The 72,089-nt window shown below is 34.6% G+C and overlaps 3 protein-coding genes across 8 annotated transcripts in view; 1 reads left to right on the plus strand and 2 right to left on the minus strand.

The window, feature by feature from the left end:
• Positions 1–13,585: 13,585 nt before the first annotated feature.
• LOC110810787 (transcription factor TGA1-like) lies at positions 13,586–23,113 on the plus strand. Of its 3 annotated transcripts, XR_015821825.1 has the most exons (10): positions 13,586–13,861; positions 16,513–16,681; positions 16,776–16,850; positions 17,871–17,930; positions 18,011–18,088; positions 18,232–18,295; positions 20,130–20,401; positions 21,396–21,623; positions 22,192–22,283; positions 22,680–22,918. XR_015821825.1 is itself a non-coding variant. In XM_022037078.2 (9 exons), the coding sequence occupies exons 2-9, from the start codon at positions 16,523–16,525 to the stop codon at positions 22,830–22,832; spliced, it is 1,089 nt and encodes a 362-aa protein (XP_021892770.1). In that variant the 5' UTR covers positions 13,588–13,861; positions 16,513–16,522; the 3' UTR covers positions 22,833–23,113. The 3 variants fall into 3 exon arrangements, 2 of the variants coding, with proteins under 2 accessions (XP_021892770.1, XP_021892771.1); XM_022037078.2 differs by lacking the exon at positions 22,192–22,283 and having other exon boundaries at positions 13,588–13,861; positions 22,680–23,113; XM_022037079.2 differs by lacking the exons at positions 13,586–13,861; positions 22,192–22,283 and adding an exon at positions 15,060–16,419 and having other exon boundaries at positions 22,680–23,113.
• Positions 14,488–32,410, minus strand: AGT2 (alanine:glyoxylate aminotransferase 2). 4 transcript variants are annotated; one of them, XM_088223469.1, is made up of 10 exons: positions 32,057–32,410; positions 30,738–30,968; positions 30,401–30,571; positions 27,874–28,017; positions 27,616–27,795; positions 27,225–27,450; positions 26,640–26,753; positions 26,470–26,556; positions 26,317–26,381; positions 14,488–15,061 (listed from the first exon to the last, which is right to left on the minus strand). In XM_088223469.1, exons 1-9 carry the CDS (start codon positions 32,312–32,314, stop codon positions 26,338–26,340), a joined length of 1,455 nt encoding a protein of 484 aa, XP_088079595.1. In that variant the 5' UTR covers positions 32,315–32,410; the 3' UTR covers positions 14,488–15,061; positions 26,317–26,337. The 4 variants fall into 4 exon arrangements, with proteins under 4 accessions (XP_088079595.1, XP_088079593.1, XP_088079594.1 ...); XM_088223467.1 differs by lacking the exon at positions 14,488–15,061 and adding an exon at positions 22,511–22,824; XM_088223468.1 differs by lacking the exon at positions 14,488–15,061 and adding an exon at positions 22,511–23,301.
• Positions 32,411–71,634: 39,224 nt separating this feature from the next.
• The window catches only part of LOC110825660 (pentatricopeptide (PPR) repeat-containing protein), a 2,852-nt gene continuing 2,397 nt past the window's right edge, over positions 71,635–72,089 (minus strand). Inside the window, exon 1 of the mRNA XM_022056134.2 lies at positions 71,635–72,089. This exon is cut by the window's right edge and continues 2,397 nt beyond it. Within this exon, the coding sequence (XP_021911826.2) occupies positions 71,941–72,089 (149 nt within the window). The 3' untranslated portion in view covers positions 71,635–71,940.

The raw sequence follows: 72,089 nt of genomic DNA on the forward strand, positions 1-72,089 counted from the left end.
CTCTTTGTAAGGGAACCCAAACCCTAGCCACTAGTCCCCCACCTGAGAAGAACCAGACATCGGAGAAGTAGACTAGCCCCCGGTCGCCGCCGCATCAAAGCCATTACCGACTACCAAAAAGGTAAAATTTTCTCCTTCTCACTCAGAACTCAATTTCGAGTCTCTCTGTGGCCATATCGGAGCAAAAGGGACAGTAAGTGAGTCGAAAACTGCGGACAAAATCCGGTAGAGCCACCGCGGCCAAAACCCTAAAACCCCTCCGATAAGACCCTTCCCGTTTTTTTTTCGCACGATTCTTTGACCATTGTATTCACTCCCTTTCTATGCAAGTTAATCGAAGGAGAAACCCCAGTTGTGGAGGAGAACCAACGGAGTCGCCGCACTTGGAGACCCCTCCCCCTCGCTAATAGGTTCGATTTTTTTATTTTTCTGGCCCACTGAGGCTTCGTAATGTGTTTCTTCACAGCAATACATGTAAAACCGACCAAAACCGACCAGGTCAAGGTGCCGCCGTCGTGGGCGGCCAAGCCAACATTGAAGCACATCACTGCCACCATGTTGGAACTCTAAAATTGGCCGAAAAGAGTTTTTGACACCGATTTTGCGTTTTGGGTGTATTTTTGGGTACGTGGCGAGTATTTTGATTTTTGCAAGAAAAATTCAAGAAATCTGGGCCCTGTTAGGAGGCATAGTGAGTAGTACAACGTTTCGAAACATCGTTCCAGATAAGGATCTCTCACCCTATTCTCTGTTACGGTAAATTGAAGATTAGTAATCGATAATTTTGTGTTTTGTAAAAATTAAAAAAAAAACCCTAAAAATAATTATATTTCACTAATGGAGCCGGAACCGGTTAGTTTATATTTATCCAGATTCCCTGTTTATTTTCCTGTATTGCTTAAATTTTTTACTATTATATTGTGCATATTAAATTGATATTTTTGATGATCTTTTTGATTATTTGGTTTATTGTTCCTCCTGCAATATTTATTTAGTTATTTAGTTATTTGGTTATTCGATTATGTTTAAACTATATCACTCGCTTAAATATTATTTAAATTAATCTGTGAATATGTGATAAGATGTTGGTATGTGTTTGATGGTTATTTGGGCGATGAGAATCTATATAAATAATAGCTTACTCTGTACCCTAGGAAATGGTGGACAGACCCGGTATATAGGGAACCCTACCGTAGACATTACCTCAATCAGATAGGACTGAGAAGTCTTATACTAAAAAGGTTTTGGGAGATATGATTCACCCTCATTACCAGACGATAGTATTTTTTATGCCCATTACTGGACCGGGTATGAGGACGACTGGGTTAATTGTCAAATCTAGATATTGGGTTCACGAGTAAAGTGATATTCCTATGGACCCCAAAAGGTTAAAAGGAAGAATTAATGATCTTATGCACAAAATTAAAATGTCACTTGTTTATTTATCTTCATAGGTTATTTTTAGGAAAATCTGTAACGGTAAATATAGAATAAAACGCTTTAGAGTTAAATGTATTTACTTAAATCGAGAGTTTTATTAGCTGTTTTGTGATTTTTACCAACATTCGATTTTCCATATCAGTTATTAGTGTGATATTCTTATTATGCTAGTGTAGCTCACTATTTTATTAATAATTTTATATCAAGAAGACTAAGATTCAGATCCCGATCAGGTAGAGGGTTGTGAGTAGTTCACTTCCCAGGCTCCCTTCCCCCTAAGATATCTATTTATTTACTTAAATCGAGAGTTTTATTAGCTGTTTTGTGATTTTTACCAACATTCGATTTTCCGTATCAGTTATTAGTGTGATATTCTTATTAGGTTAGTGTAGCTCACTATTTTATTAATAATTTTATATCAAGAAGACTAAGATTCAGATCCTGATCAGGTAGAGGGTTGTGAGTAGTTCACTTCCCAGACTCCCTTCAAGTGCTAGTGGAGGTTAACCCCCTAAGATATCTATTTATTTTTTTAATTATCGTTTTTCTTTCTTTATGAACCAATGTAAAAGGAACATTATAATTTTCTAAAAAACATCAATAAAAATACTATATATTTTTTATAATCTCATTATCATTTTTACAACTATCTTAAATTGTTAGTTAATTTGTAAAGGTCCGGAACTTAAAGGAAAATAAATTCATAAATTAAATGCGGAAGTAATTAATAGAGTTAGGGTTTATATTCCTTACACAATAATTTTGAATGCCCAATAGGGCTACAGGAATGTCCCTTCTAAAAGACAAATAAAAAAGAAATAAAACGAATAATTAAGCATCCTATGACAACTTTTACTAGTACTTGAAGGGAGTCTGGATAATGAACTACTCACAACCCTCTTATTGATCGGGATCTGAATCTTAGTCCTCTTGATATAAAATAATTAATGAAATGGTGAGTTACACTAACTTAGTAAGAATATCACACTCATCACATATATGAAAAACTAAAGATTGGTAAAAATTAGAAAAACTACTAATGGAGCCCTTGTTTTATTTAAATATATTTAAACTTGAAAAAATTTATTTAATACTTACCATAACGAGTTTTCCAAAGGCAACTTATGAAAACCCATATCCATATCACTTTTCACTTTCACGCATAAGAGAATAAGAAAATAATAGCTTTCTTTTTTTACCTGCTTACTGATACCTCTAGAGGTCCATAGGAGTGTCCCCCTACTCGTGAACCCAATATCCAATTTTACAATTGACAGTCGTCCCCATACTCCGTCTAGTAATGGGTACTAAACCTTTCATCGCCTCGATACCTTGTCTGGTATGAGGGTGAACCATATCTCCTAAACATTTCTGGTAAGGGATTTTCCAACCCTGTTCGACTGAGGTAACGTTCACGTTAGGGTTTCCTATGTACCAGACTCGTCTGCTCTTTCCCTAAGAAACCAGCAAGTATTTCACATACAGATTTTTATCAATAAACAACCAATAAACTCATACCAATATCTCATATCACATTCATAAATTAATTAAACTACATTCATGCTGACGGTATATAACCAAAATAACCATATAAGTTGATAAAACTGTTGAATTATAAATTAAGAACATGTACTATATGAAAATCAAGCAAGTAAGACAGTACAGGAAAATAAACAGGAAATTAAAAAAATTTTGAATTAACCGGTTCTAACTTCACTAGTAACTTGTAATTATTTTTAAAGTTATTTAATTTTTCACAAAAATATAAAATTATACTTCGTTAAGCCTCAATTTATCGTAACGGAGAATAGGGTGAGAGATCCTTATCCGAATTGATATTTCGAGACATCGAGTAATCTATTATACCTCTTAACGAGTACCGAGTTCCTTGAATTTTTTACGCAAAATTAAAACACTTATCACATACCTAAAAATACCCTAAAAAATCTAAAATCGGTGTCCAAAACTCATAATGGCCAATTTTGGAGTTCCAGCACAGTGCTGCCGCCGTGCTCCGGCACCCATGGTGGCAGTTCGCCTCGGTTTGGCCGGTTTTGGTCGTATCCCTGTAGAAAAATACGTTAGGGGCTTCACTTAGCCAGGAAATCACAAAAAAATCAAACCTATCGATGGGGGACCTCCGGGCGCAGTGACTCTGTCGGTCCTCTTTCGCGGTTGAAGTTCTTTCTTTGCCTAACCTGCACAGAAAAGGACGATAAACACAATGATCAAAAAATCACATGAAACGAAAATTGGGAAGGGGCTCATCAGAGAGATTTTGGGATTTTAGTCGCAGTGGCTCTGTCTGCGGTTTCGGGCTCACCCGTCGTCCCTCTTTCTTCAATTTGGCCACAGGGATACTCAGAATCGAATTTCGAGCGGGTAGGGGAAAGTTCTACCTTTTTTTACGGTTAACGGTGGCTCTGATGCGATGGTGGTTGACAGTTGGCCTCCTTCTCCGACATCTGGTTCTTTTTCTCCAATGGGGGCTGGTGGCTAAGGTTTAGGTTTTCGTGTGATGTGACGTATTTATAACCATCCTGTATTGATCTAGATCGTCTATCGTGATCGACCTCGTTCGTCCGATCATCCTTAAGGAAAAAATAAATCTAAACCATTCATCGCGATTGATCTCGACCGTCCGATCGTGCCTAAGGGAGAAACGGATTTGGGCTGTCCACGCGCGTAGGACTGATCCTGAGTCGTCCGATCCCGAGGCATGCAAATCACCAGCGTGGCTTCCCGCATGCCACCGATGTCAGCACACCTTGCCATGCAGCGCATTCCTATTCATCGAGACTGCTGACTGGGCAGTCCTACATGACCGAACTTTTTTTATTTTTACTTTGACCTCCCGTTTCTAATTTTTCTTTCAAAAACACCCCCATAATAAATTTTTTTTCCTTTTTTTCCAAAATTATTTATAATCTTGTCCTTAATTTATTTTTTCTCAAAATTTTACTTAAATAAAAATAAAATAAATTAATCAATTATTTTAAATTAATAATTAAAGAATAAAAAATTTATCTCGGGACATTTATTGAGTCCAGGTAATATAACTCTCCCCCTTAAGAAAATTTGGTCCCTCAAATTGGTCACTCTCTCACTCAGTTGAACAGCTGGGGGTACTGGGCCCTGAAGCTTGATTACAGTTCCCAAGTGGCCTCTTCATGCATATGGTTCTACCATAGGACCTTGATGAATGAAATTTCTCGGTTGTGGAGTATTCTACTCTTCCGGTCTACAATGCTTACTGGTACCTCCTCATAGGATAGATCCTCATGGAGTAATAAGGGCCCGTAGGATAGGATGTGTGATGGATCTGGGTTGTACTTGTGTAGTATAGATACGTGAAATATATTATGAACCCTAAATAGCTCTGAAGGTAGTGTCAGTCTATAGGCAGTCATACTAATCTAGTCTAAGATGTCAAATGGTATGATGAATCAGAGATTTAATTTTCTCCTCTTGTCAAACCTATTGATCCCTTTGAAATGAGTGACCTTAAGAAACACTCGGTCTCCTTTCTCAAATTCCAAATCCCTCTTCTGGGAATCCGCATAACTTTTTTGTCTGCTCTAAGCTGTCTAGATGATCTTCCTAATCTTAATTATCTTAGCTATAGTTTCCTCCGCAAGATCTGTACCGAATAATTTTGTATCATCCACCTCTTCCCAACAGATTGTTAATCTACATAGGCAACCATACAATGTCTCGTACAGAGCCATACCGATACTTACCTGATAGTTGTTATTGTAGACGAACTCTATCAGAGGTATGTGATCATCTCAATGGCCCCTAAAGTTTAGAACACAAGTTCGGAGCATATCCTCTAGTGTCGAATCGTCTTCTCTGATTGTCAATCAGTTTGAGGGTAGAATGCAGTGCTAAGGGACAGTTTTCTTCTCATGGTTCCTGAAAATTAAACCAAAATCGATAAGTGAACCTAGAGCCTCTATCGAATACTACTGACACTGAAACTCTATGTAACCTAACTATCTCTCGGATATACATTCTTGCTAACTTATCTAAGGGGTTGGCTATCTTGATAGCCAAGAAGTGAGAAGACTTGGTGAGCCGATTGACAATTATCCAAATGGTATCATATCCTAAGCGTGTCTTAGGCAACCCTATTATAAAATCCATTGTGATATGTTCCCACTTCTATTCCGAAATCGGTAATAGCTGAAGTAACCCGTTTGGGTATTGATGCTCTGTCTTAACTTGTGGGTATGCTAGACACTTAGAAATAAAGTCGGCTACCTCTCTTTTTATCACGCTCCACCAAAACTGGGGTTGTATACTTTGATACATTTTAGTACTTCCAGAATGTATGGTGAACTTAGAGTTGTGAGCCTCTATCATGATGTTCCTTTTTAGTTTACTGTCATCTGAAACACACATCCTGTCCTGAAACCTGAGCAATCCATCGGCAGAGACTCGAAATTCTCGATGTACTCCTTGGTTTACATCTTTCTTAAGGGCGGTTATGGTGGAATCGATTAATTGAGATTTTTTTATTCTCTGTATCAATTAGGTTGGACAGTCAGGTGGGCTAAACATGTAACTCTCTTTAAGTCCTGAAGTCATATCTGTTGTGCGACTCCTATTACCTTGCATTTAGAAACCATTATATGAGGTAACATACCTGCATTTTTTCTACTAAGCGCGTCAACTACTACATTGCCCTTACCCGGGTGATACAAGAGATTATAATCATAATTCTTGAGGAGCTCTATCTAATGCCTCTAATGCATGTTCAGATCTTTTTTAGTAAATATGTGCTTCAAACTCTTACGGTCAATAAAAATTTTAAAAGTCTCCCCATATAGGTATCACCGCTAGGTCTTCAAGACGTGGATAATAGCAGTAAGTTTCAAGTCGTGGGTGGAGTAATTTTTCTCATGACTCTTTAACTGTCTGGACCCATAGGCTATAACCTTGTCATACTGTATTAGAATACAACCTAACCCCAGGTAGGAGGCATCACTGTACATTATATCTCTACATGTCCCACTCGATAAAGCCAACATGGGTGCAGTAGTCAACCACTTCTTGAGTTCTGTAAAACTCTTTTCGCAGTCCACGTTCTATTCAAATTTAATGTTCTTCTTTGTGAGGTAGGTCAAATGAGTGGTTAGGATAGAAAATCATTCTATAAACCTGAGGTAATAACCAGTCATTTCCATAAAGTTACGAATCTTCTTAAACGAGGTCAATTTTTTCCATCCAAACACTGCTTCAACTTTTTTGGGGTATACTGATACTTCATCCCTTGATATGATGTGTCTTAGAAAGGTAGTATGCTCGAGACAGAACCCACACTTACTCAATTTTACATATAGTTTTTTCTTCCTGAGAACCGTCAAAATCTGAGTCAGATGGTGAGCATGTTCCTCTTTGCTCTTTAAATTGATCAAGATATCATCGATAAACACAATGACAAACTGATTTAGGAATTATTTGAAAACCTCGTTCATCAAGTCCATAAAAATGTTTAGAGTATTGGTTAGTCCAAATGGCATGAACAGGAAGTCATAATGTTCGTACCTGGTTCTAAAGGTTGCCTTGGGAATGTACTCTGTCCTGATCTTTACCTAGTGGTAACTCGAATGCAAATTTATTTTGGAGAAGACCTGGACATCCTACAACTAGTTAAAAAGGTCATTAATTTTGGGGAGGGGGTATTTGTTCTTGATCGTGAATTTGTTTAATCCCCTGTAGTCACTACACAATCATAACATCCCATCTTTTTTCCTTACAAATGTGACTTCGGCACTTCTCTTTCCTTACAAATGTGACTCCAACGCTCCAAGAAGATATACTATATCGGATGAACTCACTGTCCGATAATTAATTGATTTGTTTCCTCAGTTCTTCCATCTCGATGCGGCTCATGCGGTAAGAGACCACCGAGATAGGCTAGGTGTTAGGCTAAAGATCTATGATGAACTCAACTTCCCTGTCCACCAGCAATTCCAGTAGTTTATCATAAAATACACATGAGAAGTCTCAGACTAACGAGATCTCTTGAATGTAAACTTCTTTATTATGTTTGCCTGTATCACGTCCAGGTTGGCTTCAGCATCCTACTGAGTTGGTTGTAAGCTCTACCCTGAATAGGAGATAGATTCCGCAAACACTTTCTCGCATAGTGTTGGGTACTCCCACATATATGACAAGTATTATTGAAATGATAGCAAATTCAATCCCCATAATCCTTACCATAATACTAGCAAGTTCTACCACATCTTGTTACTGGAGCCTGAGTCATTGACCTAAGTCTCTTGTTCTGTTGAGCTTGAGGAGGAGTCTGCGGTGTGAAATTGGGGGTCTGGGTTTCCCCACTACTAGAGAAAAAATACGAAGATTCCTCTCCACTAGTTGTGTCTTGACTAGAATGGTTGAGTGGGTACTAAGCTCAAATACGTACAGCTACTGTCTGATCTCAAGGCGAAGACCCCACTCGAACTTTTTTATCTTTCTACCCTCATTCATTATGCTCTTAGGGGAATATCGGTCCAACTTTAGGAACCTTCGAGCATACTCTGACATAGTCATCTCACCTTGGACTAGGCCTGCTTGAGCTACCACCAACAGCCCGCCTCTCCCATAAGCATGTAGGTGACAAGTATAACCTTCTGTTTGGAAACCACCTCAAGAGTCGCGAATGCCTTCTTTGTCCCAGTGAACCAATACTCGGCCTCTTCAAAAGAGAATGCACATGTAAAGGTAGATGGGTTTAGTCTTTTGTACCTTTCAATGTAGTCTGGGTCCATCATGGGTAGAACTGGGTCCCGTGAAAGAGGAATTGGATTGTGCTAGGGAGGGACCGAGTGGCTATGTGGTGGTGCTGGATGATACGGTGGAGGCAACGAGATGTACTGTAGTGGTACCAGATGATGTGGTGGAGGCACCGGATTGTACTGTAGTGGTGCCAGATAGTACGGTGGAGGAGTAAGGTTGTACTGAGGTGGCTTCGGATCTTCCCACTACAAAGGTAGCTCAAATTGTGGCAGTATGAGAGGGTCAGACAGCTCCCTCCTTTCCTCCCGGACCTACTGGGCAGAGATGAGTCTCTCCAGCATCTCAAAGAGTCGGTCAACATCCTCTCGAATTGAGGCATCCTGGGTTGTTTAATTTAGTGGGGGTCTTCTGCTCCTCATTTTCTTGTACCTATATTTCACAAGAAAAAGTTGAGTAATAGTTTGTATTTGGTGTTTGTAAGTCTTTATGCAATGAATGGTTCCAAGGAAGGCGGCTCTGATACCAACTGTAAAGGCCCGGAACTTAAAAGAAAACAAATTCATAAATTAAATGCATAAGTGATTAATAGAGTTAGGATTTACATTTCTTACACAATAATTTTGAATGCTTAATAGGGCTACGGGAATGTCTTTTCTAAAAGACAAACATAAATTAAAGAAATAAAATGAAAAACGAATAACTAAGTATCTTAGGACAACCTTCACTAGCACTTGAAGGGAATCCGGATAGTAAACTACTCACAATCCTCTTGTTGATCGGAATCTGGATCTTGGTCCTCTTGATCTGAAATAGTTAATGAAAGGGTGAGTTACACTAACTCAATAAAAATATCACACCAATCACATATACAGAAAACTGAAGATTGGTTAAAAATTAGAAAAACTATTAATGAAGCCCTTGCTTTATTTAAATACATTTAAACTTGAAGATGTTTGTTTAATACTTACCATAGCGAGTTTTTTAAAGACAACCTATGAAGATTCATATCCATATCACTTTTCACTTTCACGGATGAGAGAATGAGAAAACAATAGCTTTTCTTTCTTACCTACTTACTAGTATCCCTAGGCATCCGTATGAGTGTTTTTCCTACTCGTGAACCCAATATTCAATTTTACAATTGATTGGTCATCCCTATACCCCGTCTGTTAATGTGCGCCAAACATTCCATCGTCTCGATACCTCGTCTACTATAAGGGTGAATCATATCTCCCAAACCTTTTCAGTAAAAGACTTCATAGCCCCATCCAACTGAGGCAATGTTCACGGTAGGGTTCTCTATGTACCGGGTCTGTTCGCCCTTTTCCTAAGTAACCAGCAAGTCTTTTACATACAGATTTTTATCAACAAACTCATACCAATATCTCATATCACATTCACAAATCAATTAAACTACATTCATGTTGACGGTATATAACCAAAATAACTAGATAAGTTGATAAGACTATTGAACTATAAATTAAGAACATGTACTATACAAAAATCAAACAAGTAGGACAGTACAGAAAAATAAATAGAAATTAAGTCAACTGTGAACTAACCGATTCTGGCTCCACTGGTAACCTGTGATTATTTTTAGAGTTTTTTAATTTTTCATAAAAATACAAAATTATACATCGTTAAGCCTTAATTTATTATAACGGAGAATAGGTTGAGGGATTCTTACTTTGATTGGTGTTTCGAGACGTCGAGCTGTCTACTACGCCTCTTAACGGGTATTGGGTTTCTTGAATTTTTTTTATGAAATTCAAAACACTCATCATATACCTAAAAATACCTCAAAAAATCTAAAATCAGTGTCCAAAACTCATTCTTACTAATTTTGGAATTCTGCCGCCGTGCTCCAGCACCAACTCTGTCTCTCACGGCGGCTATTCACCTCGACTTGGTCAGTTTTGGTCAAGTTTGGCTTGTTTTGGCTAGTTTTGGCTAGTTCCCTGCAGAAAAACACGTTAGGGGCCCTAGTTGGCCAAGAAATCACAAAAAAATTAAACTTACCGGTGGATGGGACCTCCGGGTGCGACAGCTCTGCCTGTCCTCCTTCGAGACTGAGATTCTTTCTTCGGCTACCTTGTACAGAAGAGGACGGTGAACACAATGATAAAAAAATCACGGTGCTATCATACCGAAACCCTAAAAATTGGACGGAATGAGTTTTTGACACTTATTTTGGATTTTAGGGGGTATTTTTAAGCATGTGACGAGTGTTTTAAATTCTACATGAAAAATTTAAGGAACCCAGTACTTGTTAGGAGGTGTAGTATATAACTCGACGTCTCGAAACACCGATCCGGGTAAGAATCCCTCGCCCCTATTCTCCATTACGGTAAATTGAGATTTAACGATGTATAATTTTGTGTTTTTGTGAAAAATTAGAAAATCTTAAAATTAATTACAGGTTACTAGTGGAGGCAGAACCGATTAGTTCATATTTATCTTGATTTTCTGTTTATTTTCTTGTACTGTCAAACTTGCTTGATTTTAGTATAGTATATGTTCTTAATTTATAGTTCAATAATCTTATTAACTAATCTGGTTATTTTAATTATATACCATCAGTATAAATATAGTTTAATTGATCTGTGTATATGATATAAAATATTGGTATGCGTTTGTTGGTTGTTTGTTGATGACTGTATGTAAAAGACTTGCTGGTTATCCAATGAAAGGGCGAACGAGTCCGGTACATAAGGAACTCTACCATGAACATTGCCTCAATCAGAAGGGACTGAGAAGTCCCTTACCGGAAAAGTTTGTGAGATATGATTCACCATCATATCGGACAAGATATTGAGGTGATAGAATATTTGACGCTCATTACTGAATGGGTATGGGGACGGTTGGTCAATTGAAAAATTGGATATTGGGTTCATGAGTAGGGGGGACACCCCTATAGACCCCCAGGAGTACCAGTAAGTAGGTAAGAAATGAAAGTTATTGTTTTCCGTTCTCTTATGCGTGAAAGTGAAAAGTGATATGGATGTAAGTTTTCATAGGTTGTCTTTGGAAAACTCGCTATGGTAAGTATTAAATAAATATCTTCAAGTTTAAATGTATTTAAATAAAGTAAGGGCTCCATTAGTTATTTTTTTGATTTTTTTTTTTACCAATATTCATTTTTTTGTATATGTGATTAGTGTGATATTTTTACTAGAATAATGTAGGTTATGAGTAGTTCACTATTCAGACTCCCTTCAAGTGCTAGTGAAGGTTGTCATAGGATGCTTAGTTATTCGTTTTTCATTTTATTTCTTTAATTTTAGTTTATTTTTTAGAAAGAACATTCATGTAACACTATTAGACATTCAAAATTATTGTGTAAAAAATGTAAACTTTAACTCTATTAATCACTTTTATATTTAATTTATAAATTTATTTTTTTTTAAATTCTGAGCCTCAACATAATTTGTACAAATTTGTAAATGAAATAAATATTTTAAAATAAAAAATAAATAAACAAAACCCAAAAGTAAAAAATGTTTTTCATCTATCAAAGAAGACCTTATAATTATAGAAAAAGATAAAGATATTCACCATTCCTCCTTTTTCTTTACTAATAATAATTATTTTTTCAAACAAATAAAACAAGAATTAGCATCTTATTATTTGTAATTATTTCCATCCACTTTCTCCAATACAAACATATTAATGTACTAACTTAAAAAGGAAGAGGGGGAGGAGGAAGTACAAATAACTACGTTCCTTAAATTATCTTTTTGATATTTTTTAGAGCATCATGAATTCATTTTTTTTTTTTTTTTTTTTGTTTTCGTTTCCAAAAGAATCATGTAATTTACTTTTTGACTTCCAAAATTTATTTCATTCCAATAATTGATCCCAACAAGAGAATAATTTTTTTTTAAAAAAAGAAATATTTGATAATTAAGATTCTATTTTCTGTACTTATTTAATTTTATTAATTAATCATTGTTTTAAGAGGCTAATCTTGTATGTGTCTGTATAAAAAGACACTTATTCTTGCCTCCTGTAGGACATGAAGAGGCAATTAAAGGATATGGTTGGTTAGGTATGATCACCTAATCACTATTAAATAATTAATTATTCTTCCCTCCAGATTTCTTACTTTAAATTTGGATTTAAATCTCCTTCAAAAGCCATTTTCTTTTTCTTTTTTAGTAATTTATGTCTCCTCCTTATTTGTTTTTTAAAAAGAACCTTAACATTGCCTAATCTGGCCTAATTTATATACTACCCATATATATATATATATACATACATGCTGCTTCATCTTTAATTGGGTTCAGGGAAAAATAAATATATATTGATTAGACATAATTTTCTTACAAGTTTATTTTTTCCTTAATTTTAAGAATAATTTGATCTTTTCATTATTTTATATCACAATTTTTTAGAAGTAATATATTCTCATATGTACTCTATTTCTTTTTGAATTATTGTTACCTCTATTTTTTCTTTAGAATATTAATTAAAATTCTGACTCTAATTTTATTTTAGCAAAAATAAATCACTAAGTTGGAGAAAGAAACTTATTAAAATGGAAAAGAAAATTGTTTGAATGTCAAAAGTTATATGATTATAAGAACCTACACTGACTTTTGTTGAAGTGATTTAATTTCTTAACATATATTATGCAATATTTATAAGAATAATAATACAAATATTCTCTTGGTTAGTACATAATTAATTTTTTTAATTTTGGTCCAACAATATTTATATTTACATTTTATTTATTTTATATCATAAAATTTTGCTATAATAATTATCCAATGATTATCTGAAATTATTAAACTTTTTAAAAGTGAGTTAATAAATTAATTGTTTTTTAATAATAAAATGAAGTACATTTTAAGTTAAAAAAATATTTTTATAAATTACCAATTTTTATTTTGCAATAAAATAAAATAAAAATGTATTATTATTTTGGGGGGGGGGGTGGCTGTTCAAATTGCCGTTACTACGTCATTAAATCCCACAAGCTTCCTAACCGTCACATCTTCCCGCCAGCCTACAAGACCACGCTCTTGAACCGCGACTGACTACACGCTCCACGTAAGCTCCGAAATATCCGGATGAAGAAAAAGATGAGGTCAGCACAGCACGAGGGCGTTGGGTGCGTAGGTTAGAGTGAAGGATAAGAGAGGTTAGTATAGTATCTATCTGGTGCGCATATTAGCGCAGTAGTGGAAGGGTGACGGGGTTAAACAACCAGAAAAATAAAATAAACCAAATGTTTGACTCACTGTAGCGCACGATAAGCTTGCAGACAAAAATTACTCCTCCAAAAAAATATGTATATAAATAGTATTACGCACAAATAACAAAGTATATACTCCTAATTAATAATTATTATAATTAAATAGCAGAATATAATTTTTTTAAATTTATAAAAAAAAGAGAGAGAACAGCTTCCAGGTCTCTTTTAAGCTGTCGTCTTCTCATTTGATTCTTCTGGGAGATGATGGGACTTAGGGTTTTCGTAGGGAAGGAAGAAGAAGAAGAGGAGGAGCTGTTACTCGTAGCTCTACAATTACAACAACTGTCTGGTCTTTCATACGAGTTCCTTTGCTGTATTTTGTATCTGCTTCCTGTGCTGCTGACTTTTAGCGGGAAACTTCCTGTCATGCCCCTTTGAAAAGCAGCTCAGACGAAAAAGGAAAGTCTTTTAAAAAAGGTTAGCTTCTCTATTTTTGCCATTTTTCTTTTGGTTTTTACCCGCTATTTTTCTTCTCCTTGCTGGTTTTTTTTTTTTTTTTTTTTTTTTTGGTTTCCGCCAAAGTAGAAATGAAATTACAAGTTTGTGCAGATTTCTGTTTGGATTTGTTAAAACTGTATCATGTAAACATAATATCTCTTTTTAAATATCAAAGAGATTTTAGCTTTGACTTTTGTTTCGTTCCTCTCGCGGTTTGCTTGATTCCATTTTAACAGTGAATGTGTTGAAGGTAGTAAAAACATGGACACTAAATTGAAGCTTAATTTTGGGTGCTATTTTGTTCCTAATTTTGTAATTTCATGTTTTTTAACTTCTAGTTTGACAGTTTTCTGGCTTTACAGCGTTCTTTGTTTGTCGGAATTACCTGTTTGAAATATGGAATCGTGGTTTAGAAGCAGACTAGAGTTTGTTGTGTGGGTGCAGTGAAAGGAAATTAAATTGTTTTTGGAAGTAAATACTTTCTGCATATGTTCTTGAGGAATGGAACTGGACTTTTTTATGGGTTTCTCCTTCCTTGCCATTCGTTTTGAGCAGCAAAACGGCAATTGTTTGACTTTTGCTTCTGCTTGCCTTTTGATCTCTTCCCTTCCAGAATCTGTGTCATCCGACTATAATTATCATCGATACTGTTATGGGGCACCATAACTGGTCATAAGGATGCTATATTTGGAGGATAGGCTTTGATTCTTTGTTCTACTTTCTTTAGGAGCTATAACAACTTTTATGTGCTGAAATCTTCTCACAAGAGTTTTTTAACGTTCTGATGGCAATGAGGAATTTTGAGCAATGCCTAGGTCCACCATTAGGCCATAAAGGGAGAAAAGTAAACAGTGTGCCCCAATAACAGAATGACTTGGCAGATTGTGCGTGAGTTGGATGCAAGAGAATGATACAGAAAAAAGATAGAATGATTACAGTTTTTTTTTTTTTTTTCCGTGCACTTGGCTGCAAATTTTGTTTTTGGAAGCACTAAATATTCAAGTCAATATCTGTCTTGTTCAGTGCCCGTTGGTGGATGTGTCAGCAACTGGGGCAGTGAAGTTGCAAAAGTCACAATTCATTCTTTATTACCATAGAATCTGCATTGATGCTGTCATCCAGAGTTTTAGGAAGGCCTTATGCCTATGCCACCTCCGACTCTTACCCCTGTGGAAAAAACTGTACAGGAAAGTACAGTTAAGTTCGATAAGTTAGTTTTTCATTTATTTAATTATTGCTACACAGGTAGCTTTTGTGCTTTTGTAAGATCCTTTCATCAAAAAAATGACTAGCTAGACCAGAGAGGAAAACGAATGGGGGCCTTAAGATTACCGAAAAAAGCTTGAGTATCTTGAAGGGAGCAGCAGGATATATGCAGAATGTATGGAAGACTGGTTGGAGAAATATTCATAGCCTGCTTTTTATTTTTTTAAAGCCTGTTTGATAGTTTGTTTGAGAATGATGATAGCACAATTCACAGTTTATTCTGTCTTAATGAAAATTTTCTTTGTTTGATTCAATCGAAATATAAACTTTTTTCTAATCCTTGTAAGATATTTGTTTGATTCAAATATGTTTTATTTCTTCCCTTTCATATGAACTAATTCTCTCACCTCAATTTGTTACTTTTAGATTTGCTACTTTAGTTGTATAGAAGTTATGACTAGCAATTTACATCTTTTCCAGCATCTTGTATACTTATTTGTGGCATTTGATTCTCTACGGATGACTGTTTTTGGCCTTCCAAATTGATGGTTATAGCAGAGCTATTATCTTTTCATATTTTCTTCCAGTTTCTTTCACACTGGTGTATTCCTGATCTACTGGGCTGTCCTTTTCTGCTACAGATATGTTATATTTTATTGATACCTAAGGCAGTTCTCTTTCTCTATCACGGCTGCATCTGTCTGTCTCTCTCATGCCTTTTCTATTGTGAAAATTATATCATCTCTTTTAGTTGATTAAGTTCTGTTGATATAAAATGTTGAAGTTTGGATTGTTTATTATTTCTGAGGTTTATTGATGCATAAACAGTCAACTACTTGCAGTTCCAAAGAAAACATGTTAGCAAATGGTGGGCTGTTTTGTGGTCCAACAAAACTCAGATTTAAAAAATCATCTATATTTTTATTTGGTCAGTATATAACTGAATGTATGAAATTCTATACTGAAAGAAGTGTTATTGTCGTGGTTAGAGTTCCTAGCTGACACTTTTTTATGCTAGTAATTGAGAAGTGCTAGTTATTAACACAGAGGTCAAGGAGCCATAATCATAGTTGAATCAGCATTTTTATGAAATGAGCTTTACTTTGTTGTCTTGCATGTAGTCTCTTTTGTGGTGTTTTATTGGTGAGCTGGGATGTGCAACCTCTGCCTTGTATGCTGTCCTGTTACTCTCTTAGTGCATTCTTGGACATTGTTTCATCTCCGATAAAAAGTATTGTGATTTCATTTTGTTGGCATATCTTTGAACTATGATGAAAGCAGAGTAATCCGCAGCTCCTCCAAAAATTACATTATTTCATCTCATTGATTTGGTAATTTACTTAATGTCTTTTCTACTCCTTCCTGCATCTTTTGGTCATATTTTTATGCTTGAATTTTTTCTTCTTTTTTTTTCTCCCTATCAGTTTGAAGAGAATGAACTCTCCATCCACCCAGTTTGTACCCTCAAGACGGATAAGCATGTATGAGTCTGTCCACCAGATTGGCATGTGGGGAGAAAATTTTAAAGGTCATGGCGATCAAAACACAGCTGCATCTATGATTGTGGAAGCAAATTCAAAACTTGATAACCAGGTGCAATATTTCCTACATTATTTTTAGTTCTGATCGGTTGTGTTACATTCTTTTAGCTTCTAAATCTGGGTCATCTCTTCACCCAATTCTCTAGTCAGAAGATACTTCACATGGTGTGATGGGAACTTCTAGCAAGTATGATCAAGAAGCAACTAAACCTGTTGATAAGGTATATGTCCTTGTACAAATTTAGTTTCTTTTCTAGTTAACATGAACAGTTCTGGTTCTGTTTTATGTATTTCGGATGGTCGGTGCCTGCCCATTGCTCAATTTAGCCCCTCGGGGTTAGGATCCATTGCTTTCTCTTCGGTTCTCCTTCCCTAGTATTTTCCTGCTTTGTTCTATTCTCTAGATCTAGTACATTTTATTTCTGTTATTTGCATGTTCTCTATTTGCATGCTTATTGACACATTCTGTTTTTCTGGTTTTATTTATCAGTTTCCTGGAATCAATCTTTGTATCTCATGTCACCTTTGCTTGGTGGTTGCTTGTAGTTTTTGTGCAATATTACTCGGTCTTGCTTTGATATTTCTGCTTAATTCATAGATTGAAATTGTTTGTTTCTATTAATTGAGACTTTATAAATAAGAAGATAACAATGGAGCCGTGTTAGATGAAAAACAGTTGATTCTATTAGGCCAAGCTTCTCTGGTTATATTGTCATGGGTTGGAATTATCAATATGTGAAGCCATTTATTTTAGCAATATATTATATACATTCATAGGCATTCATGGGAGACACATATGTGATGAAGACTCTCAGGAAAAACGAACAAATTGCATCATTTCTCTCTCAGCTCAAACATTTGGTTGAGTGGTTGCTCCAAAAAATACTGAAAAAATCTACTAAATTTTGTCCTTCGTGGTGTTGTTAAAATGTACATCTAGCTTTTCCTTATATTTTATTTCTAAACTAATTCTAGCATAATGAGTGCCATATTTACAGACTTATACATGTATCTATATATATAAGCAGTTCCATAAAATTTATACTAGATCAACATTTTAAAATTCTCATCATGTTTTGGAAAATTAAGCAGGTATGAATATTTATAATCTGCAATTTTGATTGTTGATCAAATCCAGAAATATATGCTTATGATTGAGTGAAATTGACCTCACTCTATCTCATATATATATAACCATTAGTATGTGAAAAGGTCTTTATGAGACACAATTTGGTTTGCAGGTGCAGAGACGGCTTGCACAAAATCGTGAGGCTGCTCGCAAAAGCCGATTGCGGAAGAAGGTAGGAATTAACCTGTTCTCTGCATCTAAACAGAGTTACTACTTGTAACAAGTGGTTTTATTTAGTATTTTGTTTTATAGGCATATGTTCAGCAGTTAGAAACAAGTCGGCTAAAGTTAATTCAGTTAGAGCAAGAGGTTGAGCGAGCTAGACAACAGGTGGGTAAAACTTCAGCCTTTTTTTTCTGTTTAGCACATAATGTTACTACATCTTTTAGAAACTATTTTATTGTGCCTCATTTTTAGCATCTATTCTTTTGGGTTTCTAGAATTCATTCAAACATGTGCATTTCACTCTACAGGGTCTGTACATTGGTGGTGGTGTAGAAACTGGCCATTTAGGGTTCTCTGGAGCTGTAAACTCAGGTTTGTTTTCCGAAATAATAGAAGCATTCATTTTTTATTCTCGTATCACCTCAGATAATTCTATAACATGGAATTAAGTCTTTTGTTTTTTGTTTGTTTTTTCTTTTTGGTTTTCTACTTGACGTGTAGGAGTGCATATTCTTATTTTACTAGAAAGGTACAAGGTAGAGAATAAGATATCTTCTTCAACCAGAAAAAGGAAGAGAAAAGGAAAAAACCACATAAAAATCAAGAAAAGACAATACCTTATCATAGTGTCTCTGCAAAATAGCCAAAGAGATGGCCCTAAAGAATTTGTGATCCATTGCCCTTTACAATTGGGAATGCATATTGCTAAGATACAATCTAAATAATAACTTTGCGTTTTACTAGCTTAAGTTTTTGAATAATTTAATCAGAATCAGTTATTTCAAATAGAACCTGAGCCAGGTTCTTAGTCCTGCCCTTGGGAATTTCATCTCTCTTCTATTATTTATTCACACATTTCTTTATTCACTATTCCTTGTGATTAATTTAATTTTAGAGGTCTAGTATTGGAAATCAAACTATTCTATTTTGTTAATCACAAGTTAGGGTAAGTTTGATGCCTGATCCACTTCCAGCCTAATTATTTCGCGTGTAAGATGTATTAGTATATAACTAATATGTTGAGTCATTTGCTATGAGCTTAAGCTTTGCAAAAAATTTACTAGAATCAATTATTTCACATGTATCACAAAGAAGGAAAGTGTGGCATTCTCAATTGAAATTTTTAACATGTTCCTTAAAAGGCTAGATAAAAGCTGCAGTCAGATTGTAAAATTAAACATTTCAAAAAGGAATCATCACAAATAACAAGAATTATTTTATCAATCATTTTGAGCAGTCATATCGTGATCCCCATAGTATGATGGGAAAATTCATCCTTCGGGGAATAAGATTAGACTCTTGATGATTTTGGTTGGGAGGACAAAACTAGTTACTGCTCTGCATTTCCTTGAATGATGTTAACATATCTTTTCCCCTTTTCATTAGATATCTCTCGGTTCATATTTTGGAAAATTAATGAATTGTTCTTGTTGATTGCTCAAAAACGTAAAACACGCAGTTATGACCATCTAGATTTATATGCTTGTCTAAAAAAAGAATTACTCTACTCTTATGCAGAAATTGGGAAATAAAAAATTTATCTTCATAATATGAAGCAAAAATTAGATCTACATGGTGAAATGAATAGTTTATATCTATGTAGTAGTTAATTTGAGTGATTAACTATTACAAAAATTTAAGTTGATAGCAAATTTTTCTATTTTATTATTTATGTTCTATCATATGCCCTTTTACATGCAAACGGAATGCCAAGCTTAGTTTTGGTCACAGCCAAATGGGTGAAAGCCCTTTGGCCTAACTGTGGGCAACAAGTGGATGATTACTGCCTACCAGAGAAGTAAGAGGAGGAGGAGGAGGAGGAGGGGGGTTGGTTGGGGGAGAACTACTTACCCTTAAGTAGTTAAGTTGGACTACTACTTATCCTTAAAGCTTAAGCTGTAAAACTAACATAACAACTTTAATTATATTATTCACTGAGCTCCTTCTGGAACTGTCTGTTTAACATGATAATTATGCATATCTCTATTTTTTCTCATAATATTTCTCATGCACTTGAAAATTTCATTTTAGTATTTATTGTATGACACATACTTCATTTTCAGTATTTATTATATAACACAGGCAATTCTCTAATTCATGTTCACTGTGATCTGTATTCTTTGACATGCTGACCCTGCAGTTAACATTGAAGCAACCTGCATCCTTGTTTTGTCTGAAAAACTAATCCATGCCAAAAATTTTGCAGGAATTGCTGCATTTGAGATGGAATATGGACATTGGGTGGAGGAGCAAAACAGGCAGATTTGTGAATTGAGGACTGCATTGCATGCCCATATAAGTGATATAGAGCTCCGCATACTAGTCGAAAGTGGCATAAGCCACTATTTTGGACTTTTCCGTTTGAAGTCAACTGCCGCAAAAGCTGATGTGTTCTATTTAATGTTTGGCATGTGGAGAACTTCGGCCGAACGCTTTTTTCTGTGGATAGGAGGATTTCGCCCTTCTGAGCTCCTTAAGGTGATCTTTAATATAACTGTTTTCAGGAGAATATCATTTCTTTTGTGTTTAGGTATTGGGTTGAACTAGGCGCGTTCAGAATTGAATACATCATCGTCAAGCCACAAAATCTAGATTTGACTTGATTTTAATTTAAGATCCCAATATTTTACTGGATCGCATAAACCAGACATGATTGAGAAAGCACGACCATATTTGACTTATTTTTCTTCTTTTTCTGTTTCTTTTTTTGGTGGGGAGGGGGTTGAAGGGGGGTGGTTGTTTAAATTTTCAAATTTTATTTAAATCAGTAGCATTTAACAGTGCTTGCTAATTATGCAGGTTTTAAATTAATGATGCAGATGGCCTCTCTGTTCTAACTTGTTTTGCATTTAAAAGTTTTAATTTGCGTGTTCCCTCAAACTTTCAACTCATTGATCAGCATAATTCTATTATTTGAGGTACCTTTTTAGTTTGGTTGGACCATTAGAATAATTTTTGAGACTAGCATCATCCTGGGTCTTGTTTCAATATAGAAAACTAGGGATCACCAGGAGCATCATAGCTTTTGAGAACCTCTTTTTGTAGCTGCATGATTAATATATATAGCAGAATAGGACCCCGTTCATAAAACTGAATTTTATGACTTGGGAATTTTCTGATAAGACCTAGATGCTAGAAACAATATTATACATAAACAGCAATTTAAACATTCACATGCATGTCACACTAATGCTGTCTACAGATACACTTGACATATGATATAAAATTAATGTTCTTTGGAGGAATGTAAATTGTGTTGACCCAGCTCAAGGATTGATTTACTGGTTGATGACTTGTTCTGTTGTTTCTTCTTGTTGTGAGAACCTTGTTCTCAACCATTCCTTTTTTAAAAAACAGCCACACTTTCTGAAATACAATATATTATGCTTATTGCATATTTCTTAATGGAATTCTGGTCCAATTTCTAAAAATGCAGAACAATTATTGTCCCTAAACTTTATGTTGATTACAGGTCCTTATTCCACACTTTGACCCCCTGACAGATCAACAACTTCTGGATGTTTGTAATCTCAAACAATCATGTCAGCAAGCAGAAGATGCTCTTTCTCAAGGTATGGATAAACTCCAGCAAACTCTTGCTGAGACTGTAGCAGCTGGTCAACTGGGGGAAGGAAATTATGTACCACAGATAGCTAATGCAATGGAGAAGTTAGAAGCTTTAGTCTGCTTTATGAATCAGGTATTATGTGTTTCCCTTGCCTCATCAAATGATTTATACTAATTTCTCAACATCATCGTACTTGAGGTTTTTGTCAGTCTTTCTATTCTTTTTTCTTTTTGTTATCCATATTCATGTTGATCAGTTGGTACTTTGTAGATTTTGATTATAGGATGCTTTCTAGGAAATCATACATTTTTCAACATGTTGAAGCAGTTGAGCTGTTACCTATAACTGATATTTTACTCACAACTCTTCATTTTTACCCTGGGGGTATTACTATTACATGTGTTTTCAGTTATTCTCTAGTTTTGTAGTTGGAAAGAAAACACACTCCAAATTTGCTAGTTGTGTTCTTATTTAGGATTTTCAAGGGTTCTTAATAGAGCTCTAATTGGATCTAAGCCCATGTCTCTCCATTGAAACAAGTGGTACAAGATGCTATAGTTAAAATTCTTTTTCTCAAGTCTTGTCTTTGTTTCTTTGGATGGGACATTTGAATTTGAAGTTACCTTCATGTCTTTTTCCAAAGGGGGTCATTGCTTGTATTTCCATATTAGTTATTGAGTTTGAACTTGCAAACTTGCAGCCTAGCTGAAAATAGCTCAGCTGAAGTTTCTGAAAACCAAGGGGTTTAAGACAGTGAATGCGGCAGCAAATACCCAGTTTAAGCTAACTAGGGTAAACAGTCTACTTTTGTGTATCCATCATTATTTAGTCATTCTGCTTTTTAGAACAGTTGCATAAATTATCTTTGTTATATCATTCTTTTTTCAAATCTGAAAGTCTGCTAGTTATGTTGTCCCATTGCAAGATGTAATCATCTGTTCTAGTCAGCTGGACAGCTGACCATATTGCACCCTGAAAGAACATTAATCATTAACTGGTTAGTTAAAAGAGATTGGATCTTCAAAAAGTCATACTAGAGCACCTGACTGGGATAATTATTAAATTTGGGTAGAACCTGAATAGCATTTGTGTTTTATTTGGGTTGTACTTTTAAATATAGTCTGAGTCAGCTTTATGAACATATCTAATTTGCATGTTCACCAACCATGAACTTTCTCATCTGAGCAGGCTGACCATCTTCGCCAGGAAACTCTGCAGCAGATGTATCGCATCCTAACAACCCGCCAAGCAGCTCGAGGCTTGCTTGCCTTGGGGGAGTATTTCCAACGACTACGTGCTTTGAGTTCGCTTTGGGCCACTCGTCCTCGTGAGCCTGCATAATAGTTGGAAAACTTACATGAACACAAACCTCTGGAAGATAATCACCTACTGGAGCTGGGGTTCTCCAGCCAAACTTGTCATTTTAGTTATGATGTTAGAGACATGGTCTAAGCTGCCAAAACTTTTCAAGCTGCCTCCAAACCAAAAGTTGTATATAGGAAAAGCCATTGTATTGACAAGAAAGATTATAATTAGGTGAAATCTTCAATGCTTGTTGTAAAATACATTTGTCTTTCTTAAAGACATTATTTATTAGATAAATATACATAGGTTTCACATCATAGGTTTGAATTGACTTTGTAAAATTTTGAATGGCGGTGGTTATGAAGGTTGACCAGATACTTGATACGGTCATGTATTCTGTAAAGCTGTTTGTTTGTGCATCAGAAATAAATGGACGCCTTAGTGCTGTTGCATTTGGCAGTTGTAAGAAACGATAGGTCTGATTATGGGATGGTCTTCTTTAAACCTGTAAAGGAAACTTTACCTTGATGTTAATAAGAAAGAAGTCAATATTTTGACTGAACGCTTCATTTTTATCACTTGATTCTTATCACGATGTCATGTATTTTCAAAGTTATTTTTCTAGTTGTTTTTGAGAGTTGCATAGCATTTATCTGTATTTGCTGGAACATGATCAGCGCAGCCCATTTCTGGAGATGCTCATGCGGTTGGAGACTGCCATTCTAGGACTCTTGGGTGGGATGACTTAAGCTTTTAACACTCAGGTTACATTTAATTCAGATCTATTCTTCTTTTATTCTATTGCTTATTTAATAGAAATTAATCATAATTTACAATATTGATGCATATGTAAATTAACTTTGCTATATATTTAGTTATGCCAATAACGAATTTTGTATTCTCTAAAATGGAAAAAAAAGGGAGATGATTGCATTAAAATGGAAACCAAAAACCTTTACTACAACTAAAAAAAAAAAAAAACAGATTTCTATATATTGTATCCAATTGAACCACTTAAATATCATAATTTTCATCATGAATGATTAGAAACCAATCTTCTGGATTCATATCTTATCTAATGTTTAGCTTCTAATCCAAAATCAATAGTGCAAGAACTTCTATCTGCAGGATTTGAAGAATTTTCTATTGAATTAGATAATGATTAAAAGTCAGACAAAAAAAAAAGAAAGAAGAAAGAAGAAAGAAGAAATTAGCTAATACTTTATTTCGGTACAAACTGAGCTGCATTGCTGTATTAGAAAAAATGATAGGTATACAGGAAATAATAATAAAAATCTAAATCAAACTGAAGGTGGAATTAACTCAGAATTACACTATTATTTCCATGCAGATTTTCATTAAATTTGTATTTTGTTCTTAGTTTAATACTTTCAATTTTATGTCACATTTTTGGGAAGCAATTATCACAAACATATATATAAACGCCTGAAAAATATTTTTAAATGGTCCGAAGGATAGATGTATAATTGCCTCCTGTTAACTTATCATTAGGCGTGCTATATGATGGTACAATGGAATGGAAAATCAAATATGTATTTTCCTAGCTTTGAGGAATTCAATCTTATTCTTTGAGGATAACCCAATAACCTTTTAGCTTTAGTCGGGAACACAGAAATATTTGCTTTAGTAATGTTTTTGCACATCTCGGCAGCCAGTTTCTTTCTTCTAACACTCGTTAAACCAAGTAATACAAAGAACCAAAATCATTCAATAATTCCCAATCAATTACTTTTACTATCAGAATAACTCCGATCCCCTCTTCTGTCATAATGGACCATTCACCACAGAATTAGAACCCTTCAAAAATAAAGTTGGCATCTTTCTTCATTTTCTATGTGGGAATTCTCTTATAAATTGGTGCTTATTTCCCAAAACCGTTTCTCTTTTTTACGAAGTTGTTCATAGGGACAACCAAAACTTAATGGAACATATTCATTGGAATCCCACAACTTTCCAATTATAAGCAAACCTTCACCCCCTGGAATTTGGATGGCTGCCAACTGCTAGTAGGGATGGCAAACCATCCACCTATGATGGGCTTGTTATTTTTACCTGCCTACTACACTAGGAAAGAGTTACAAATACAGGTGGTGGGATGAAAGTTTTTAGAATTTCTACAATACGATTTAGTGGTAGAACATCAGATAGAGAAAATACTCCACCCATTTTACGTCCGCTATTTTTGCTTCACTATTTTTTTTTCTCAAGAAAAAGAACTTTGTGTAATCATCATAAACTTTTCCTACATAAAACTAATTATATCAAATTATTCCATTTTTTGAATTGAAATAATTAATCTCCTCTAGCTTTATATTATATTAAATCAATACACTAAACGTTTTTATTTTGTTGAAGTAAATTGGTCCTGATTGTTTTCTTCTTCTCAATCCTTCTTTAACAACAATAAAAACACTAATATACTCTCCCATAAAATTAAAATACCTGTTAAAATGTAGAAATAATATGTAATAATTACCCCAACTTTTTTTTTTATTTTTAATATAAATATTGTATTTTAGTTTATATTTAATTTTTTATATTTTTTTATTAAGTTCAAATTATTATATTTAATTTTTAAATTATTTTTCAGCAATCTATATATATATATATATATATATATATATATAAGGAATACCAAAATTTACCAGTGAATTTCTTCATTTTTTCAAATAGTTTTAATTTTTAAATATAATAATGAAATGAAAATAATAATATATATTTTAAAATATAATTTTATTTTTAGTTCACTACAAGGAATCTTAACTGGTTATATAACTTAATAAGAAAATTTTATCCTACTTTAGTTAACCAATTTTAATCGGTTACTGCCATTAATATATATTTTTTCAAACATTTTTTATATTTTAAATTATATAATTTAATTGTAATTTAATAAAAAAAAATTTATCCTATTTTAATTAAAATAATAATATTTATAATAGTGATCTATTCAAATTTTTTAAATATAAAAAAATTAATTTTAATAGACTACAAAAATAATAATTATTATTTAAATTTTTAATTAATTATAAATTTTTAAATTATATACTATATATGATTTATTTATTTTTCAGACCCCATTTTATTAAGTAGATCTTATATCAAAAAATAAAATATAATAATCTTTTTATATTTCTAATAGAAATCATTTTACTTTTTATAAAACTTTTGTTCACATAAAATAATATTTATATTATTTTTTATACAATTATTGAAACTCTTTTAAAATTATATTTATGTACATAGCACAGCCTAAAATTTAAGTTATCATTTCATTATAAACCAAATTAGGTCATTTGATGAGTAGAGCACAGATCTTTTTCTCCCTATGATGGATTTAGGGCAACTTTTTCCAACAATCCAAGTCTACAAGATCGAGATAGAAAAAATATAGCTAACTATAAAATGGTCCAAAAAGAAGTCATGAGCTAAAATAAAAATTCAGAAATGCACTTTTATTATTGAAAATGAACATTTAGGAGAGTTTGTCATCTCAGACCTCTATGGATATGGATGATCCTCACAACTTTGATACAGCATAATCCAAGGTGTCCACAAGAAAATCTGCAGATAGAAAAAAGAGAAAATCATAAAATTTTAGTGTTGTGAAACATCAGTATGTAAATGCAATGATGCAAGAAATAGAATGGACCTGCATCATCCTTGGTAAAACACATAGGTGGCTTTATTCTGAAAACATTTCCATGGAGTCCACCTTTCCCAACCAATACACCGAGTTCTTTACACAGGAAAATACCAAACTTGTTAGTATGTTCTGAACCTCTTACGAGCTATTCTCTACTTTAATGCATTTATTCCTACCTCTAAGTTTCTCAAACAACACTGCAGTTTCCGCCTTGGCTGGTGTCTTCTCCTTCCTGTCACTCACAAGTTCTATCCCTACCATCAACCCCCTTCCTCTTACGTCTCCAATGACTGAAACAAAATTTAACAAATACCATAATGACTTAAAAACTATTGAAACCAACCAAAGAAATAAAAACAAATTTCTCAATCATCTCTCTGTTCATTTTTTCACATAGCCAATATACATCATTATCCATATTATCAGCTCTACATGAATAATTTGAGAGAGTAGCATTGCCACTCCTTCAGTACAATCTAGTTACTCAAAATTCATTTACTACCCTACTTGAGATGCCACTGCATATGTAGATTCATGCATGCCAACAACTTAACCGCTACTCCTAAATGCAATTTTGGATAAAAAAGAAATACTGTTTTATCATTTTGAGAACCTTGAAATAATAAACTGTTTTGAACTCAATCTAATCTGAATTGAAAAACAACAGTGGGTAAAAAAGTCAGGATTGAAATTCGAAATCCCAAATAAAAACATAGCTCAAACTCCAAAAAGAGGAAAACAGGGGGTTCAAGAGAATGTACTGTCATGTTTTTGCTGTAGATCTCTCAACCGGCCAATCAGGTGTGTACCAACCTCAGCGCAATGTGCTTGACGCTTTTCTTTATCAATAACTCTAAGCACTGCAAGTCCACCAGCAGAACAAACAGGATTACCCCCAAAAGTATTGAACTGAATTTTCTGAGCCATTACGCTTGCTATTTCTGGAGTTGTCACCACAGCTCCTAATGGTAATCCATTACCAATACCCTGATAATACATTTGTGAAATGAATGGAACGAAGAAAAATTTTTAAGACAGTGAAAACAATTGAAAGACTTAGTTCCTAAGGTAATCTCAGTGATATTAGTATCAAAGCATGTCTTTGACATTCTTGGAGAGAAAAATGAGACAAGAACTTATGATTCCAAGAACCTTTGCCATTGTAACTATGTTAGGAATGACTCCTTGTGTCTCAAAACCCCAATAATGGCTTCCAGTACGACCAAATCCAGTTTGCACTTCGTCAGCAATGCAGACACCACCAGCCTGGCGTACAATGTCATAAACCTGTTTCAAATAGCCTGGGGCTAATTCAACTGCTCCCCCAACGCCCTAAAAATTTTGAATTTGTCAATCTCTTTACATGGAGTCAAATGAAGTAAAACTACATAGGCAAACATAGGCACTAACCTGAATAGTTTCAGCAATAAATCCAGCAAGTTTCCCAGAAGTACCATAATCAATATGATCTTTTACATCTTTAGCATAAGGAGAGGCATCAGAACCAAAAACACCTCGGTATGGGTCGGGATTTAGCACATGATGAATTTCACCCTGCCAAAAGCAAAGTAAGCTTGGAAAAATAACTAAAGCCTTTTACGCAATTATAGAGAATTTTATAATTGTTTCACATATGAACAAAGAATGTATGTGTTTATGTTATATTCCCTAATTAAGGATCGAGTCACCAGGCGGTTAACAACAAAGTTATTTTCTAACAAAAGGTTAACACATTATTCTTATTGCGAGAGCGACCTATTTTGTGAAAATAAATTACAACTCATCAAAGAGATCTGCTATTTTAGGTCTCATTAGAGAGATCTTCAATCTCGTAATTTAAAATAATATTCTGACTTATATTTATTAATATCAAACATATCCCTTCATATAGATGTTACAATTCTTATTTAGCAATATTAACCTAATTTAAAATTTAAATCTAATGATAAAAACTCTATTAAAATATTGAAAATTCTACACTATTTAGAAATCAAGCATTAATAGAAAATATATATATTATTTAGGAATCTAATATTAATTAGAATTCTAACTATTGAGAAATTTAATACTAATTAGAATTCCAACTATTTAGAAATCTAATACTAATTATGATTTTATATTTAATTGAACGTCAATTTCCTATTCTTACTGCGCCTTCCATATTTGCATTCATAACATTATTCTCCCCTGATTTTCAAGTTTGTTCTCAAGATTGAATTGTGGATATAACTAACTTGTTGGTCTTTTCTTGTTACTCAGGACCAGCGTCGCGTTCAATCTCGAGACAGAACAGTCGTTTACATTGGTGACCCAGAACAAACGTCTCATCGTAGTAATAACACAACTCCTTCAATCTCTTCTCTATCATCTCTTCCCTTATTAGTTTCTTTATAATTGGAGATGAACCGTTACCAAATTGTGTCATGACGTTGCTGTCTTGTGGTATTTTCTGAACTAAATTGTTAGACTTAGTCACAGACTGAAAATGATCACTATAATTGTATTCGCTCATATCCCACAACTATTGTTTCCTTTCAAAAGTTTTGGTCATGCTCATTGCGTGTATAAGAGTGGTGGATGGTTGCATCTTGACTTCCAGCCTGATTGAATCTACTAGATCCACAATAAACATATCAACTTGCTGGTCTTGTCGCACTTTATGGGCACGGACCAAGAGTCTCTGAAACTGTCGTTATAGTCCTCCATTGTGCCTATTTGTTTCAAGTTGATTAGCTCTCCTAATGAATTGTTCTACAGGGGCGGACCACACCGCAATGTGCAGAGTTCAACAAACTAGCCTCATGACATTCTTGTCTCCTCCTGTTACAGTTTGTAGTATCAGAATTGAACATCGCCTAACAAGTGAGCTGCCAATTCGACCTTATCGTTGTTAGCCATTATTTGATTAATAAAAAATTGTCCACAACGATGAAGTCAAGCCAACAAGTCATCTGATCCATCATAGGTGGGAAAATCAAGCTTCCTATAACGAAGAATCCATTTGTTGTTATGGGAACTAATGCTGGATTTTTCGCGCCCTGGCCTAGTGCATCGCCTTTCCCTTTGCTAATTATAATTTGAACCACTGTTATCAATTTTTCCATTTTCTTGGACTTGAGCGGTTTGGTTGAGAAAAAGTTCTAATTGCAGCGTGATTTGGCGCAAATTCTCTTTTGTTACAGCTTCAAAAGTCATCATCTGAGATTCCTGATTCCGCAACTCTTCACGCAAACTTTGATCATCCATAGGGCCTTTCTCTGATACCAAATTGTTATATTCCTTGATTAAAAATCGAGTCATCAGGCGGTTAACAACAAAATGATCTTTTAGCAAAGAGTTAACACCCTTGTACTTATTATGAGAGCGACTTATTTTATAAGAATAAATTACAGTTCATCAAAGCAAACTGCTATCTTGGATCTCGGTAGAAAGAACTCCAATCCATAGTTTAAAATAATTTTCTGATTTATTTTTATTAATATCAAGCATATCATTTTATATAAAAATTACAATTCTTAATTCATTCGCTATCCTGCTAAAATAATGATAAAAAAATTAACTCCTTCGCTATCCTACAATCATCTTTGGCGACAAAAACTTTGTTATTTACATCCAAAGATTATTTCTAAAGCTATAGCAAGCATATGTAAGACTAGCAAATATTGGTGGAAAATGGACTTGTCTTGCATTTGCAGTTCTACCATTTTACTTCTGCAGCCTGTAAATGGGAGGCTGCTTCTCTTCAACCTTTAGAGGTTGTTGGCTACTTTTTCATAAGGAAAAAGTTGGAAATCCAACAAAACCCTGTCTCCATGCTTAGCACAAATGGTAGTAATCTTTTTTAACAAAAAAAGTAGTAATTAATTGAGGTAGCTCTGCTACTAAAACATGCTAGTTCCATATAGGAATTACTTGAAGCTGCAAAAAGTAAACAAACCTGAGGTATCGGGTACTTCCATGTGTTCAGAGCTGTTAGTCCAATTGTATTAGAACTTCCACCATGATATGCATTCCTCAAAGAAATCATATCGAGGTTGCCACTATATAGTCTGGCCATCAGCATTGCTAATTCATTTGCTTCTGTCCCAGAGTTTACAAAGTACACAACCTTCATTTCAAATAAATCAAAGCAGCTTAAGTTATTGATGACAGTCTCGTTAAAAACTTTTATTCATATCTAAAAGCACGTGGAAGCATCCAACTGCATGTTGAGGAAACATTATCATGATTTAGGAAATGGAGCTACATGAAACTTTGAATTCAAAGGGAAGAACCTTTAGATTCCCAGGCATTTTGGACGCCAATGCCTCAGCAAAATCAGCTATTGCATGGTGCAGGTATATGGTTGTAGAATGTTGGAGAAGCTTGCTTTGCTCCATAATAGCATTCAAAACCTCAGGATGGCAATGACCACAAGAGACAGTAACTATTCCAGCAAAAGCATCAAGATACCGGCGCCCAGACTCGTCAAACAAGTATTGCATCTTCCCTTCAACAATGTTGAGCTGTGCCCGGGGTAAAGGAAAAAGTTAAAAGTGATAATATAGCTCAACATGTAAAGCGAGCAACAAAAAGATGGTATTAACAGGTATCTATGACACTTGCAATAACCCCTAAACTCAAGTTGATAAACTTTGAAAATCAAACAAGCCAATCAGAAAAATTACCTCATTATATCTACTTGACGGTCATTCACCCAACAGAAGCTTAAATTATGGGGAACCCATAGAAATTTTAGGGAAGCAAAAATAGAGATGGATTAAAAAAAACGGTTAAACCACACTAAACTAACAAAGTAGCAGATATGATCATATCTTGTTATACAATCAAGAAGATATAATCACATCTTGTTTCTACAAAGGGAAGTTCCAAAGAAAAACCACACTATATGGAGAAAGTCAAGGAACAGCAAACAAGGTCAAATAAATGAAATCTCTAAGTCAAAATACATTTTGCAAAGCATTAGCCAATATCCACAGACCCCTGCCTATGGCATCAATACTGTGCAGCATTTGACTGTGCTTTCTCATGCGATACATGATGAATCGATCCCACACTATCAGAATTCAAGAATCCTCGTATGTAAAAAACGATCTGGGCTGAAATTAATCGTGCAATATTTGTATAATCAAGTCTTGTTGACAATTTAGTTGTAAAATTTCACGGAATAAAATTGAAGTACAAGATCAACATCTTTGTCCCAAATCTTGGATTGATATTAACATTACTAAAAAATCGTTTTGTACATTATATTGTCATGAGAGTGATGTGCGTACGAGTTTTGCCCTATATGGTCATGAGAGAGAGGTGCCATAAGAGATTTGCTTTATATGCTAAGAAAAAACCCTACCACATTTGGAGTGGCAAATATGTATATCTGAAGTTCAAATCGAACTTTCCAAAAGATCAAATCTAAATCCTACCATATAAACAGTATCTACAATAATTAACATCCTAAAAAGTCACAAGATGATCCCTTCACAAAACAAATTACAGACATAATAAGGAAAAAATAAAACAAAAACATGTCCAATAAACGACAATTGACAATGATAACAAAAGGAGTGAGACTAAAGCTAAAACAGTAACATACAGGTTTTTGATAGTAGTAGAAGAGAGAAGGACCGAGATATTTCTTGCGCTTAAGAAGGATTTGATCGGCCGAAGGTCCATTGTAGGGTTTAGGTTCGTAAGGAAAGGGTGGGAGCTGGGGAGGAGCATCAGCAAAAGAAGGAACAGTAGAGAAGGAAGTAGAAAGAGAAATAGAGCGATGATGATGAGGATGAAGGAAGTTGGATTTGGATTTGGATTGTTGAAGCGTTCTCTTGAAGATTTGTGCGGGCAACACCATGATTTCTTCTTCTTTGTCCTACAAATGGAAATAAAATTTGAGAGCAGACAGAGCAGTTTACAGTGAAAGCCAAGCCAAGCCAATCAAGGAGCTGAAAAAGAGGAGTTTGGCGCCCTTTATGGGAAATTTGGTGAGATGATGACGTGTAAATTCATTTTTATTAAAATAATTAATTTCAGAAATTTACAGTCTGCCACTGAAAAGATTCCATCAACCCACGTCAGCGTTACCAAAAATCACGTGACTTAATACCTCACTTTTAAAAAACAAATAACACGTGACCTAATACTCTTCGTACGTTAATAAACCAGTTATTATAAATAAGTTTTTGTAATAATATTTTAAAATTTTGTGTGATTAGCATAAATTTTTAATAGTACTTGTAATAATTTAAATTCATAAATGTTTTATAAAATATTTTCGTTATAATTTTTAATAAGAAAAATGTTATGAAATTAAATATTTTTGTTAAATTTTTTTAATGAAAAAAATATTATAAAAGTAAATTACACATTAATTGCGAATAGCATTTTTTATAAAAAAATATTATAAATAGAAACAGTTTAGTTGGGTCCCTAAGCACAAAAAAATCTCCTTCAATATATTGGTCCAGTCCATCGTATAAAGTTCTCAAATATTTAGAAGAATCTAACATGAAAAAAAAAAAAAAAAGTAAGCTAATTGTTCAAACTAAACAATAATATGAGATATTTATTAATTTTTTTACTTCTGCTAATCTTTATTTATTTTATTATTTAAAAATATTATAACATTTAAATGACTTATATTTAATATCAGAACAATATATAATATTTATTTTGTGTTTGAACATTTACAAAAATTTTCATAAAAAATCATTTGGAATGAAGTTATTATTGTTCCTTGAAGCTAAAAACAACATGTCATTTTTCATGAAACTTAGAAAAACTACATGTCATTTTATTGTGCAAGGGACCCAAACTCAACGTTTGAATGCATGTCATTTTGGCTTAAGGTTGTTCCAAATGACGTATTATTTTTTATGGCCAAAATTATTTAAAAATTAATAAAAAATAAAATGAGGTAATTTTAGAAAAATTTCTGGCACTATCTATTGGTATTTCTTAAATTTGACCTTTTATTAAAATATTTTTATGTAAATTTTTATTATTGAGTAATTTTACATTTAAGAAATTTTAAGTTTGTTAATATTTAAGTTTGTGTGTTTAAATTTTGTATTTATTGTACGTATTTATTATTTTATGCATATAATTTTAGGGAAAACATTAACTGCAAAAAAGTAAATAAATTTATTCATGACGTTGCATAACGCATTTAGCAAATCATTTGAATAAAATTCATCAATAGTAATCAATATAATTTTATCTAATTAGGGGTTAACTAAAATACATTTAATTAGATAAAAATATATTGTGTGTGAAATCATATAAATAAGTTGTAAATAGTATAGTGAATTAGCAATTAAATTTTGATTTAATGTTTAGTGATTCACATGATCGCGCTTAATTAGAAAGTAGCCACAACATCTTTGATTAGATAAAATTATGTATCATATTTAGGATCACATAAGATAATTATGGATATTATTATGATTAATTATGTTCAATATAATAAATTTATCTCATATGAAACTAATTATATTTTGCATAATTGATTAGGATAAAATAATAGATAATTTTTCATAATTTACCCACATGAATTATGGAGCATATTTAATAGTTTTATTATAACGAATTGATAGAATATCATATTGTTTATGAAACAAAATTGATAATTCTATTATAAAATATGATATAACTGACTTAAAAATTTAGCTCATAGGCAATTTTTATATCATTAGATTCTTTATTAATATGATTGGTATTAGTAAATCATAATTTTTATTAATTATTCTCAATTAATTATAAGCATATTTTGCAGTTATGTAACCTGCGAATTTTTCTTACATTAAAATTGATATTCCTGAATAAAATAGTGAAAACTATAAGGTTTGCAAGGAAATAATTTTCTTCCATTTAGTTAGGAAAGACGAATCAACAATTTCTAAAACTAGTACTCCAGTTGTAATTACTTTTCATGAGTAGTGGGAGCGATCTAACCCCCTCAATGTGATGTTTATTAATACAAACATTTATACGAGTATTTGTAATTCTATCGAACAATATATCGATGTCAAGATATTACTGAAGGCAATTGGTGAACAATTTAAAACTTCAAATAAGGCACTTACTAGCACCCTAATTATGAAGTTTTCATCCCTAAGGTTCACTAGTATGAAAGGTGTGCGTGAGCACATCATGCAAATGAGGGATATTGCTATTCAGCTGAAGAAACTTGAAGTTGAGATGTTTGACATTTTTCTTGTGCACTGCATTTTGAACACTCTTTCACAATAGTATGAACCCTTTAAAATCTCATATAATAGGCATAAGGATAAGTGGTCAATTAATAAACTTTTGACCAGGTGTGTTTAAGAAGAATGGAGGTTGATAATGGAACAAGGAAAAATACTTTTATGGCAATACAGAGAAAGAAAAATAATCAAGCCAATAATAAGGGCAAAAACAAAATTTCTCCCAAGACTGATATAAAAAAGGAATATGAGTGTTTATTCTGTAAAAAAAAGGGACACATGAAAAAAGAAATTGTATTTGTTGAATAAAATTAAAAACGTCCACAACACCTCTTATAAAAAATACGACTCTTTGTTAGTTTATAAGAGAGAAATCCTTATTGTAAAAAGATATGACTTTTGGTTAGTGTATAAGGGTAAAAAAAATTATTTTTGTTTGCTTAACAAAGCAGATAACATTTAGAAAAAAAAAATATATCATTCTTTCTCTCACGTTAAGTTGAATTATAAGCAGATTTAAGTTTTAGGGTGTGAAGTTTACCTGAAATTCTAGTAGCATCTAAGAAAAAATAAAAAGCATCAACAATTGTTCTCTGTAGGAAGAAAAACAAGTATTTTATCATATTATTTTCACATCAAGGTTAGTCATAATATTCTCTAACAATGATATCATAGCCAAATTACTTGCATCGGTTCCGCAATAATCAGGCTTAATCTAGATTAAGTTTGTTGTTTTTTTTACGATGATGAATCCAGATGACAAATATATTTTTTTCACATATATATTTTTTATTAAGAATCATTAACTCCCATTTTTTTTCTACTGTGTCGAACACTAAAATAATATATTTAATGAAAACCAGAAAACTCCAAATACTGTCTTACGGTCGGTGGCAGAATGAAAAAAAAAAGTGTTTGTGCATGTAGTGTATGCATGAAGGAAGAAAATAAAACTGGGAGAAAAAGAAAAATGTTGAAGATATATATATATATATATATGTATGCATATATATATATATATATATATATATATATATATATAGAATACTGAGAGAAAAAAAACCAGAGAGAGGAGTTGCACTGTGTGTGCTTGACAAAAATAAAGGAAGAGGAGTGCATTGTGTGTGCGCGTGAAAAAAGAAAAAAAAGGGGAAAGAAAGAAGAAGAGATATATATATATATATATACACACATATATAGATATATGCATTATATAGATATATATATGCATATATGGATATATATACATGGTCGATTCTTAAAAAGAAGAAAAGTCCCTTTATATATATATAGAATACTGAGAGAAAAAAAACCAGAGAGAGGAGTTGCACTGTGTGTGCTTGACAAAAATAAAGGAAGAGGAGTGCATTGTGTGTGCGCGTGAAAAAAGAAAAAAAAGGGGAAAGAAAGAAGAAGAGATATATATATATATATATACACACATATATAGATATATGCATTATATAGATATATATATGCATATATGGATATATATACATGGTCGATTCTTAAAAAGAAGAAAAGTCCCTTTATTTTTTCTTCTCTCTTAAAAAGATTAGATGTTAAAACTAGGGATTGAACCAATGACCTTTTTAAACATATTCTAAATATAGCACTTTCATCTCCAATTAGGCTAACTTTATATATAAATGCATATTTGTATTTTTAAGCATATTTGTTGGTTGTCAGCACGGGTATTTTAATAATATTCCATGTATGCACATTATTTTATTAATTTAGACGGAATATTAGTATTTTGTAATGTTATTTTATTATTACTGTACTAATATATATTAATTAGTTTATGTAAATTAATTAGTTACATATTTTTTTTATTAAGTTGAGATAACTATATATATTTATGTGATAGTTTTTTATGCTAATTAGTTTGGCAAAAAAATTAAAGGGTTACATGGATATATTCTATTTATTTATTTTTTTTGTTATGATAATTAAATTATAATATTTTTAATTTGTATCATATGTGATGATTATAAGCCTAGCAAAATTTTCGAGTATGTGATATAAACAATGATTAATTATGAAAAATCGTGCCTACTGTCCATTTTTTTATACTTGTAGAAATGGCAACCAAGAACATGATTATTGATTTGTTCAGCAACTAGAAGTTGAATGGGACAAATTATGATATATGGCATATGAAGATTCAATATCTTTTCAATGAGGGCGAGGTTTTGGAAACCTTAACTATTATTGTACCTAAGCAAAAAAAATATCAGTAGTGACTGGTACAATGAGGATCTGGCTGCATACTAGGAACTGTCTAAGAATGATCATTTTGCGTGCTATAATATGTTGTATTGCATACATAACGATCTCATTAAAGAGTTTGAGAGTTATTCCACGGCTAAGGACATGTAGGATAAGCTTAAGATCACTTATGGCCAGACATCCGCTATAAGGCTCCACGCCTTGGATTTAAAGTGGATGAAATATGAAATGGATCCAAAGCATATTATAGCCAAACACTTACATGTTATGAGTGCTATGGTTCGTGACCTTAAGATTGGAGGGCATGACATAAGAGATCAGGAGCAGGTTTTGAATGTGATTCATTCACCTCCAGATGTACCTGAATGTTGAGAAAATTTTAAACTTCTGATGGTTTATAGCGAACACATGAACACTTTTTCTGAAATTGCTAGGCATATTGAGATGGAGGTTGAGCGTCAAAAGGCGTTCAATCCTTCCAATGTGGCGCTTGTTGCCATGGGGTCAGACCCAAAGGAAATAAACCTAATTGTGCCAAATAATTTAAGAAAGGTCAGCGCCTATTTCAAGCAAATAGACCTAAAGGTGGTGTAGCCAAACAACATAAGGCTAAGGGCCATAGAGAGAAAAGTATAATGCGTATGAAGTGCTATAACTGTGGCAACAAGGGTCACTTCGCTCGTGATTGTTCCGAGTCGAAGAATGTACCTTTCTCTATTTTGTCTCTTTATTTATTTATTTATTCTTATTCATTAGTTGCTAATTCTTTTTCTAATTGGATTGTAGATACGGGAGCAAGCAAACATGCAGTTCAAGATTGAGCTGGATTTGTGGACTACCATCGTGTCCCGGTGGGTTCAAAAACTGTTGTATTGGGCAACGAGAGCGAAAAGGATGTCCTTAGAATCAAAACATACCAGCTCAAACTACGTGGAGGAAATACTTTACTCATTCATGATACTCTCTAAGCACCCAGGGTGCGATATTGTTTACTTTTAGTTATTTCCTTATTGAGATTGAGTTTCTCTTTTAACTTTAACTCTGGCATTTTAGACATTTTATATCATGACGATGTATTTGGTCTTGGGTCTTTAAGAAATAATTTCTTTGTTCTTGACTTAGAAGATAATATATATAATAATTCTATGCTTGCTTATGTTTCTCACTTTAATTGTGATTATGAATCTGTTAAGTGGCATGCTAGACTTAGCCATATTAGCCAAGACCAAATTAGTAGACTGGTTAAAGAAGGTCTTTTAGACCAACTTACTAAGATTAAGTTATTTAAATGTGAGTCATGCTTATCCGATAAAGCGAGTAAGAAGCTTTTTACTAAGGCTTCAAGGGCGTTAAGTCCATTAGAATTAATCTATTTTGATATTTGTGGGCCTTTAAATATTGAAGCACGTCATAATGCCATATACTTTCTCACATTTATAGATAACTATTCACGATATGAATATATGTATCTAATTTCTCACCGCTATGAAGGCTTATATATGTTCAAACGTTTTGTAGTGGAAGTAGAAAATCAAATGGATTGAAGAGTAAAGACTCTTCAAATCGATCGTAACCATAAATACCTTTCTGATATATGTAAAGAATATTGTGAGAAAAAGGGTGTATATAGGCAACTTACAATTCCTCATACTTAACATTAAAATGGTATTATAGAGCGAAGGAATCCTACATTACTAGACATGGTTAGATCGATGATGGCACATGTTAACCTCTCTAATAATTTTTGGGGGGACGTATTGTTTACAACAACTTACATCCTTAAACATATAGCAAATAAAAATGTACCCATCACTCCATATAAGTTATGGAACGATAAGAAACCCATTTTGGATCATTTATGTCCTTGAGGGTCGGCAGGCTATGTGCATAACCCAACCCATAAGCACGAAAAACTAGGTCCAAGAGCAACTAAAATGGTATTCATTAGGTATCTATAACATTCAAAAAGATATGTAATGTTTGGAGAACACCCAAATGGTGGCATGACTGAAATAGACTCCTGCAATGTTGATGTTTCTGAGGATGAGTTCCCAAGCATCGGTGATATAAAAGAAAATCTTGAACTGTATGAGATACTGAAGGATATGCAACTATCTATTGGTGAGAGGGAGGTATTGAGAACCTACTAAGTCATCAAGGATAGTAACATTCCACAAAATAAAAGAGATACTGGGAGTGATCTTACTATTTTAAATGGTGAAAACTTGTCTACAAATGATAATCCACCGAAAAATGGGGGTTAGTTCTCAAGATCCGAGCTTGGAACATGAGATTAATTTTCAAGTTCCAAATCCCATGACAAGGGACAGAGAGAAATTTATCATCTAGTCAGGCAAGTGATGAAGGTTTTAGAATTTGAAGGAGTGAACATGAAAAAATTCCCTGACGATATTTTCAAATCGAATGAGAAATTTTCTTATGCACTCTTTTAGAAATTAAAGAACCCACCTCCTTTAAGGAGGCTGTGAATTCACCAAACAGTAAAGAGTGGATTAATGCCATGAGGGATGAGATGGACTCAATGATGAGCAATAAGGTTTGGGAACTAGTTGATCTCCCATCTCGACGTAAATCAATTAAAAACAAGTGGGTTTTCAAGATAACACATGGAGCTAATGGATTAATTGAAAAGTTTAAGGCCTGACTAATGGTAAAAGGTTTTACCCAAATTAAGGGTATAGACTATAAAGAGACTTTTCCTCTTGTGGTGAGATTTGCCTCTATTCGTCTCTTTCTAGCCTTGGCTGCCAATTTGGACTTAGAGTTATTTTAAATAGATATTAAAATTACTTTCCTCAATAGTACACTTGAGGAAGAAATATATATGGATTAACCTATTGGCTTTGTCTCAAAAGGTCAAGAAAACAAAGTTTGTCATCTTAAAAGATCCATATATGATCTCAAGCAGTCTTCCAGACAATGGTTTTTTAAATTCCATGAAGCCCGTTACTTTGTCTGGCTTATTCATGGTAGATGAAGACTATTATGTGTATGTCAAGAAAACAACGGGAGGAATTATGTTTCTCTCCTTATATGTTGATGACATATTATTAGCTGGAAATAACATAGAGATGATTAATGCCACCAAGCAGTGGTTGTCCTCTGTTTTTGAGATGAAGGACATAGGTGAAGTCAGGTTTGTCATTGGCATGGAAATAATGAGAGACTGTTATAAGAAGCTTATAGGACTGTGCCAAGTAGCATATATTAAGAAAGTCTTGAAACGATTTTGGATACATTACTTCAAACCCGTTGACACTCCTGTTAAAAAGGGTCTAACCTTAATTTTTGATCAATGTCCAAAGACAAATGAAGAGAAAAGAAAATGAGCAATGTTTCATATGCTAGTGCAATAGGCAGCTTAATGTGTGCCATGTTGTGTACACAGTCGGACATTTGTTTTGTAGTTGGTTTGGTAAGTCGTTATCAAAGTAACCCTGGACCTATTCATTGACAAGCAATCAAAAGAATCTTGCGCTACCTTCGTGGTACAAGGAGCTAGTCCTCTGTTATCAATGAAGGGACTTAAGGTTGAAAGAATATTCAGGCGGCGACTGGGGTGGCGACTAGGATGAGTCTAAGTCAATCTCAGGATATGTTTTTGTCCTTGGTGGAGGTGCCATATCTTGATGTAGTAAAAAACAAGTTTGCATTTCTTTATCTACAATGGAAGCGAAGTATGTTACTAGTTGTCTTGTTGTACAAGAGGTAATTTGGTTGAGAAACTTTCTACAGAATCTCAACATCACCCCTAAAGTTGATGAATCTGTAGAAACACATTGTGACAATACCGTTGCTATCCAATATGCTCCGGATATGACATTCCATAAAAAAATAAGCATATTAAAAGGCATTATCACTTCGTTTGAGGCGCCATCAAAAAAGAAAAAGTTGCTATTAAGTATATATCCACTAGCAAAATGGTTGCTGATCCTTTGACTAAGTCTATACCTAGAGATGCTTTTCGGGGTCATATGAAGAGTCTAGGTTTGTATAAGCTTTAATTTTCAAGTGGGATTTGATACGTAATGGATATATTTTTTTGTGTATTGATCATTCATGAAATAAAAGTTGTTATTTTCTTACAAAGTGTTCATAAACATAATTGCATGATTAGTCATATAATAATACCATTAGACTTTATGATCGATCTTATCATACAGGTGATCTCCCTAACGCTTGAGTAGTGGGTAAGATAAGACTAAATCATATTGAGATTAAATATGTGCAATACGAACAGTTTTTATACTTGTGTTGTATTAATGACCAAATATTAAAATTTTATAGTCGCTTTAGTATGTCTAAGATGAGACTCTAGAGAGTCGAGTATGAAATATACCCGATTTCATATTAAAGCTTTAGAGCCGAATATCAAGTGTTAGATCACACATTGAGTATGTTGATCAAGTGACTCGAGTTAAATACTTGAGTAGTATCTGGACTTATGATTCACACGACATAAAAGAGTGACATGCCCAACTTAGTGGGAGCTATATTGTGACATACATATCATACTGTATGTGCTATATGACGACCAATATAGGGAGTGACAAAATAATTCCTTACTTTGTCACTGTGTGAAATTTATGGATTCTTGCGTTCTCCTTGTATGATACTCTTCAACTTGGAGCTATTACATGAAGTCAAGATTTGATGTTGCTACTTTAATATGTTTTTAAAGGCTACGACCTATACGGTCCATCGGAGCATGTTAGGAAAGCAGTCAAGTTGAGATGGATTGTTATGAGTGTCTAAGGAAGAATCTTTATGACATTATCACATAATCCCAACAGTTATATTTTATATATAACTAAATAATGTAATAATAGCATATAGAGATAATGTATGCTAACGGTGATATTTAAATTGTCTGGCATATTATAAATATTAAAGTGTTATATTAGTTAGATAACAATTTAATATAATGCTACTTATTGCCTTTTGGTTGCACACCCCACATCCTGTATGAAGTGTAAGAGATATATTGATGTGGTAGTATATTGTGGTTAGTGTGGCTTGTGTGGCCGAGTGGGATATGTTGAATAAAATTAAAAATGTCCACAATACCTTTTATAAAAGGACATGACTCTTCGTGAGTTTATAAGAGAGAAACCCTTATTATAAAAAGATATGACTCTTGGCAAGTATATAAGGATGAAAAAAAATTATTTCTGTTTACTTAACAAATCAGATAACATTTAGAAAATAAAATATTACCATTCTCTCTCTCACGTTAAGTTGAACCATAAACAGACTTGGATTTTGGGGTGTGAAGATTACTCGGAACTTTAGTAATATTCGGGAGAAAACAAAAGACATCAACAATTATTTTCTGTGGGCAGAAAAGTAAGCATTTTATCTTATTGTTTTTACATCAAGGTTAGTCCTAATATTCTCTAATAGTACTAAATTTCAGAATTGGCTTGAGAAAAAAGGAAATCAATCTTATTAGTTTGTTATGAGTCTAATATGGTTGATGTTGGTCATAACACATGGTGGATTGATTTTGGTTCTACAATCTATATTTTGAATTCCTTGCAAGGTTTGCAAAACCTAAGGAAAGCCATGACAAGTGAGCAATGCATCTATTCAAACAGCAAGATGTGTTCACATGTGGAGGCCATAGGAACATGCAATTTGGTTTTAAGTAATGATTTTATTTTGAAGTTAGAGAAAGTATTTTACATTCCAATTTTCTTTAGATATTTGATTTTAGTTTCAAGACTTGCACCTTTTGGATATTGCTTTAATTTTTTATATATTTATTTTGATTTATTTCATAAATCTAAACTTGTTGGGAATGGTACATTTTTTGATGGTGTTGTCTCTTTTAGTTTACAAAATGAAATCGCTTATGATGTTATGCATGTTCAAGCTGGTATTAAATAATATGTTATGGATGAGAACTCCTTTATTTAATAGCACTGGAGATTAAGACACATATTCATCGATAGAATTATAAGATTAGTAAAAGATGGAGTACTTCAAACTTTGGAGTTTACTAATTTTGGCACTTGTGTGGACTGTACTAAGGGCAAACAGGCCAACAAGTCAAAGAAATGTGCCAAGAGGAGCTTAAATATATTAAAAATCATACATTTCGATATCTAATGTCCGGACACTAACGTATATAGTCAAAAATACTTCATCACCTTTACAGATGACTACTCACGATACATGTGTCTCTATATGTTTTATAATAAAGATAAAGCCTTAGATGCCTTTAAAGTTTTTAAGGTTGAAGTAGAGAAACAATGCGATCAATAAATTAAGACCATGAGGACTGGTAGAGGTGGAGAGTATTATGGTAGATACATTGAAGATGGAAAAACACCTAGTCTATTTGTAAAGTTTCTTAAAGAAAATGTGATAGTTGCCCAATACACTATGCCTGGTTCTTTATACCAGAATGACGTAGCAGAAAGAAGGAATCAAACTTTAATAAGACGTGGTGCGTAGTATGCTCAGTAGCTCTAAGGTACCCTACATAACTAGTTGAACACCAACATAATTCTCAATAACCTATTTTAGCAACATTAAGGAGATCTACTAGAGAGAGAAAGTTAGTAATTTTTAATGATTACATTGTGTTAGCAATTTTTAGTGATTATGTTGTGCATTTACAAGAGTCTAACTATAATATTATAGCAGAAAATGATCATGAGTCATTTTCATAGACCATGAGTTATAGAGAGTCAAAATTATGGTTCAATGCCATGAAAGATGAAATGGATTCCATGAAGAGTAACAAGGTATTGGATCTTGTTGAGTTATTTGATGGTGCAAAAGCCATTGGTTACAAATAGGTATTCAAAATAAAGAAAGACTCATTAGGCAACATTGAGAGATATAAGGCACATCATGTTGCAAATGAATTCACTCAAAAGGAAGGAATTGACTACATATATACTTTTTTTCTTGTATCTAAGAAAGATTCTTTAAAAATTATATTGGGATTGGTAACCGATTTTGACCTAAATTTGCAATAAATAGATGTGAAAATGATGTTTCTCAATGGTGATAAAGAGGAAGAGGTTTACATGAAATAACTACAAGGATTCTCCTCTAGTAAGAGTGAACATTTAGTGTGTAAGTTGAAGAAATCCATATATGGATTAAAACAAGCCTCCCGTAATTGGTATTTGGAATTCCATGATGTTTTTTATTCATTTGGTTTTAAGAGATCATTATGGATCAATGTATATACCAAAAGATCAGTGGGAGCAAAGTTTATTTGCTTGTCTTATTTGTGGATGATATTCTACTTGTAAGTAATGATAATGGAATGTTCTATGAGGTTAAATAATTTCTCTCTAAAAATTTTGATATGAAAGATATGCGTGATGCATCCTAGGTTATAGACATTAAGATTTATAGGGACAAAAATCGATGTATTTTAGGTCATTGGCTAATCTGATTTAGACTTTGCTGACTGTGTTGATTCATGAAAATCAACATCAAGATACATTTTTATGTTTGCCAGTGGAGTTATATCCTGGAGGAGTGCTAAACAGATCTTGACTGTTATTTCCACTATGGAGGCTGGGTTCGCTTTGTGTTTTGAGGCTACCTCACATAGAGTATGGTTAAAGAGCTTCCTTTATGGGCTTAGAATCATTAATTCAATTTATAGACCATTGAGGATATATTGTAGCAATTCAATTGCTTTCTTCATGGCTAAAAATAACAAAAGTGATAGTCAAAGTAAACACATTCCCATTAAGTCCTGAGCTAAAATAAAACGTGTTAAAGATAAGAAAGTAATCATAGAACACTTTAGAATTGAAATGATGATAGTTGATTCTTTGACTAAAGGCATGCCACCATTGAAATTTAAGGATCATGTGATCAAGATGGGACTTGGTCCCACTATGTAAATTTTGTTACAAGAACAAATGTTAATGGAACTCTTTTTATTTGTGATGTTTCTCATTTTGGTATTCTTGTGTACATATTTATTTGTTTATTTTGAGAAATATCATTAAAGTTTAGACACAAAATAAACATAAAGTTTATTCATTAAGTAATAACGAATAAAATTAAAGAAGTAAAATGCATAGTGATACATGGAAGATAATACTCAAATTTTTTGGAGAACTTATCGCCATGATTAGTAAAATTTGAGTATTATTGATGAGATATATGGACCAAGTAGGAGAATATAAGTTATTTTTCATTTAATAGTCTGTGTAATAAATCAAATCCATAAATCTTTCATAAAGTATTTTCGTTACGATTTTTAATAAGGAAAATGTTATAAAATTAAGTATTTCTGTTACAGTTTTTAATGAAAAAGATGTTATAGAATTAAGTATTTATGTTACGATTTTAATGAAAAAAATATTACAAAATTGAATTGTCCATTAATTGCGCATAATACTTTTTTATAAAAAAATATTTATAAATAAAAGCAGCTTTGTTAGGTCCCTAAGCATAAAAAAATTCTTTCAGTACATTGCTCCATCGTGTGAGGTCTTCAGTATTTAGAAGAATCCAACACAGAGAGGAAAAAAACAAGTTAATTGTTCAAACTAAATAATGGCGGGAAGTATTTATCAATGCTTCTGCTAATCTTCATTTATTTTATCATTTAAATATGTTAAACATTTAAATGACTAACAATAAGTACATAAAATTTTATAAATTAAATAATTTATAAGTTAATATAATAGTTAATCATTTCTAACTATTTTTTATAAAACTTATTTGTTTAACAAGTCCAAATCAAGGTTATCTTAAAATTTTTTAATATATATTCTCGATATATACACAACGTTATTTTCTATGGTGATTTATATATTCTCTTCAACTTTTTACTAATTTATTTTCCAAAAAAAATTATTTATATACTTTAGATTAACAAGATTGAACTTTAAGTAGTTAACAAATTACATATATTTTTGAAACATTATTAAGTCATATTCATATTAAGTAAATATAAAGCAAAATTAATAATAAAAAATAAAAAAAATTATTTTAATTAGGATGAAAATATAACTAAATGAATTTTAAACAAAACAAATATGGTAAAAACTCAATATTTACGAATAGCAAAATTATTATTATTTTGTCATTTTGACAGAACTGATAGCTTCTAATATATTTTTTTTATCACATTTATAACTAGACTAAGATAACTCACAAGTAAATGTTAGTTCTCATGTATTTTCTTAATAAATTTCATCATTGTTCCCTAAAAAATTAATATTAGTCAAACACTTGAACTGCTTCTTTATAATACACACATATAGTGAAGAAGTTGCATATCTAATGACCTCAGACATAATGTATACCTTTTAGAAAAATTAATAGAAAGTAAGAGTAAATATTAATTTTTGTATTTTATATTAGTACCTAACTACTTCAGACATAATTATTATGCTAATAATTATTTCAAATATATATATTTTCTAATAATTAGTGCAAGCCCTCTTTTGTAGATTAACCCTCCGGTGAATGTATAAATTTTCATATTACTTATATTCATTGAAGAATGATTTCATTTATAAGGCCTATTTGTATAAAAAAAAAGATCACAAGTGAAGATTCACATGCAAGTGGAACAATTTTAAGAAATAACAAAATTTTACCAAAGTACGTAACAATATATTATGACATAATCTTGTCATTAAGAATATTCTATCATTTCCCTTTAATATAAGCATAAGAGCAAGCAAACACTGACTCTTAATAGATGAAAATGTCTTACAGTTAGGCCTTTGATGGAGATATCTACCAATTGTTTTTGGTTGGGGATATAGTGAACATATAGAATATATTATGACATAATCTTCTCATTAAGAATATTCTATCATTCCCCTTCAATCTAAGCATAAGAGCAAGCAAACACTGACTCTTAATAGATGAAAATGTCTTACAGTTAGGCCTTTGATGGAGATATCTACCAATTGTTCTTGGTTGGGGATATAGTGAACATATAGAATATATTATGACATAATCTTCTCATTAAGAATATTCTATCATTCCCCTTCAATCTAAGCATAAGAGCAAGCAAACACTGACTCTTAATAGATGAAAATGTCTTACAGTTAGGCCTTTGATGGAGATATCTACCAATTGTTCTTGGTTGGGGATATAGTGAACATATAGGTGGCCAAATCGGATTTTTTTACAAACAAAGTGGTTGTCCAACTCAATATGTCTAAATCAAGCATATAGAATTAGATTAGAGCTCATGTTAGGTAGCACTAGTGTTCTAACACCAAAGAATTGGTTTAGCCTCTAAAGGACATTTAGTTTTTGAAATACATGTAGTTTTTGAAATAAATTTTTAATCTTAGTCAAGTCGGCCACTACAGAGACAATTTCATGACACTTTTCTTTAGCACTCGAACAAGAAAAAGTGGGTTATTTTTTAGCATTCCAAGAGATAAAATTAGATATTAAAAAAATACAATAGCCAGTTGTATTTCAAAAACTACGGTGGGCTATTTTTTAGCATTCCAAGAGATAAAATTAGATATAAAAAAATACAATATCTAGTTGTAGAACGTCAAGTGCTAGGACATCCACCTAAAGCACCATCAAAATAACCGATAAGGTGATGAGAGGAATTGAAGCATAACTGAAAGGTTATGATTAATAGTGCCTCAAACATATCTTAAAATGCATTTAACGGCTTGGAAATGATCGTCACAGGGATCATGCATATGTTGACATGTTTGATTGTCAGTAAAACATATATAAACATGAGTGAAACTGAGGTATTATAAGGCTCCCACCAAGCTTTAGTAGAGTACAAGATTTAAAATAAAAAGTGATGCGAAATTCAAGATCAACCAATGTGATCAGGAGCTCACACAATTCATTCAAGGCATCAAAAGAATTAATTCTATAAAAACCCTTCCTAATTAACCTACTATCAAGAATGATAGGAACTAAGGTCACTAAAAATAAAAGAAATAAAATGAAAAAAATGCCACAATATTGTATCTTAATAAGTAGATACATTCTTTACTCAACAAGATGGTAGAAGAAACTCTCTTAAAAAGAAACACTATTAATATTATTAAGATAATTTCTGAATACTTACAATAAAGACTTGATGACCTATTTATAGGGTAGCCCACGTGAATAAAAGGAAATAAAAATCTTTTAATTTAAAATTGCAATTACATAAAAAAATAATTAAAATTAAAGTATAAATCCCTAACTAAGTACAATTATATAGGAAATTAATTAAAATTAACTAGGTGCAATTACATAGGAAAATTAATTAAAATTAAAGTCTAAATTCCTAACTAGAATAGATATGATTTTTCCCCTTTTCTTGGCTGATTACTTCCTTTCTTATCCCTTTCCATCATGTGCTTGAAGCAAGTTGATGAGACTATTATGCCATTGGGTTAATAGGTTGGGCTTATTTTTCTCTTCATTTGGGTGAGGCCTTCTCTTTATGGTCCATGGTCATGCTCACATCATCTCCTCCCCTTTCAAAAATAATTCGTCCTCAAATTAGACACTTTTATGTAGGAGTTTTACCAATCCTATTTTTTTTGAAAAAATATCTTGCAAAACAACACCATTAAACAAAAAAAGTTTGAAGTGAGTTAATATTTTTCTTGAAAAGGGGCCTCCTTAGATCATTCTTTTCTATATAGTAACATTCTCTCTTCATGTTGTTTAATCCTTCATTTCCTCTGGACTTTATAGAGTTTTTGAGCTGCTATTGATCTTTGAATACCTCCTCAGTTGATAGTGGTACAAGTGTAAAATTTTAATTATTCATGTTAAAGGAATAACGATTCCTATAGCCATCATAACTTATACCCTTATCATACTATTAGGGTCTTCTTAGTAGGATGTGACTAGCATGCATGGGCACAACATCACAATGTACTTTATTAGTGCATCTCCCAATACATAAGGAAACTAATACCCACTTAATCATCTTTATCTCTCCACAATCAGTCAACTACTGCAACTTGTAAGGGTGAGGATATCGCGTGCATGTCAACCCAAGTTTATCAATTAGGATAGTACTAGCAACGATGGTGTAGCTACCCTTATCTATAATGAGACTGCATACCTTTCAATTTATAAAGCAACGAGTGTGGAAGATATTCTCTCTTTAGTTAGTTACTTCTAGCTTGACTTGGATATTGAGAACTCTCCTAATAACCAAAGCTTCTTCCTGAGCTGGATATTTAACACTTTCGTCAACATCCTCTAATTGTGGCATGCTATCATTATCTTCATTCTCACAATCACTGGCACTATCAATTCCACCATCATATCTCAATATCATGATCTTCTTATTCGAGCATTGAGAGGCGATATGTTCGGTTTTGAGACACTTAAAATATTTAATTATATTATGTTTTTGAAATGACTTAAGTGTCATACCTTTTCTATTAAGTGGTGCAGACTTTTACTTCTTATCATCTACTCCCTTATTTTCTTCTTTTTTGGGCCATTTCGAGTTGCAGGTAGGGGTGACATATAAAGTACCCTTCCTTTTGTACTTGATTTCTCTTTTGATTTTTATGGCTATATGCACCATGTCTTTCACCTCGATATAGTATTGTAATTCTACCATATTGGTGATATCTCTATTAAGACCTCTGAGGAATCTCGCCATTGTTGCTTCGGGATCTTCTTCCATATTGGCCTTAATCATGACCATTTCTATTTCCTTATGATAGTCCTCAATGAACAGAGATCCCTGTGTCAAAAGTTACAATTTTTTATACATTTCTGTATAATAATAAGAGGGTACGAACCTTTTGCACATGATGGCTTTCATCTCTCTCCAAGTAGAGACTAGTCCTTCCTTGTTATGCTGTATAAGGAAGATTAATTGATCCCACCACAGTAGGACATAATTAGTGAATTCTACAGCTGCCAACTAGATTAAATTTGGGATTAGGGTTCATGTTTTATATGCAAAAGATATATTGTATATTCTCATATATTCCAAATTGAGAAATTCTGATTCTAGTATTGCATCACATACTTTTTTTTGTCCTAAGGGACTTTCGAATATGTATTTAGGATTTATTAAATAAAATTAAAAAAAAGAGGCATCATAATATTGCAACACGCTATGCATGGGAGCATGAATTGGGTATGAAGCATGCTATCACTATTATGTGATTGATATTTTAATTATTCATCGCCCTCTTATATATATATATATATAGTTGTTGATGTGTGTATGTATAATATATATGGTAACAATAATATATTATATATTATATATACTATATTATGACAATATATATAATAATGTAGTATATATTATATTTTGATGTAAAGCATAATTGCATGACTATGATGCTCTTAGTATTGTTGTACATTTAAGACTAATTTAGATATATATGTTGTATGTGAAATGTCATGTATATACATGTAAAAAAAATGGATATTGCAGTAGCATCTTTGGTGCAACAACACTGTAAACAGGTTGAATAAATAATTTTTTATACATCTTTATAATTTATTAAGTTTTTCTAACATCTAATATAATTAATTGAAACAAAATATTGTCAAAGTGACATCTCTTGTGTAGATTAGATTATCGAAAATGTTATAATCTTTTTATTCATGCGGACATGTAAAGAAGGATTGTGCCAAATATCATGATTGGCATGCAAAGAAAGGTATATTTTCTTCCTTTGGCTTATTCTGAGGTTAATTTAGCTTCTATAACTAGAAATACTTGGTGGTTAGATTCTGGTGCTACTACTCACATAAGGTTTTCTATGCAAGGTTGCATGAGCTGCTGAAAGCCAATTGATTCTGAAAGATACATTTATTGGGGTGATGACAAATCAGTGAAAGTTGAAGCAGTAGAGCATTTTAGGTTGTTATTAGGAACTAATATTTATCTAGATTTGAAAGATATTTTTGTTGTACTGTCGTTTAGGAAAAAATTGATTTCTATTTCCTTATTGGACAAATTGAGTTACTATTATTCCTTTTAAAATAATCAGTTTACTCTTTTATTCAATTCTAGCACACTTGCAGCTAGTTTATTAAGTACATTAGACAACTTGTATTTACTTGATACTATTGTGTTATATGATGAAATCTTGCATGTTGATTCACGTGGTACTAAATGTAAGCTAAATAATGATAATTCAACAAATCTGTAACACCCAAGTGTTGTTTTTTTTTCTTATTTTATCTTATTATTTTTATTTTTATTTATTTGAATTTTTTAGATTTTAATTTAATTTAATTTAATTTAATGAAAATAAAAATAATAATAATGATAAAATTGGGTAAAAATATTATTTGGATTTAATCGAAATTGATTTTGGGAAAAAGTGGTGAAAATTTGGATTCTGGGGTGTTTTTGAAAAGAAAATCAGAAATCGGGAGTCAAAACGCAATTTAGAAAAGTTGTGCCACGTCAGCAGCCACGTCAGCGGCCTGGTCAGCAGCCCCAGCCAACAAGGCCACGCCGCGTGGCAAGGAAATGCTGACACAGGACGAGCCACGTGGCGATCCGCGTGCGGGCGATCGGACAGCCCAGATCTGTTCCCGCGCGCACGGACGACCTAGATCAAACGTGCGTACAGACGACCCAGATTCACGCGTACGGACGACCTAGATTCAATCAGGCACGGACGGTTCAGATTGCATCGCGATGGACAGCTCAGATTTAATCACAATTAAATCGCGATTGGACGGTACAGATTTAATCTTGATGGACGGTTGAGATTAAAAGGAAAATGGTATAAATAACCCCACCCACACCTGACCACAAAACCCTAGCCGCCAGTGCCTCATCATAGAAGAAGAACCAGACGCTGGAGGAGCTGGCCGCCGCCACCCGCCGCCGCACTGGAGAAGTTTCCGACCGCCGATCGAGGTAAATTTTCTCACCTTGGCTCGCTTTTCGATGCTGAGTCCGCCTATGGTCAAACCAGAGCCAAACCACCGGCCAAACGGCAGGAAAATCCAGCCAAAGTCCAGCGGCGCCACCGCGATCCCCCCTTGTTTTTGCCTCCGATGAGGCCCTTCCCGGCCTCCGTTCGATGCAAATTTTATACCACTGTGATCACTGTTCTTTTCTCTACAGGTTGATCGGAGCCAAACATCAAAACGCGACTCACGCCGGAGGAGCCGCCGCACTCGAGAGTACCGCCGCCGGTAAGTTTCAGTTTTTCGTAATTTTTTGGCCCACTGAGGGTCCTAGGGTTGTTTTATCGTAGGGACCGATGCAAGTTTGGCCGAATTCGGCTGAAAACGGCCAACTCGAGGCGGATCACCGCCGCAGACGGTGGCACTGTCGCTAGAGCACGGCGGAGCCGCCGTGCCGGAATTTCGATATTGGCCGAAAGGGGCCCTAGGTCTGATTTGGGATTTTTTGGGACATGTGTAGGTACCGGTAGTGCGTTTCAGTTTTTTCGGAAAAATTTCAGGAAAATTAGGGACAGTCTATAGGCGCACTGTAGAGTCGAATTCAGACTCCGAAATAAGTAAGGACCCCTCACCCTATTTCTTATCACGGTATTAAAGCTAAATAAATAATTAAACTGTACTGTGTGACTTTATAGATGTATAATTGATTAAGGTTGCCAATGGAGCCCGAGTCTGATACAGTGTTGGTCTATTATTGTTTGATCTAATTTTCAGTATTAAATGCAGTACGATATTTGATGTGATTATGTTATGGTCTCGTATGCATGAATCATGATTTTTTTTATTATGGTTTGTATTATGGTGAACTCGATACTGTGTTGTCTTGTTTGGTGTCAATTAGTGGTTTATATGTTGTGTATGATGGGATGATTGAGATTAAGAAAAAAAGGTAAAAAGGTTATGTGAATTGATAAGTGAAAAATGTGGACAGCCTGACTAGATATCCTGGGAGATGGTGGACGGACCAGGTCCGTAGGGAACCCTACCAGGAACGTGGTCTCTCATACCGGACGGGGTATGGAGACCTTATGTGTTTTGGCGCCCATACCGGACGGGGTATGGGGACGGCCCTGGAATCAGGTTGTAATGTTAATGGTTCACGGGTAGTGGGGACCCCCTATGGATCCTCATGGATACTAGTAGGCTGGTAAATGAGAAAAATATGTTGTTTAATGATTGAAATGCAAAGGCGTGGTAAGTGTTATGTTATAAAGTCTATATGATTTCATGATGATGATAATGTTATTGCTTTCATATGTTGTTTTCATGGATCTCACCGAGGTAAGTGGACGGTAAAGGTTCTTATGTTAATAAACGAGCTTGTTATAAATTATGCTCAATTGGTCATTTTTATTTTCTACCCACCTTTACTTCCGTGGTGGTAAGATAGTATGATGTCTTTACTGGGCTAGTGTAGCTCATCCCTTATTTAACCATTTCAGATCAAGAAGACGTTGTTCCCGAGCTCGTTTCGTAGGAAGACGGCGAAGGGGACGCCTAAAGACTTCATAGTTATATTTATAGTTTTTATTTCGAGTATCTCTTTTAGTTAGTTTGTTCTTTCATGTTTTGAGTACGTTTAAGTTATTGTGTAAGGGATGTTAATCAAAATTTTTATTACGCTTCCGCATTTGAGATTTTTAATACATATATTTCATCTAAATTTCCGGGGCCGTTATAAAATCTATGACACAAGTGTTTGGGTCACATATCCAAATCTAGAATGAAAGATTTGTGTCAAAAAGTATCTTAGATTCACTTGACGTTTCAGACTTATATGTCTATGTTGAGTGCATGAAGTGAAAACATACCAAACAAAAGACATTAGCTGTTAATAGATCCTCAAACATCTTAGAATTGATACATATGAATATCTGTGGCCCATTTCTTTTGACTTCTTAAAATGGTCAACGATATTTTATATAATTTTGTAGCCGATTGCTTACGTTATGGGTACCTATATCTTATTTATGAAAAGTTGAAGTTACTGGATATGTTCAAAATTTTTAAAACTGAAGTTGAAAACCAACACAGTAAGAAAATAAAGTGTGTTAGATCTAACTGTGGTGGAGAGTACTATAACATATATGATAGTTTAGGAGAACAACATCCATGGCCATTTGTTAACTTCCTAGAGAAATGTTGAATTGTTCCACAAAACACCATCCTAGGTTCGCCCAACATGAATAGTGTGGCCGAAAGATGAAACATGACTCTTAAGGATATTATAAGGAGCATGATTAGTCATTCTAGCTTAAAGTCACTTTGAGAGAAACATTAAAGATAATAGCTTATATCCTTAATAGAGTGTCAACTAAATCGGTTGCCAAAACACCTTATGACCTTTAGATAGGTCGAAAGCCTAGTTTGAAGCACCTTCATATTTGGGGATGTCTATATGAGGCTAGGCGTTATAAGCCAAATAAAAAAAAATTGGACTCTAAAACAATAAGCATCTATTTTATTGGTTATTACGAGGGATGTAGAGGTTACAGGTTTTATGATCCCACAATAAAACAATTTTTGAAATGGGAACTACAATATTTTTTAAGGATGTTGAGTTTGGGGGGAGAAATAAGGTCAGAGATATTATATTTGAGGAGAAATCGGTTTTGATCCCTTTTACTGCTTTGACAGTATCCAGGTTCCAATACCCATCAATGGTAAAAAAGTAGATATGGAACTAATACAAAATAATATTGAGCATCTCTCTACTCAAGTTGAAGTGATTATTCCTTATGATTCAAGAACATGAGGAGACTGATGCAATGATAGAAAATGATCCAATCAATTTCCATCAAGCTATGAAGGATTTTAACTCTCAAAAATAGATCAATGCAATGAATGAGGAGTACAAGTCTATGGAAGAAAATCAAGTTTGGGATCTTGTCCCATTACCTAATGGTAAGAAACCTATTAATTGTAAATGAATATTTAAGATCAAGAGGGATTTAAAAGGTAATGTGGAAAGATATAAGGCTCGTCTTGTACTTGAAGACTTTACTCAAAAGAAAGACATTGATTACAAAGAGACTTTCTCTCTAGTTTTATCGAAAGACTCTATTAGAACAATTATGACTTTTGTTGCACATTTTAATTTTGAGTTACATCAGATGGATGTTAAGACAACATTTCTCAATAATGACATTGATGAAATAATCTATATGGTGCAATTATAAAACTTTGTTTATGGTGACCTAAAGAAAATGGTTTGCAAATTAAGAAAATCCATTTATGGACTTAAATAGGCTTCTTTTTAATGGTATCATAAATTTCATCAAGTAGTTATCTCATTTAGTTTTGAGGTAAATATTGTTGAAGATTGTATGTATCACAAGTTTAGTGGGAGTAGGTACAAATTATGACTGTGGAATTTTGTCACTGAACTGCGCATCTTAAGTGGTATTTGAAAATCACTAAAGTTATATTGTGACAATAATTCAGTGGTTTTATATCCAACAACAATAGGAGCTCGACTCGGTCAAAATACATTGACATAAAGTTCCTACTTGTTAAAGAAATGGTATAAAGTGGATAGATTTCTAAAAAGCATATCGCGACAAACTCCATGATTTAGATCTGCTTATTAAGGGATTAACACCAAAATTCTTTTATGAGCACACTACTCATATTAATGTTATATTATTTGAGGATATTCTAATCTAGTGGGAGTTTATTTGTTTGTATTTTATTGCTCTATCTATATTACAGACACATTTTAAGTATTCATATATTTTCTACAGAAATAAAGTATTCAGTTTATTTACACTCTATTTTATTGAATGAAAGTTTGATATCAATAAAGTTCAAAACTATGACCAGTTGGAAATAGGCATGTTTAGATCACGTTATATGTAATTTTTATACTACGCATCCATGATTAATCTGTCATTTTATTATATTAATATATGTGACAACTGGTATAACAGCCCGGAATTTAGAAGGAAATAAATTATAAATTGAATGCAGAAGTGAATAATAAAGTTAAGGTTTACATTCCTTACACAATAATTTATAATACCCAATAGGGCTACAAGAATGACCATTCTAAAAGAACAATGAAAAATCAAATAAACAAATGGAAAGTAAAAACTGGACATCCTATTTGCAATTCTCTTGTGGATCGGGATCTGTATCTTGGTCCTCTTGATCTGAAATAGTTAATGAAAGAGTGAGCTACACTAGCCCAGTAAGAATGTCACTCTACTCACCGATACAGAAATAGAGGTTAGTAAAAATCATGAAAACAACTAATGAAGTTTTTAATTTAAGTAAATTCATTTATCATAAATAAAATCATTTATTGTATACTTACCATAGTGAGATTTTCAAAACTGACCTATAGAGGCAATAACACAAACAACATCATAATCTCATATTGAATTAACTAGAACAACAACCTTCTCTTTTTATCTGCCTACTGGTATCCATAGGGGTCCATAGGGATGTCCCCACTACGCGTGAACCATTATTCAACATTGTCAACTAACCGGTCGTCCCCATATCTTGTCCAATATGAGCGCAAAAAATACCATCCCTCAATTCCCCGTCCGGTATGAGGATGAAATGGACCATCCCCATACCTCGTCCGATATGAGCACCAAAATACCAATCCTCGATACCTTGTCCAGTATAAAGCAATGTTCACAGTAGGGTTTTCTATGTACTCGGTTCGTCCACCATCTCCCAGGATATCCAGTAAGGCTACCATTCATTCATTCACTTAATCAAGCAATTTTCCATTTACATTTAACTTACAGTTTCACAATTTAACTGTAACTATACATGCATCAAGAAAACACAACTGAATCATCTTACTAACTCAAGCGTATTATCATGCATTTAAAACTGTAAAATCAATCAATCAGTTAAAACAGGATAAACAGTGATAAAAAACCGGTTCCGCCTCCATTAGTAACATGTAATTAATTATCGAAGTTTTTTAAATTATGTAAAATACCATATTATTTATAATTAAACTTCAATTCTATAACAGAAAATAAGGTGATGGATTCTTACCCGAATCGGTGTCAAAAACACTAAACTTTCAGTTGTACTTACTGGCAATCTCCGAGTTCCTTAAATTTTTCTTTGAAGATTAAAACACACTTCAAGTACTTAGAAATATCCCAAAAAATTCAAAATCGGTGTTAAAACCCTTTTCCGGTCAATTTCAGAATTTTGGCATGGCGGCACCGCCGCCTGGGGCGGCAGTTTGCCTCGGACTAGCCGTTTTGGGCCAGTTTTGGCCGATTTCGATTGGTTTTATTCTCATCCCTATGAGAAAATACGTTAACGGGTCTTGGTTGGCCAAAAAGTCAAAAAACAGAAATTTACCAGTGGCAGAGTTTTTTGGTGCGGTGGCTCCACCGATTCACCTTCGCGGTTGGACATTTTTCTTCGGTCAACCTGTGGAAAACAGAATGGTGAATACAATGGTAAAAAAATCCCACGAAACGGGAATCGAGAATGACCTCATCGGAGGTGGTTTTTGATGTTTTTGTCGGACTTACCCACAGTTTTTAGCTCATTCGCTGGTCCTTTTGCTCCAATTTGGCCATAGGGATGTTCAAAATTAAATTTCGAGCGAATGAAATTTTTTTTACCTTTTTTGGCGGTCGGGGGTGGCTCTAGCGAGGCGGCGGGTGGCGGTCGGCTCCCTTCTCTAGCAACTGGTTCCTCTTCTCCGGCGGGGAGCTGGCTGCTAGGGTTAGGTTTGGTATGAAGTGAGATATTTATACCCATCTCCCTTTAATCTAGACCGTTTATCATATTTGATATTGACCGTCCGATCGTGTTTAAAGAAAAAATGAATATGTACCGTTCATCGCGATTTGATTTGAACCGTACGATCGCGTTTAAAAAGAGAACGAATCTGAATCGTTCATCACATTTAATCGCGACCGTCCGATCACGCCTAAGGAGGGAACAGGTCCAGACCGTCCACGCGCGCGAGAACAAATTCAGATCGTTCGATTGCGGGCACGTAGATTGCCAGCGTGGCCTCCCACGTGGCACCGAGCCAGCGGTGCACTTTGGTTCGTTGAGACTGCTGATTGGGTAGTCCTATATGGCACATTTTTTTTAAATTGTGTTTTGACCCTCTAGTTTCTGATTTTTCTTTCAAAAATAGCTCATGAATCCAAATTTTTACCCTTTTTTCTCAAACGAGATTGTTTGTATTACCTTATATGATAGCAAAGTGTTGAGCTCATAAGGTTGTACACATTTATAAGGCAATGTATGTGGCACGAGTGGGAGAAAAAATTCCAATATATGGGCACACATATATGATTTAATATGTACTGTTATCTTAAAGTATGTTAATTTAACTGGTGGTTTAATAAAGTTGATAATGAACTTTAAGATATTAAATTGTCATGGATTTAATATGTAAAGATCAAATTGTTATTTCTAATTTGATGGGGGAGCCAAATTAAAAATAATAAAAATATGTGATTTTTCATGTGCCTTTTTAAGGGGGTTAAGGTCCCCAATTTAAGCAATCAAGAGGTTTTTCTTTCTCCATTCTACAGAAAAACCTACAGATTCTAAGATTGATATAAATTGAAATAATCAAATTATAACTATCAGAAACAATCAATTCTACAATAGATTAAAGTATGTTTCTACTAATTTCTTTTCTTTTGTTCTCATTGAATTGATATGAAAGTTAATTTTGTATTCTAAAGATTTATTTAAATTCAACATTTGAAAGGAAGAGAAGAGAGAGTTGGATGACACATCAGTTATTGGTGATGAAGCTCATTTTTTAGAGAACATGCCATAATGTCATATAAATTTTTAAATTGATTTGACTCTTTAAAGAATGATTTCATTTATGAGTCTATTTATACAATGACTACAAATTAAAGTTTACATTGAGGTGAAATTTCATTTAAGAAACAACAAAATATTATTAAAAGAGATAGAAAAATTAAGTCACATAATCTTATCACTAACAATGTCATATCAGAATTGACTCAATGATCAAATGTGATTTTGACTTTCTTGTTCGGATTGACTAAATGAACAAACATTTTAAGATGATTATAACTTGTCTTATATTACTTACAAATTTTTGATATGATATCATCAATTTTTAACATGGAAGAATGTGATTTTTCCATTTTACAATTAGAAAGGAGGTTTGATTTTTATGGATGTGAATTATTATTATTTTTTTAAGTATATTATTATCATGATCTATAGAAATTTACTCCCTAAGTCTTAGGTTTGGTGGTCATTGACTAAAAAATTTCTTAACATTAGAGGATTGTATAATTATACAAAATGGTTTCTTTCTCTTCATTAGGGTTAATCTTAATGACAAAGAGATATATTAACAATCTACATTTGATTATTGTAGAAAATATTCTGAATACATAAAAAATAAATTACCGATTTAGTCCGTAAATTATCATCAATAATAACGTATAAATATAATGTTTCTAATTAGGATATCGTATTGGAAAAGAATAAAAAATAATTAACAAATAGATTTGTTATTCCTATTTATTGTCTGTTGTTTAAAAAATAGTAAATTAATTATTATTATTAAAGTTAATACAAACTCATTAAAAACAAAATGCAGATAAAGATAAAAAAAAAAAAAAATTGTCATTTTCTATGGAAATTATTGCAGTTGTATAAGAACACAAAATTTAATTACCAAATTGTGATTAAAATATATATATATATATATATATATATATATATATATATATATATAATCATGAGAATAGTTTAGAAACCGAAAAAAGCTTATTAAAAAAAATTAAAAATTGAAATGGAAAATAATTCTATTAACTACAAAAAAGAGATACCCTCAACAGTTTTTGTCTTTAAACTGTCACAAAATTCAAATCAATTGCATTCCTTTGTGGCACTTGTTGCAGCGGTTTCCTAAATTGCCGCCGATGTTGAACCAGTAATTAAAGAAATTTATTTGATCCGCAAATTCCTAAAGTCATCGAGTCTTTTTCCTTTAACAAAAACCCATCTTTGCTTCGACAAAAACCTCAATCCTTCCCCTCCCTTAACATCTGAATCACCCTCGCACTCGTCGGTAAAACTCTTTCTTTAAACTGAGGATCCCTCTTGCCAGTGGAATTAGATTGAAAATAAAATAATGGAAGGAGATAAAATAGTGGGACAAAGAAGAATTGGTTGCATGTGCTTATCATTTATCCTATCTAAAATTGAGCAAGTTGGACAGCCAGATAGCTGGCAAGTTTTGTCCTCAACTCGGATGCTATCACATTCTAACCATGTTCATTAATATTTATATATACACACGGACACATTACTGAAGTTACAAGAAAATTAACATGCAGATTAACAGAGCTATTGACAGACTACACATATTTTGATAATCTGCAAATTAACTCTTGACAAAACAAAAATAAGAAACTGACAATAATGATAACTGCAAAATCAAATGGAATACAATCTCTATAGGGCAAACTGAAAATGAATATAAAGAGCACTACTTTCTCTTAGGTATGTAAGATTTGGGGAAAGAACTATAATCTTTTAATGAAAATATTTTTTTATTCTTAGAGATAACAGTTATAGTAATTCTATAAATAAGTTTTTGTTCTTAAATTGTGATTGACAGGAGTTATGCCAACTGACAAAAGAAGCTTTATCATATTAAAGTTGATATTGAATAACTGTATCTTGCACTTTCATTAAATATACCTTATTCCAAACAAACATTGATAAGTAATTAAAAGGACTCAGGGAGGACAAGATTTTTCGAATTTTCCTCTATTAGTTGCAAATCTACAAGAACCTAACAAGTAGTAAATAAATTTGTGCTTCCTAAATTGTATGTATACAATGTAAAGAAGTTCGTATGAATAGAAGTAGGAGAAAAATTAGAAGAACAAGAAAACATTTTCTTTTTACTCACTATTTATACTGAAACAACCAGTTTTTCCTTTGTTCTTTAGTCTTTGTTTCCAGAGATTTTTTACTAATTCTTCAACTTAAGTTTTTTCTTGAATTTCTTGTAGTGATACATCTATATCAGTAATTTATTTATTCTCGTGTTTTCTCAAGATCAATAAAGAAAAATAATTTACATTCTATTTGATGGACTGATGGATGGAATGTAAATTTACAATACTGTTTCCAAGCATATTTTATAATGAAAAGGAAAGAAAATGTTGATGAACTTCATACCTTGTCACCCTTAATCGCTCAATTTTTATATCCTCCAAAATGTGGAGAATGAGAATAAAAATAAGTTGGTGTACTGACAAAAATATCCATACTTTCTCAGGGAAAGTAACATTTTCCATTACAAATTTCTCTCTCTCTCTCTCTCTCTCTATATATATATATATATAGATTACATATATTATTTATAATATATACATTGATTAACCTTCTTCCATGCATTCTCTCTTGTCAGTTGGTGATTAACATTTCTTCTTTTATTCTCTTTCTTCTAGAGTGTACACAATATCTATAAGTAATTGTTATACAATATTAATTTATTATCTCAAAATATTGCCAAATTATAATGAAATGTTAATAAAATTAAAAAACAAATACCTCGAAGGCATGGTGCTTACGAGACAACGTAGTATTTCCTTTTCTCTTCCACTTTTTTATTTGATGTCTGCAAGTTCTCCATCTCTGTGATACATCCAATTATATCATCCTCAAGAAGGCTGAAGTGCCTTTTCACAATTCATGTTTTTCATGACTGGACTACCGCCAAGATATCCTTTAAAGCTTCCTCCAAAACCTCCTCAAATTACTCCTCGGATATAATCAGGAAATCATTCTTAGCTTAGTGTGGAAAAATAGATAATTTCTTCATAAATTTGGTACGCGAATAAAATTTGAATACACACCCAAAAAGATCTGGAAGACAAACCTTTTAAATCTCTAGTTTGATCGACCTGAGAATTGACATTTGAAATGAGCAATTAACTATTATATCATCAGTGATTTTCCTTTGGCTCTTAGACAATATGGAGAGGTAGACACTGTAACACCTTAATTTTATTTTTATTATTATTATTAGAATTATTATAATTTTATTTTATTTTAATTGATTTATTTAAGTAGTAGTATAATTGTTTTAATTTAGTTTAATTTAATTTAATAGAAATAAAAATAATAATAATAATAAAAATTGGTAAAATTATTTTTGGAGTTTAATTGAAAACAATTTTGAGAAAAAGGGGTGAAAATTCGGATTCTGTTGGTGTTTTTGAAAAGAAAATCAGAAACCAGTGGTCAAGACGCAATTTAAAAAAATTGCGTCACGTTAGCAGCCACGTCAGCAGCTCTGGCCAACCAGGACACGCCGCGCGGCAGAGACGTTGACGTGGGAAGGCCACACTGAACGTGCCACGGGGGCGATCCGCGTGTGCGCGATCGGACGACTGAGATCCGTTGCCGCGCGCACGGATGACCCAAATCAAACACGCGCGCGGACGGCCCAGATTGCACGCATGCGAACGGCTCAGATTGAATCACGCACGGACGGCCCAGATCGCATCGCGATGGACGACCCAAATTCATTTTCAATTTAATCGCGATCTGACGATCCAAATTAAATCATGATGGATGGCTCAGATTAAAAGGGAAAGGTTATAAATAATCTCATCCACACCCAACCCCAAACCCTAGCCGTCAGAGCCCTCGCCGGAGAAGACAGCCCAGCCACTGGAGGAACCGACCGCCACCACCTGCCACCGCACCAGAGCACTTTTCGGCAGCCAAACGAGGTAAAATTTCTCTCCTTAGCTCGAATTTCAATGCTAAACCCCCATGTGGCCAAATCAAAGCCAAACTACCGGCCAATTAGCCAAAAAACACTGCCGAAGCCCAGCAGCGGTGCCGCGGGTTTTCTCAATTTTTGCCTCCGATAAGGCCCTTCCCGATTCTTGTTCGATGTAATTTTTATGCTACTGTGACCATCGTCCTTTCCTCTACAAGTTGACCGAAGCAAAACACCAAATTGCGACTCGCGCCGGAGGAGCCGTTGCACCCGAGAGCTCCACCGCTAGTAAGTCTCAGTTTTTTGAGTTTTTTCGGCCCACCGAGGGCCTTACGTGTGTTTTCTCGCAGGAACTGGTGCTAGTTTGGCTGAATTTAGCCGAAAACAGTCAACCCGAGGTGGATCGCCACCGCCCATCGCCGGAGCACGGCGGAGCCGCCGTGCCGGAATTCTGAAGTTGGCCAAGGAGGCCCTGGGTCTGATTTGGAGTTTTTTGGGGACATGTGCTGGTACCGGAAGTGTGTTTCAGTTCTTGGAAAAAAATTCAGGGAATCTAGAGACTGCCCGTAGGCACAGTAAAAAACCGATTTTAGACTTCGAATCAAGTAAGGATCTCTCACTCTATTTCCTATCAAGGTATTAAAGTCTAATAAATAATAAAACGGTATTTTATGAATTCATGGATATGTATAATTAATTAAGGTTGCTAATGGAGCCCGAATCTGATATGTTTTTCGATCAGTTCCTGTTGATTTATTTTACAGTCTAAATGCAGTGTAGTATCTGATTTGTTTATTCTGTGGCTTCGTATGCATGATTCACTGTTTAATTTATTATTGTTTCATTATTGTGAACCCGATGTTATGTTTGCCTTGTTTGGTGTTCATTACTAGTTTACGTATTCATGTTTGATTGGGTAATTGAGACCAAGAACAAATAGGAATGGGATTGAGTTAATAAATGGATAGGTTAACAGCCTCACTAGACATCCTAAGAGATGGTGGATGGACCAGGTCCATAGGGGACCCTACCGGGAACGTTGTCTCTCATACCAGACGAGGTATGGAGACTTTAAATATTTTGGCGCTCATACCAGACAGGGTATAGGGATGACCCGCTTCACCCTTATACCGAACGAGGTATTGAGGTTTATTGTTTTGGCGCCCATACCGGATGAGGTATGGGGACGGCCCTGCAATTAAGTTGTTAACATGAATGGTTCACGTGTGGCGGAAACCCCTATGATGGATACTAGTAGGCTGGTAAAAGAGGAAATTTGTTGCCTGATGATTGAAATATTAAAAGTATGACATGTGTTATGTTACAGAGTGCGTATGATTTCATGATATTATAATGTTATTGTTTTCATAAGTTATTTTCATGAATCTCACCGAGGTAAGTGGACAGTTAAGGGTTTTATTATCGATAAATGAATTTGTTATAAATTATGCTCTATTGGTCGTTTTGGTTTTCTACCAACCTTTACTTCTATGACAGTGAGATAGTGTAACATCTTTACTGGGCTAGTGTAGCTCATTCCTTACTTAACCATTTCAGATCAGGAGGACTTGGTTCCCGAGCCTGTTCTGCAAGAAGACGGCGAGTAGATGTCTAAAGATTTTATAGTTTTCCTTATAATATTCATTTCTAGTATTTACTTTAGTTAGCTTATTCTTTCATACGTTTAATACGTTTTGGTTATTGTGTAAGGGATGTTAATCATAATATTTTATTTTGCTTCCACACTTAGAATTTTTATATATACGTTTTCTTTTAATTTCCGGAGCCGTTACAGTTAGTATCAGAGCCGCATTCCTCAGACTCGTCCCTTACACAATAATATTTAGACAAATGCCAACCGATTAATCATTACTCAACCCTTCCTTGTGAAATACAGGTGCAGAGAGATGAAGAGAGGAAGACCCCCACTAAACCAAGCAGCTCGGGATGATTCACTTTGGGAAGATGTGGACAGAATATTTGATATACTAGAAAGGATCATTGCTGCCCAACAAGGCCGAGAGGAGAGAAGGGAGTTACCCGACCCTCCCCCACTACCATAGGTTGAGCCACCGCTACAGCAAGCGGATCCCGAGCCACCCTGGCACGAGCCTGCTCCTCCACAGTACCCCTCGGCACCACTGCCGCAGTATAATCCGGTGCCCCAGCCACAGTACTGCCCGGCACCGCCACAGTACAATCCAGTGCCCCCATTATATCAGTAGGTGCCACCACAGGGCCCCCAAGTCTATCCTCAACCCGACCGAGTCCTTCTTCCACAGGACCCAGCTCATTCCCTGATTGACCCGGGCTACGTGGAGAGGTACAAAAGATTGAACCCTTCTACTTTTGCAGGGGAGTCCTCTTTCGAAGATGCCCAGTACTAGTTGGCAGAGACAGAAAATGCTTTCAAGACCTTAGGAGTGGTTCCCGAGCAGAGGGTTACCCTTGCTTCCTAAATGCTGATGGGGGAAGCAGGTCATTGGTGGGATCTCAAGCAGACCACCCCACCTATACTAGTCACTTGGGAGCAGTTTTTAGCATCCTTTCATGCGGAGTACCTCCCCGAGCACATCCGACATCTAAAGTAGATGGAGTTTGTCCAGCTGGTCTAGGAAAATATGACAGTATCGGAATATGCTCGTAAGTTCCTAGAGCTGGGTCGATACTCCCCTGAGACATTGATAGATGAGGGCAGGAAGGTTAGGAGGTTCCACTTGGGCCTCCACTCAGAGATCAAGCAGCACTTATTGGTACTAGAGCTCAAGACATATTCAGCCGTTCTGACAAAGGCGCAGATCGTAGAGAGGAGTTTCAACACCCTTACTCAGTCAGTAAGGAGTCACAGACCCTCAGCTCCACCCCGCAGACCAGCACCTACTGTGCCTGTCCAACAAAATAAGAGGCCCAGACCAGCGATCCAGGCTCCCCCTCAAGCTTCAGGGGCAGCACGTGGCAAGATCTGTCAGCACTACTGCAGGGATCACAGGGACCAACCATGCTATCACCTCAACAACACCTCTTATTCATAGCAGGGTTTACAACCTCACACAGCAGGATGTCGATGCCGACCCAGACGTGGTACAAGGTATGTACACTATCTGTAACCATATTGCTCATGTTTTATTTGACACTGGTGTATCGCATTCATTTGTTTCACTTATTTTTGCATCCAAACTTAATCCGTCACCTGATAAACTTGATTCAATGTTATTTGTGTCTACTACTGGGGGTGAAACACTATTAAGAAAAGTTATCTACAGGGCTTGTGCCATGGAGATAGCAAATAGGAAACTGAGTGTAGACCTAATAGGGTTAGACACGGGGGATTTTGATGTAATTTTAGAGATGGATTGGCTAGTAGCGTATCACGCCACCATAGATTGCTTTAACAAGAAGGTTGTATTTAATCTTCCTAATGAGAAGCCATCTACAAATTAATAAAATCATTTGGTACTTATTATTTGATGGCAGGTTTCATTAATTTTCAAGTACTTTAACCTTGCTATTTTCTCTAACTAGGCAAACCCAAGAAGGAAATTTGTATTCAAAAGATTTCGATAGCTCGAGACTTTCCATATGTGTTTCTAGACGAATTACCTGGACTGCCAGTGCACAGGGAAGTTGAGTTCACTATAAACCTACAACCAGGCACCCAGCCCATTTCGGTTGCTCCTTACCGCATGAACCAGGTTGAGATGGAAGAGCTGAGGAAACAGATCACTAAATTGCAAGATAGTAGTTTTATTAGACACAGTGTGTCGCCTTGGGGTGCTGGAGTCACTTTTGCAAAGAAAGAAGATGGAATGTTGAGACTGTGTATTGATTATAGAGGATTGAATAAGGTCAAAATCAAGAACAAATATCCCCTTCCCAGAATTGATGACCTCTTTGATCAGCTGCAGGGTTCGCAGGTCTTCTCCAAAATAGACCTGCGATCAGGTTACCATCAAGTGAAAATAAGGACAGAAGACATCCCCAAAACGGCCTTTCGAGCTAGGTACGGACACTATGAGTTCCTGGTCATGCTATTTGGGCTAACCAACGCCCCGGCCATCTTTATGGATCTAATGAACAGGGTCTTCATAGAATTCTTGGATCAATTTGTTATTGTGTTCATCGATGACATCTTGGTCTACTCAAAAAGTAGAGAAGAGCATGCTCAGCATCTAGCCCGAGTTTTGCAGGTCCTTAGAAAAAAGAAGCTATATTCAAAGTTGAGTAAGTGTGGATTCTGGCTTGAGCAGGCCGCCTTCTTAAGATACATCATATCGAAGGAAGGAGTATCAATGAATCTCAAAAAAGTTGAAGCGGTACTTGGTTGGGAGAAGTTGACATCAGTTAAGGAAATTCGTAGCTTCTTGGGAATGACAGGTTATTACCGCATGTTTGTCGAAGGATTCTCTAGTCTAGCGGCTCCCCTAACCCGACTCACAAAGAAGAATGTCAAGTTTGAGTGGGATGAGGACTGTGAAAGAAATTTTTCAGAATTAAAGAGCGGCTGACCACTGCACTCATACTGGCTTTACTTAGTGGATCGGGGGGATATACAGTTTATAGTGATGCCTCCTATCTAGGCCTTGGTTGTGTCCTGATGCAGCTTGGGAAGGTCATAGCCTATAGGTCCAGACAGTTAAAGAATCATGACAAGAATTATCCCATCCATGACTTGGAACTTGCCGCAATCATATACGCCTTGAAAACCTGGCGCCATTATTTATACGGAGAGACCTTTCAGATCTATACTGATCATAAGAGTTTGAAATACATATTCACTCAAAAGGATCTCAACATGCATTAAAGAAGGTGGATGGAACTCCTTAAAGACTATGATTGTGATATCTTGTATCATCTGGGTAAGGGCAACATGGTGGCAGATGCTCTCAGTAGGAAAAGTACAGGTATCTTAGCCCATTTGATGGTTTCAGAACGCAGGCAAATTGGGGCCACACAAAAAGTTCAGCTTTAGGACCTGAAGAGAGTCGCATGTTTAGGCTGTCTGACCGTCCAGCTCGAGTTAATACAGAGAATAAGAGAAGCCCAGTCAGTTAACCCCGCCCTAGTAGCCCGCAAGAATAATGCAGAACAGGGAGTGGGCTCAGAATTCCGAGTCTCTGCCGATGGGTTACTCTGGTTCCAGGATAGGGTGTGTGTCTCAGACGACAGTGAGTTAAAGAGAGACATCATGACAGAGTCCCATAGCTCGAAATTTGCCATGCATCCCGGAAGCACCAAAATGTACCAAAGCATGTGACCCCAGTTTTGGTGGAATGGGATGAAGAGAGACATAGCTGACTTTGTATCTAAATGCTTGGTATGCCAGCAGGTCTTGGCAGAGCATCAACGCCCAGACGGGTTACTTCAGTCTTTACCGATCCCGAAGTGGAAGTAAAAACATATCACCATGGACTTCATAACGGGATTACCCAAAGCACGTTCAGGACATGACGCCATTTGGGTAATTGTTGATCGGTTTACCAAGTCTTCCCACTTCCTAGCCATCGGGATGACCGATTCCTTGGATAAGTTGGCAAGAATGTATATCCGAAAAATAGTCAGATTGTATGGAGTTCCAGTAACAGTGGTATCCGACAGGGACCCTAGGTTCACTTCTCGGTTTTGGAGTAGCTTTCAGCAGGCCATGGGAACAAAGTTGTCTCTCAGTACTACCTTCCATCCTCAGACTGATGGACAGTCAGAAAAGACGATCCGTACACTTGAGGATATGCTCCAAGCTTGTGTCTTGGACTCTGATGGCCATTGGGATGACCATCTACCCCTGATAGAATTTTCCTACAACAACAGCTACCAAGCGAGCATTGACATGGCTCCGTATGAAGCGTTATATGGGCGCCCATGCAGATCGCCGATTTGTTGGGAAGAAGTGGATGACAGAAAATTTTTCGGCCCGGAGTTGGTGGAGGAGATCACGTCTAAAATAGTTAAAATCAGAAAGAACATACAGATGGCTCAGAGCAGGTAGAAGAGTTATGCAGACACCCGGAGGAGAGATTTAGCATTTTAGAAAGGCGACCAGGTGTTCCTTAAGGTCACTCCTTTCAAGGAAATTAGTAGGTTCGGCAGGAGGAAAAAACTGAACCTCCGATTTATTGGACCATTTGAAGTCTTGGACAGAATTGGTACTGCCGCCTACAGACTAGCACTGCCTCCAGAGCTCTCCAAGGTCCACAATGTGTTCCATATGTCCATGTTACGTAAGTACAACCCGGACCCCTCTCATGTCTTGGCTCATGAACTGTTTCCACTCCAAGAGGACTTGTTTTATGAGGAAGTATTAGTCGGTATTACGGACCGAAAGAGCAGAATACTCCGCAACTGGGAGATATCATTTGTAAAGGTCGTGTGGCAGAACCACACGTCAAGGGAGGCTACCTAGGAGATAGAATCAGACTTTAGAGCCCAGTATCCCCATTTGTTCGACCAGGAGTAAGAGGCAAATTTGGAGGATCAAATTTCTTTAAGGGGGAAGAGTTGTAACACCCTAATTTTATTTTTATTATTATTATTGAAATTACTATAATTTTATTTTATTTTAATTTTATTTTAATTGATTTATTTAAGTAGTAATATAATTATTTTAATTTAGTTTAATTTAATTTAATAGAAATAAAAATAATAATAATGATAAAAATGGGTAAAATTATTTTTGCAGTTTAATTGAAAACAATTTTAGAAAAAATGGGTGAAAATTCAGATTCTGGGGGTGTTTTTGAAAAAAAAAATCGAAAATCGGAGGTCAAAACTCACGCCACGTCAGCAGCCTGGTCAGCAGCTCTGGTCAACCAGGACACGTTGCATGGCAGAGACGCTGACGCGAGAAGGGCACACAGAACGGACCATGGGGGCGATCGGCGTGCGCGCGATCGAACGGCTGAGATCCGTTCTCGCGCGCACGGACAACCTAGATCAAACGCACACGCGGACGGCCTAGATTGCACGTGTGCGAATGACCCAAATTGAATCACGCACGGACGACCCAGATCGCATTGTGATGGACGGTCCAGATTCATTTTCAATTTAATCGCGATCGGAGGGCCCAGATTAAATCGTGATGGACGGCTCAGATTAAAAGAGGAAGGTTATAAATAATCTCATTCACACCCAACTCCAAACCCTACCTACCAGAGCCCTCGCCGGAGAAGACAGCCCAGCCACTAGAGGAACCGACCGCTGCCACCCATCGCCGCACCGGAGCACTTTCAAGCCGCCAAACGAGGTAAAATTTTTTTCTTGGCTCGGATTTCGATGCTGAACCTCCCTATGGCCAAATCGGAGCTAAACCACCAGTCAATTGGCCGGAAAACACCGCCGAAGCCCAGCAACGCCGTCGCGGATTTTCTCAGTTTTTGCCTCCGATGAGGCCCTTTCCGATTCCCATTCGATGTAATTTTTATATCACTGTGACCACCATCCTTTCCTCTACAGGTTGACCGAAGCAAAACACCAAATTGCGACTCGCGCCAGAGGAGCTGCCGCACCTGAGAACTCCGCCGCCAGTAAGTCTTAGTTTTTTGAGTTTTTTTAGCCCACCGAGGGCCTTACGTGTGTTTTCTCGCAGGAACTAGTGCTAGTTTTGCTGAATTCGGCCGAAAAAAGCCAACCCGAGGCGGATCGCCACCGCCCGTCACCGGAGCACGGCGGAACCGCAGTGCCGGAATTCTAAAATTGGCCGAGGATGCCCTGGGTCTGATTTGGAGTTTTTTGGGGACATGTGCAAATACCGAAAGTGTGTTTCAGTTCTCGAAAAAAAATTCAAGAAATCTAGGGACTGCCCGTAGGCACAGTGAAAAACCGATTTTAGATTTCGAATCAAGAAAGAATCTCTCACCCTATTATCTATCACGGTATTAAAGTCTAATAAATGATAAAACGGTATTTTATGAATTCATGGATATGTATAATTAATTAAGATTGCTAATGGAGCCCGAATCTAATATGTTTTTCGGTCAGTTCCTCTTGATTTATTTTACAGTCTAAATACAGTGTAGTATCTGATTTGTTTATTCTGTGGTTTTGTATGCATGATTCACTGTTTAATTTATTATTGTTTGATTATTGTGAACCCGATGTTATGTTTGCCTTATTTGGTGTTCGTTGCTAGTTTACGTATTCATGTTTGATTGGGTAATTGAGACCAAGAACAAATAAGAATGGGATTGAGTTGATAAATCGATAGGTTAATAGCCTCACTAGACATTCTGGGAGATGGTAGACGAACCGGGTTCATAGGGGACCCTACCGGCAACGTTGTCTCTCATACCGGACAGGGTATGGAGACTTTAAATGTTTTGGCGCTCATACCGGACGGAGTATGAGGACGGCCCGCTTCACCCTGATACCGGACAGGGTATTGAGGTTTATTGTTTTGGCGCCCATACCGCACGGGGTATGGGGACGGCCCTGCAATTAAGTTGTTAACATGAATAGTTCACGTGTGGCGGGAACCCCTATGGATCCCCATGAATACTGGTAGACTGGTAAAAGAGGAAATTTGTTATCTGATGATTGAAATATTAAAAGTATGACATGTGTTATGTTACAGAGTGCGTATGATTTCATGATATTATAATGTTATTGTTTTCATAAGTTGTTTTCATGAATCTCACCGAGGTAAGTGGACAGTTAAGAGTTTTATTATTTATAAATGAATTTGTTATAAATTATGCTCCATTGGTCATTTTGTTTTTCTACCAACCTTTACTTTTGTGACAGTGAGATAGTGTGACATCTTTACTGTACTAGTGTAACTCATTCTTTACTTAATCATTTTAGATCAGGAGAACTTGGTTCCCGAGCCTGTTCCGCAGGAAGACGGCGAGTAGATGCCTAAAGATTTTATAGTTTTTCTTATAGTATTCATTTCTAATATTTACTTTAGTTAGTTTATTCTTTCATACGTTTAATATGTTTTTGTTATTGTTTAAGGGATGTTAATCATAATATTTTATTTCGCTTCCGCACTTAAAATTTTTATATATACGTTTCCTTTAAATTTCCGGAGCTGTTACAGAGACTCCAAAGCATAAACAGTACAATCCTCTACCACGCAGCCAGCACTTGCACTTCTGTTGAAACTATTCGGTGTAGCAGAAAATTGCTCTGCAATCACCAAATTAAAGCCGCGGAAAGATACACAGAAATATTAACAGGTGTGTGTCCAAAGTCCTTCATAGATAGCCATAAAGTACAATTCGAATTGAAGGCTATAAAGGTTGAAATCATTATGGTGCAAACTCAGCAGGTTAGCCACAGAATCATGGGAGCATATTCTGCTTCTGTCAAGGATCAACTACTAGATAATAATGCAGGTGAAACTCGTTTTGTATACTTGTTGGAAGTTGTCTCTATATTTTCACTCCATGCCTACCAATAGTCCCTACAAGAACATAAGCCATCCTTAAAATGGTGAAAGCGGGTGGCATCTCTTACAATTATTTCTCTACCCGCAAGCTTGGAAATGAATTTAATGGCAGAGTGACAGTCATTACAGACTCTGAGGTTCTTCATGACTC

The sequence above is a fragment of the Carica papaya genome, chromosome 6, assembly GCF_054855325.1.
Source record: "Carica papaya isolate Zhongbai chromosome 6, ASM5485532v1, whole genome shotgun sequence".
In the NCBI taxonomy this organism is placed as follows: domain Eukaryota; kingdom Viridiplantae; phylum Streptophyta; class Magnoliopsida; order Brassicales; family Caricaceae; genus Carica; species Carica papaya.

Excerpts from the sequence above, each read along its gene's own strand:
- LOC110810787 (XM_022037078.2), top strand. The coding sequence starts at position 16,523 with ATGAACTCTCCATCCACCCAGTTTGTACCCTCAAGACGGATAAGCATG. Across the intron at positions 16,682-16,775 it reads ATTCAAAACTTGATAACCAG|TCAGAAGATACTTCACATGG; the intron begins GTGCAATATTTC and ends CCAATTCTCTAG. Across the intron at positions 16,851-17,870 it reads CAACTAAACCTGTTGATAAG|GTGCAGAGACGGCTTGCACA; the intron begins GTATATGTCCTT and ends TTTGGTTTGCAG.
- AGT2 (XM_088223469.1), bottom strand. The coding sequence starts at position 32,314 with ATGGTGTTGCCCGCACAAATCTTCAAGAGAACGCTTCAACAATCCAAA. Across the intron at positions 26,754-27,224 it reads TCTACAGCAAAAACATGACA|TCATTGGAGACGTAAGAGGA; the intron begins GTACATTCTCTT and ends ATTTTGTTTCAG. Across the intron at positions 26,557-26,639 it reads GTTGTTTGAGAAACTTAGAG|AACTCGGTGTATTGGTTGGG; the intron begins GTAGGAATAAAT and ends TCCTGTGTAAAG.